This window comes from Leucopleurus acutus, assembly GCF_964270905.1.
Source record: "Leucopleurus acutus genome assembly, chromosome: 9".
NCBI classification, from domain to species: domain Eukaryota; kingdom Metazoa; phylum Chordata; class Mammalia; order Artiodactyla; family Delphinidae; genus Leucopleurus; species Leucopleurus acutus.
The window spans coordinates 13847572-13919660 of record NC_139144.1 but is presented as its reverse complement, the minus strand read 5'-3'; the positions used below and the strand labels follow the sequence as shown (position 1 = coordinate 13919660).

The window sequence follows — 72089 nt, the reverse complement described above, 5'->3', positions numbered from 1 at the left end:
GATGCATGGAGGAGGCTGGGAGAGTCCTATTAACTTCAGCATCAAATAGATAACTTTTGGATCCCTTTGCCTTAGCAGAACAACTGCTTCTTTACAGTTCATTTGGTTGAGCTTGGAGGCTCTGCATCTGGTTTGGTCCAACTTTAGCTCATTTGATTTTCAGTTCTTCAAAGATCACATCTATGCACTTGACATCCGCCCACCGAATGCTACTTCCAGCTCTGGGTCCTGCTGGAGACAGTGTTCCTCCTAATCAGAGCTGATGCTTTGATGGTGAGAAAAACGGGCATCGAATATTCAACAAATCTATTCTTTGGCACCTCTTTTAGCCTTTATTAAGCCTCATGTGAACAAGGGTAACGCGAAGTCTAATAAATACAGAGGACAGGGAAGGCTCTTGTTGGATTATGGCCAGCCTTGCTTCCCTCTGTAATAGGGCATTTAATTGCTTGTTTATTGATGACACTGTGTGTGCCACAGTGGCCTAGCTTGCCAAGAAGATAACATTATGTGAATCCAGTCTTTTAAAAGAGAGCAGGCAAGGCTCAAGGAGTAATATGCAAGGAAATTAAAGATATTTTCTTCAAAATCTTTTCCACTTTGAATACCACTTTTCTCAATTTTGGAAACAAAATTTTTTTTAACTATCCCATGTTTGCCGTGAATTAAACTTAGCCTTACAAATTGGGTGTCTGAGCACGTGGTTGTGGGTTTGACTATGTGTATGCAACTGTAGCATCTAATTCTTTTCCTTGTTTGCTTGCTGTTCTGGTCATGTTTCCATCCATTTCTTACCCCACAGACTTTTGTGGTATGTAAACAGTTCCTACTGATTTCAAGTGGAAATTGTCATTTTAGAGCTAAATTCCATGAGCATTGGTGATTAAGAGATATACAGGCCCTTGCTCAACAGACTTCAAGAAATCAGAGATATTCCAATTTCAGGACTATTAAAAACTAAGATTAATCTCTATAAAGAACTGTTCTCTTCCATAGTAAGTATTTGGAGCTTAATGATCCTGTGTTTAGTATTTAAGTAGCTTTTAACCAAACATTGGAATGGCTCCATTCAAAATGCTTGGGGCTATTTTAATACATCATTTATTTAATCCAATGACACAAGCATGTTCTTAACAGGTATATATTTTATTCCCACCTCAAGGCACAAAGGAAAGAGGGAGACTTGGCTGATCTCTGCCCTGGAGCCCAAAGGCATGGACCAATGACACATGGGCTTGTTTGGTATACATTTGGTTTTCATTTTCTTGAAATAGTTTTGTAGCCTAATAAAAAAAAAGAACCTACATCTTTTATATAAGGAAGTTAACTGGCTGTAGTTGAACAGAAAGAGGGTTTTTCATTTTTCACTCAGTTATTTTAAGGGCATTAGAGCAATAATGTCCAACACGCCATTAGAGTGATAACAAAAAGCATTGATTCGATTCAGTATCTCTTATTATTCATCATCTAAAATACCAAAGGCCGACACCTACACATAGTTTCATGACATATGTAAAGGAAGGAACCATTTTCTAGAAAGCAATAGGTCTTCCATAGTATAATGTGCCCAGGTGGCCTTAACCAACACCTCAAAAAGAAAAAGTAAATGGTCAAGGTTGCTTTCATGTATAAACTACCACGAACTCTAACCTGGATGCTTGCTTAAGGATCTGGAGTCCAGGATACCTCCCACACAGAATAAACTTAAGAACCAGTCTGAGTTCTTGAAAAAGGGCAGCCCACAGGTCTTGCCCACAGGTTCAGCTCAGGTAAGCAGTCACAAGTTCACACCTTCTAGGCTTATGTCTGTTCCTAGGAGTCCACAACCACAGGTGGGATAGGTCTAAATACTTGGACTAGATGTTAATCCTTAATGTACCAACTAATAAGTACCATTAGAAGCATTTCTTCCTTTTTTTTTTTTAGTTGAACGGATGAATAGCTAGTGACTTTAAAGCCATTGGCACCAAAATCTTTGTTTTTTTTTAAATTTATTTTATTGAAGTATAGTTAATTTACGATGTTGTGTTAATTTCTGCTGTACAGCAAAGTGATTCAGTTATAAGTGTATATATATATATTCTTTCTCATAGTCTTTTCCATTATGGTTTATAACAGGATATCGAATATAGTTCCCTGTGTTATACAGTAGGACCTTGTTGTTTATTGATTCTATATATAATAGTTTGCATCTGCTAATCCCAGATTTCCAATCCATCCCTCCCCCATCCCACCTCCCCCTTGGCAACAAGTCTGTTCTCTATATCTGTGAGTTTGTTGCATTAGAAGTATTTCTTAATTCATGAGTCCCAAACACAACCCAGAACTTGGCATTCAGAACCCCCATGACCCAGGTATTTAAAAGGCTTGCCACTTCTCTGCTCAATCAGACATCACCTTTACCGATGTTTCTTTATTTGAAATAGAAAAGTTGATGTTCAGAAGAAAGCAGATGTCTCAAGAAAAAACCACAGTGACCTAATAACAAGAAGGTAGTATTACGTAGACTGTGTGCATCTTATTTGGGGGAATCACAACAATGCCAGTGCCTCTCCGCCATCCCCTTTGGGAGTGTTGTAAATAAGAAAGGAGACAATAGATTCTAACACCCTTGGAGAAAGATGTTCTACCTCCATAAAATAATGGCTACCAGCAAGTACTTTGTGTGTGGTCAGGCACTCTTCCTATTGCCTCCCATCTTTACAGTGATAGCGTAAGGTAGCTAGTATTCCCACTTTAGAGGAAGACATTGAGGCTCAAAGAGGGGAAGTGACTTGCCAAGGCCACACAGACGAGAAAGCAGAGGATTAGAAGTCTACCTGAAGATGCTTCTAAATAACAATAACAGTCATTCTCTGTGAGCTTCATTCTCACCTTCGTGCCCAGAAAAAGGGGAAAGAGACCACCCCGCCTTTCACAGATGGTCCCCTCTACTCCCGCGAAGAATATTTTTTGTTTCCTACTAACTCCTGACCCCACCCATGTGGCGAAAGAATAGGCTAGATGGAGTTGAGTGAGAGCAGGAGTTGGGAAGCAGATGAGTGGGGACAATTTCCTCAGTCTTGGAATTCACGTGCCTGCTTTGGGGAGCTCCAGGTCTCTCTTCATATGACCTGATGCCTCAAAGTATTCGACAGTGGTACCCAGTAAGTTCATATGCCGTGGGCCCCCTAGTCCTTCGTGAGGTGTCCTTTGAGCACAATCTATTGGATGGCAGTATGGGAGTTTCTGGTGTTGTCATCCACACGTATTGTGCACAACACTCTGAAATGTCAGGATGTATCAGGAATAGCCTCATTAACTGTGGAGCCCATGGGCTTTGTGTTTCTGTTTTTATTTGGAGGTTACTGTGATCCTGCCTCTTCTTCTCTGCTGGAAAGTAAGCACCATGAGGGGCCAGTTACTGACTCTGTGTTCACGCTGCAACCTCCTAACTGCATCTGGCACACGGGAGGCACTCGCTACCTATTTCTGGATTCATGAATAGATAAGTGAATTTATCCCATTGCTTAGCCCAGAGAAAGCAGGAGCCAAACTGCTTGTTCTATAAGAGAGTAATGAGTTGGAATAGGCTCCTGGTTAAGAAACAGCCCAGTGGTCATTTTTTTCTCATTCCTAACACATGGTCCTGGTGTGTCAGCAGAAGACTGTGCTTGTTACAGTCACTTCGGACACCAGGCAGAGGAGCAGCCATCATTCCTTCTCCAGAATTGTTCTTGTTTGGAGAGTCTGGAACCCATGATGAATGCTCTGACCTAGAAGCAAAACCCATCACACTCACAGGTCACTGGCCAGAACTAGTCACGTGACCCCACTCAAGTCCAAAGGGCCAGGACGTGCAAACTGCAAGGCAGTTGGGAATATTTGGTGAATTACATGAATGGCACCATGGAAAGTAAATGAAACAGTAACTCAACTGGCATCAAAGTGCAGTATGGAGATTCAGACAGAAGGCCATACCCATGGATGTGGACGCAGGTGAAGATGTAAGAAGGTCAGATGGGCTGCATTCATCCCAGCTTTCTTTGTAAGCTGTGCAAAGGCAGTGATGTCTCATGGCAACAGCCCCACTATGGAGCCCAGTAACTGATACTCAGGAAGAACTCAAAAGTATTTGCTGAATGAATGAGCACATAAAACAAGTGAATTCTGCAGATGGAGTAGAAACAGAGAAAAGCTGAAATGGTGTTGTTTCGTGGGAGGACCCAGGGGTCATGCATCAGCCGCATCAGAGAGCTCATTTTCCCTGTCCCAGAGTCAAAAACTGTGGCTCCACGGGGTCACACACACAAGGCTGCAGAAACCCAATATCCCGGATAACAATAGGCTGCGATCCCAAGTCCTGGGCTGGCTGCCAAGGGAAAACCGCCCTTCCATCCTGGAAGCTGTTCTGCCTTCTCAGATGGGGGCTGGATCAGGTGCCCCCTCCCATCTCTTTCCAGCTTCAAGATGCTGTGATTCTCTGATCCTGGTTTTGGCTCGAGCACGGCATTGTATTCTTTTGCTGAGGTCATTGTTTGTCTTACCACATAGCTGTAGCAGCCTCGTTTTATAAATGAAGGAACAAAGAACAAGAAAGTTCACAGAGAGTCCAATCTCACACCATGGTTTTATGACAAGGGCAGGACAGTGAAACAGGATTCGGAAAGTTAACCTGAAGTCAACTCACAGGATGTCCTAGGCCTTCTCTCTCAGCCTCAAACCACCGCATGGAAGGTGCTGGTGAGAAGCTTTGAACACATGCCTCAGATCTGGAATTACACAGGCCATTCGATGCACCAAGCCAGGCTGGGATTTCAAGTTCAGCCAGGCTGCATGAAAACTCATTCTGAAGTTTTAAAAGGGGAGAGGCTGTGGATCCCCGCAGCAAATTCGGAGGCAGTTCAGTTTGGATAGAAAGCTCCCTCTGCCGGTTCAGAGTCCTTATTCTTTGCCTGAGAAGAGTCCAGTATATTCCACCTGGAGGTCTGCGTCCAAGTCCATGGGATCATTAGGATGGTGATGTAACAGGGAAGAACAAATCTGACTCCCTATTAGATCTGTTTCTTTTACTTTAACCTTTGCTTTCTGTTGCTTTTGATACAAGTTAGTCACTAAAAGGATGTTGCCTGTAGCTACAAGCATACATAATGGCCCATCTCAGGAAACCCTGCCCCCTCTGCCTGAATATTAAACTAAAATACAGTAAGTCCCCTACATACGAACAAGTTCCATTCTGAGAGCACGTTCGTAAGTCCAATTTGTTCATAAGTCCAACAAAGTTAGGCTAGGTACCCAACTAACACAATCGGCTACATAGTACTGTACTGTAATACTTTTCGCACAAATAATACATAAAAAACAAATACAAAAAATAAAGAAAACATTTTTAATCTGACAGTAGAGTACCTTGAAAAGTACAGTAGTACAGTACAACGGCTGGCATATAGGGGCTGACATCGAGTGAACAGGCAAGAAGCGTTACTGACTGGACGAGGGAGAGGAGGTGGGAGATGGTAGAGCTGAAGGATCGCCAGCAACAGGAGACGGAGGGCAAGCTGCAATTTCACTCACGCCTGATGTGGATGGAACGCACGTTCTCATCTCTGAAAGTTCGCAACTTGATGGTTCATACCTAGGGGACTTACTGTACCTTCGTTCAGCTCACAGGGGAACATCCTTATCCTGCCCACCTATGAACAGCTGCAGGAAAGAAGAAATTAACACATCCCCTCCCTGAGTCGGGCAAAACCAGGAGACATTTACAAAACTTATGGCCTTTTTACTTTACCTCCTCACCTCCCCCGTCTCTCTGTTCTATAAAAGAAACTAGCAACCAGACCCCAGTAAGATGGTTCTTCCGGACACTAGTCCGCCATCTTCCTGTACTCCCAGCTTTCTGAATAAAGTCACTATTCCATGTCCTAACCCCTCGTCTCCCGATTTATTGGCCTGTCAAGTGAAGAGCAGAATGAGCTTGGACTTGGTAACAGCAAGTATGTGCTGGATTAGCAAGTCCTGGGATGATGGGTGATGGATCAGAAAGAACAGCCGGAGGAAAAAGGAGCAAGTAGACATTGGCCAGGGAGGAAAAGGCTACTGATGCTGCCTGAGCTGCTTCTAAAGACATCTTTAAAAAAAACGACATGAACATATGTCGACCGAATGTGAAATAGAGAGCTAGTGGGAAGCAGCCGCATAGCACAGGGAGATCAGCTCGGTGCTGTGACCGCCTGGAGGGGCGGGATAGGGAGGGTGGGAGGGAGACACAAGAGGGAGGGGATACGGGGATACATGTATACGTATAGCGATTCACTTTGTTGTACAACAGAAACTAACACAGTATTGTGAAGCAATTATACTCCAATAAAGATACAATAAAACAAAAAGACGTGATATGGTATTTTTACAGATTTAACACTCAAATCGTCTCTTCCGTCCCACAGCTCACTCCAACTGAGGCATTTTGAGCACAGATTATGTTCTCAAATAATTTCCTTAGGAACTTATAGTAAAGAGGCGCCCAAGCTAAAGTTCGTTTTGGGAATCTGTCAGCCTTACAGTGTTTATCATGGTGGGGATAGAGACCCTGGCTCAGAGGTCTGGCAACGTCTGAGGGATCTGGAGGAAAACAATCTGTTTTGTGGTTGAACAGAAGGCTTCCATCACCTGCACTGCTGTTTCAGCAGAGGTCAAAACCTGCCACCCACACACACAAACACACACACACACACAGCACATACACACCCCACATACACACGTACCATATACACACAATCACACGTATGCCACACACTCATATTCACCCCTATCACTCACACACACACACTGGTACACACAGGCACACCACACACACACACACAAGCAAGCACCCTGATATTTTCCAAAGTTTTTAAGTTAGCGTTCTCCAATTAAAACTTGGGATTTAGTCTGGTCATTATTCCACACCCCTCCCTGCCCGAGGATCTTGAATTATGACTTCTGAAAGATTTGTCACTCCTGAATAACTCATTTCTAGAGAGGTCACTCTAACCTCCGAAATGGCTTGTCTGGGGAGGAGGGTGCTAGAAATCACTGGGTCTAGTGAGGCCGGTTTTGCAAGTAGACGGAGAAAGTGAGTAACAACTTGGGTAGAATTTCCAGAGTTCCCACGAGTGTCTCAGACTCTCCTGCCTTCTTCCTAACGCCTGAAATACAGAATTTAAGCTCCATGTTTTTGACCTAAAACCATGTATCCCTTTTAAGTATTTTTTTATGTTTAAAGTTGAGGAATCATTCGTACCTAGAGCATTGACTTAAAATTTAGAGCACTGAGAATCAGCTCAAGAGTTTGTTAGATATACACGCTGCTATATATATAAAATAGATAACCAACAAGGACCTAGTGTACAGCACAAGGAAGTATACTCAATATTTTGTAATAAGCTATAGAATACGAAAAAAATATATATATGTATAACTGAATCACTGTGCTGGACACCTGAAACGAACATGATATTGTACATCAATTGTACTTCTGTTAAAAATTTTAGAAATAAAAGAAAATAATAAAGAAAAATTTAAAATATAAAAAAGAGTCTGTTAAAACAAGAACCTGATCCAAGTCTTAACTGGGACTGAGGGACCTCAGTTTCCTAAGTGCCCTGGATGACGCAGTTACACGCAACCTGTGGACCGTTGTCCAAAACAGTGCTTACAGCAAGAGTCAAAGCCCTGAGATTCTCTCTTAAGAAAGGGGGGAGGGGGGAGGAAGGGGAAGCAAGGGGAGGAATGAACCTAAGACAGTGGGCATCTAGTCAAAAGAGAAGTTGGCAAGGGGGTGACAATCCCAAGTGGGAGAGAATTTCTGGAAAGGAGAGCCATGAAATTGCTAACCAGAGCCCTGGATCACCTTGCAGTCTTGCTGAGATAGGACGAGGTTTCGTGCTACTGATGATTAGCAGTGGCTCTTCCTTCTTGCCACAGTACACTGAGCACTGCGCTACGAGTCAGCCTTGTGCTAAGTTCCCGACCACTGGCTCCGCTGAGGAACGATGAATCCCAATCCCGCCATCTCACAGTTAGAACACCGAGGTTCAGCCTCGTCTCCGGGGCTAAGTATGTTTGCTCTGAGAAAAAGTCTGTGCCATTTAAATGTCCTAAATTGCGGCTGCTCAGGCAGCCGTAAATGGAGTCATTACAATTTTTCCCCTGCCTTTACCACCAACCGGGACTATTTCTGAACAGTAAACCAGGTTTTAAACCACAGAACAGTATCCTATGAATGCCAAGACATCCTTCCGAGGTTACCTTCAAAAATGAAGAATCCAAAGCCTAGATGGGGCAAAAGACGGAAGCATCTTACACACCACCCCGCCCCACCCTTTGTAAACGCTGGACCAAGAACCAGCCCTGGTTCTGGGAAAGAAGCCGAAAAGCACATGCATGGAAGACATGAATTTTCACAATTTCAATGAGGAAACAGGCACATATTTGTAAACATAATTCCATAATTACATTAATTTTTATAACAAGAATACTCATCGATATTTTCACTATATCGTTTAGTTTTTTTCCCAATGAATACATTTATTTTGCTCATAAAACCAGTTCTACAGTTAGAAGTTTCCAGAATCTATAAATTAGATACAAATCAATTATTTAAAAAAACACAATGACATTCTAAGCCAAATGGAAAAAGTCTTACTCTGAATTTTTCATGAACGATACATTGATTTAGCCCTGTCCTCAAGACTGAAGTTTTCAAAGATGAAGGCCTGCCTTTGCTTAAGTAAAGTAGGAAATATTCTGAGAAGCATTTATAGCCACCACAATAGACTCTTTAGAGTCTATTGTGAAATACATTAACTTCATAATTGCTATGAAGAGTTGCTTTGCTGTTTTGATCTTTGAATGGGGAGACTCATCCCAAAATTTCTGAAAGAAGAGAGCAGAGGAGGAAACACAAAAGTGCTGAAATACATTATTGATCAAAGTATTCCATTTGATTTTTTTTTCTTTCAATTGAAAAACTTAGGCTCCTAATTTGGAGAAAGGGTATGAAACTTCTCTGTACTTTCCTAAATGCGTCTGCCTTCCTGTTAATTACACGTGGGGAGGCTTTTGCTATTTCATGAATGACTTTGTATTTGAGGCTTTGCAGGTGGGTAGGGGTATCAGGCAAGAAGTTGACTAAATTCTAGCCAGTGACCCCAGTGAGCCACCTTTAACCACAGGTACAGATTATAAGGGAGACTTCATAGCGTAGTGAAGGGGTTGACATCACAGAGCGCCTATGTCTCTTAGATTCGTTTCATCTAACTGAATTCTTCTCAGTGAAAATCTGCTACCCCCATTCACTTAGATGAATTTTCCATTTCTTTCCTTCATACAATATTTAAATGTCTTCTCACAAGCCATAAAGACCTTGATTTGACATACTTCTGCATTTTTTTCACATTCTCCCTGTTAGGACCACATTACTTTTATGAATAATAAGATTAAATCGAACTGAATCCTAGTTATAGCATAGTTATTAAACAACAGCCTTTGTAACCAAATTTCCATGAGTTGGAATCCCAGCCCTACCATTTCCTGGTTGGGTGACCTTGGGCAACACACTTAAGGCCTCAGGGCCTCAGTTTTCTCATGTGTATAAGCCATTATTTGGGGATTACTGTGAAGCTTAAGTAAGTTAATATAGAAAAAAGTCCTTAAAAATAGCCCCTGGTACATAGGAAACATCTATAAGCAGTAGCCATGATTGTTAATCTTTCATGAGGTCCCAGGTTGAAAGGCCATTCTACTGATGGAACGTCTGCACATTTTTTAATCATAAACAATCAGCCACAGATGGGCCTGGTGAGAGATGTCTTGTATAGGCTTTGTATATTTCTCTAGTGATAACTAATCTTACTTATGGTGGTAGAAAAGAAGCAAATTATCGCGTTAAAACTATTCAGGAGAATTGCCCTGCTGTTACCAAAAGCTCTAGTGGGCCTTTGGGTTTAGCCAAAGTTCAATTTCTCCAGGTGCAGCTGCTACCAGGGAATTCTGAGGCTTAGGGGAGGGGTGGACCTATGGACTGGCCCACTCTATGTCCATTACACACTCTTCTAGAGAGCCTTTCCTTCACTGCAGAGGTGAAAAACTAACCACCACATTTCCTGAACACCCTTGAAAGTAGGGTTCAACAAATGCTTTGGGTTCCCCCAGTGAGACACACCCATACAAAGTTTGGAAGGTGGCAGCCAAGATCTTCAAGTACAGTGGCCCTTACTCTGCAGTGGCTGAAGCAGAGATCCCAGCACCTTGTCCCTGACTTTGTCGATGTCGAGATCCGACAATCGAAAATGTTGCTTTCTTCCTTGCTCCACTCAAAAGTTTTTTCTGTTTGCTCCCCAAGCCATGCACAGTCTGGAGCAGTGGTTCTCCACCAGGGTGATTCCCCAACCCCCAGGGGACATTTTTGATTGTCCAGAACAGTGTCCGGCTGGGGGAGAGAGGGGGAGCTGGAATATTACTGCCATCTAGTGAGTAGATGCTCTTAAACATCCTACAAGATGGCCCTCCAGAACAAAGAATAATCCAGTCCAAAATGTTGAGAAACCCCAGAAATTCACACACTGTGCTCAATATCTGCTCATTAAGTGGCTCTTCGGTTCTGTGAGTTGTTTGTATTTAACCTACGAGGTGAAGAGATAACAAGTATGACAGCGGGATTTGGTGAAGAGCATGAGAGTATTGTAAGGGGCAGAAAAACTTCTGGGGTGTCTGTGTTTGGTTAGTTTATTGATCAGTTAGTTGGTTAGTGGTGTCTGTTTCATTCGAGTGAGTGATTCTAATTTTTGAACGCTATTATCTGTAGGGGAAAAAAAGTGGTCCTCATTTGTTCCAAGAGAGGAACAATGGAGGAAATTTCTATTCTGTTGAAAGGTTCCCTAGACCCTCACCACTCAAAGTGTGGTCCAGAAACCAACACCATTGGTACCACCTGGGAGTTTGTCAGAAATGAAGATGCCCCATTCCCTCCCCAGAGTGCATTTTAACAAGATGCCCAGGGGGCTGGTATGCACATTGAAACGCACCGCATAGGCAACACCAGCAGGTGTGTATGGACTGGAGAAACAACTTTTCATTGGCAGGTCCCTAGATATAAAATTGCATCATTTCATTCTTTAGCTCCCTGGCCAGTAAAAGGCAAAATTTCAAAATCAGACACATAAATCAGTGTAACTTCAGACCCGATTTGTTTTCCTATCTGATTGCTGCTTAAACACCAGTGGCCCAGAGCACATCAATTATTTCTTTCTCCCTCTATTAAGTAGTTAATGATTTGCAAATAAGCTCCCAAGAAGATGCCACTTAAAGAGACCCTATGGTCCTTTTGTAATGTGAGTCACTACACCCATTATTGTTTCAACTTCGCAAGATAAATGTTTAGATACCAATGTTAGGTGTACTGTTCAGTGATGTAAAAGGCTGTCCTATAGAAGAAAGGTTACATCTCCTCCTCAGCAGAAATATTCCCAGCACCATCACCCCCACACGCACACCTCCTCAACACCACGCCTTGCCTACCAGCCCAGTGGGATTTTGTGGGTGGTCCTTGGCATCCCTCACAGCACTTTGTACCTTCTGGTCACACAGGCTGTGGTTGCACAGGTCACTAAGTTACTCCTGCAGGGGTTCAGCAGGGATGTCTACGAAGGGGGTAAGACCACGCTAGAGGAAGATGGGTGATTTGCAAACTCTTTCCCAGGGACCAGGGCTTTCATGGAGCAGTCTCATGAGTTGAAGGAAAGTTGAGTGGCAGGGCTCACAGGACTCTCCACTCCCACTCCAACCAGAGCACTTGGATTTGTAGCTGTTCTAGAGACTGGAGTGTGTAAATCTCATTTGAAAAGTGCATACTACTGTGATTAAAAAAATCTGAAGGACACTGGACCAGATGATTGCTAAGATCTAGTCAAGATCCATCATTCTATAACCTAAAGAAGAACAACTAGTTACAAAACATGAAAAACCGCTTATCCTCAACGATAACCAAATGCAATCCCGTTCTTCCCAAGAGCTTAAAGAAAAACACCCACATCTCACCAAAGTGTGGTGAAACAGATATTCATGCATAAGAGTGACGGGGTTATAACATGATATAAAGTTTTTATGAGTAACTGGACAATATGTGTCACCATCCATAAAAATATTCATATCCTTTAATAGAGAAATTCCATATCTTTAACTTTTTCATGGAGAAATAATTCAAAATTCATTTAAAAATTATATGCACTAACATATTTATTATGGTGCTATTTATCATTTCCAGAAAAACAGGAAATAATCTAAGTTTCCAAAATAGTGCAATTATTTAAATATGACCATAATAACTATGTAACAACATAATGTTTATGATACCATGTTAGGTTAAGAAAAACACAGTACTGAAAATGTGTAAACTTTCTAAAATTTCATTATGTATAGGAAGAAATCAAAATGCTCACAGTAGTTATATAGGTGATGAGAGGGTCGTTTATCTTTTCTCTTGTCATTATTTTCCAAATTTTGTACAATTCAAATATGTTATTTTAAAATGACAACAAGTCTTTTGGAAGGAATCTTAACAGAGCTCAGTGACCACCATTAAAGAAGTATCTTTAAGCTTTCATGTAACACCACTGCCACTTAACATTAAAAAAAAATAGTCCTTGCTCTCAGTCAACTAAACGAAGAATGCAGTGTGGTGAGGTAAGTGTGAACAGATATGTGTACATAGCACTGTAGGTAGGGGTCCCACAGTTGAGCCTCAGAATATATTACCTGCATTTTGATGATGTGATACACAAGAATACTTCTACCTGCATTCATTTCTTCCTTTGGGATCTTTGATTTTTTTTTTTTTCAAAAGGCGTAAGAGTGCTGGTCACAGGCTTGATTTCATGTACAAATATTTACATAGGCAATGGTCCCAGTCCTACTTCTGGGGATTTTTATGAGTGTGAGAAACAGGGTCAAAGAATTGAACTTTGGATAGTAAGGAATCACTGCACTGGGCCAAACTAGAAATGTGAAACAGGGGTGGAAGAAGGTACCTTCCCAGAGGGGAATAAACATGACAAAACAGGGACAAAGACGGCACCATGTTGGAAACTCTTGGAAATCTACTGGTCTCAGGTGCCCTTCCATCTGGACGTGGCCTTTTTAGGTTCATGCTTATGAAATGGACTCCTGCCTGATTTCATAAATTGAAGGTTTATTATATGCTTACCACAAATGTATTGGGAGATGAGAAGTGGGAAGATGTTTACCTTAACAAATTTATCTGAAAACAGAAATGTTTTAGGGCTTCCCTGGTGGCGCAGTGGTTGAGAGTCCGCCTGCCGATGCAGGGGACACGGGTTCGTGCCCTGGTCCGGGAAGATCCCACGTGCCGCGGAGCGGCTGGGCCCGTGAGCCATGGCCGCTGAGCCTGCGCGTCTGGAGCCTGTGCTCCACAACAGGAGAGGCCACAACAGTGAGAGGCCTGCGTACCACAAAACAAAAAAACAGAAATGTTTTAGATCTTAATCTAATGGATAAAATCAGACCAGGGAATAGCTCACATGTTCCCTTATTCCAACTTCTTCCTCATTATTTATTTGTTTTCACAGCAGCATGATGCTTGATTTAATTATAAGTAGGGTATCTAATTACTATCTAGGATTAAAATGGTCATCCCCAATTTACTATTTTAGGGTGTGAGGTAATGGTCTATATTAATGTGTATCTGGTTCTATGCTAGGCTCTTTACGGGTTATCTGTAAGCTAGAAAAGATCATCCATTTTAATCCCCATAAAAAAATGTATTAGATAGATGTTATTCATTCCATTTTACAGATTAAGAGACAGAGGCTCAAAGAGTTTAAATAACTAGGCCATGGCTCAGAGCTAATAAGTGGCTGGCCATGACCTGGATTTAGGTTGTCAGTGAGCTCGATGCCCTTGCTTCTTTCCACAATGTCAGGCCACCATCTGTAGTTGAGTTGGTCTCCCCTTAAGTTCCATGAGGAAACAAGTGCATCCAATGCCCAGACTGAGCAGAAGTCACCAGTCCCTTGCTGACTGCACTGTCGCAGCAGTACTGGTTGGCTATACGGAGAAAAAGATAGAAGGATAGAACACGGCACACTGCTGCTGGATCTTACCAGCACATCTATAAGTGGGTTGATAATGCCCGGTCCTCTTCTCCTCATGACTCAGGAGATGAAAAGCATAAAATGTCTGGCACACCCAGCTTATGGCCTTAAATATCATTTCTCACCAAAGGAACCAGGAGTCCAAGATGAGCCTGGGACATCTTGCCTTACCAAATAGCAACACAGCTCTTGGTGACCACTAAGATCACGACAGAAGTCAACCTGCATAAGCCCCCACCTGGCAAAGATAACACAGTAACTGCAATGGGTTGAAACAGATCAAATATGTTTAAAATCCATAATTCATAGCGATGCAACAACATAAACTTTATTGGTCACCTTTCGTGGACGCTATGGAATGAACACATTGTTGAGAAAAGTGGTAAATAGAGAGAAATCCTCCACCATTTACCCATCTTTTCTGTATGATCTGAACCTAAGTGAGCCATGTAGTTGATGAGGGGCATAGTCTCTTCGTGGAAGTATTCCAGCTAATAAACAGAAAAAGAATTGGAGTATCACTATTTAGCAACTGCTCAGTATTAATGAATCCAGGCTATGGTCAGAGAGATAACTTGCATCGAACCAAGCCTATAACTCTAAACTCCCAAGAGGAATTGTAGGGGATAGGAAAACGTGTGAAACGATACAAGAACAAAAGTCAAGAACAAAATCAAAACTGTGGGAAGTTCTCCAGGACGAAAGACCCAGTTTATTCAACAACAACAGAAAGGACATATAGATCCTAAGAGACATGAGAGAAATATCACAACATATGGACTATATCTTGATGGCGATTAAAACAAACTTAAAAAATGTACAAGACAATCAGGAAACTGTGAGCACTGACTAGATATTTGATATCCAGGAATATGAAGGAATTAATGTTTATTACTTGGGTGGAATAATAGTATTATGACTCTCTTACAGAGGTACATAATGAAACATTCAGATGAAATGAGACGGTTTGGTCTGGATTTGGGTTCAAAATAACATTGAAGAAAGTATAGTTGAAATAAGATTGTCCAGGTATTGATAATTACACTTGCATAGGATATACATGAATAGGATATACATGAATAAGTAATGATCCATCAGGTTCACTGTACTGTTTTCTCTGTTTATGTTTGAAATTTTCAATAATAAAAAAGTTTTCAAAGAGCTCAAGAACCCTTATAAAATAGCGCCTTTTCCCCCTTCCAAACTTGGCAACAAATTCTATTTACTGATCCTGTAAAAACAGAACATATGCAGTCTGGGACGTACTTGCAAATTTTCTTCCGCTTCAAAGATGACCTGTTCCACACAGGCCATTTCCACAAAGCAATCATTGCAATATCTGCATTGTCTTCCTACGTATCTTTAAATTGACACTGATTTCTAGTGACACAGCCCGCCTCAAATGACCATTTGGTGTACTTGTTAAAAGAGGGGTCATACATTTGGTTAAAATGTGGTTCTGGTCCTGGAGCCGCCCAATTAATATTAGAGGGGCGACTAGACTAAGCAGAAAAGGACTAAAGCGCCCCCGTGTGGCCAGTACAGGTTAAAGCAAGCCGTGCCTTGCTTAACGCATAAAGCGGCTGGATGCCTCCTTATCCCTTTCTGTCCTAAGACGGCAGATCTTGTAAGAGAGCACACTTTGCCAGGTCTGATACACTATTTTTTTTAAAGATTTATTTATTATGTATTTTATTTATTTTTGGATGCATCGTGTCTTAGTTGCGGCGCGCGAGCTTCTCTCTAGTTGAGGTGCAGGAGCTCAGTAGTTGTGGCGCGCGGGCTTAGTTGCCCCTGTCACCTGTTGGTTCTTAGTTCCCTGACCCGAAATCGAACCCGCCTCCCCTGCATTGTAAGACGAATTCTTTACCACTGGACCACCAGGGAAGTCCCAGGTCTGATACACTCTTAAATGTTAACCAAGATCTCCCATCCTAACTGTAATCAAAAATAAATTACTTCTCTTTGGAAGGGAACAACAATCTCCAATCATAATATTTCTAAAAGGTTTGGATTATTTTGTCTGTTTGTCGTCTTACGCGTTAGCTCCTGCAAATGTCTTAGGTGATTTCTACCTCTTCGGCATATAAAAAGGTGTAGACACTTTGTTCTGCTTTATAGTAAATTATTAATGGGTCCAAATAGACAAGAATCCTAAAAAATAATAGTGTAAAGGATCTGACTTTCTCCGAGAGGGCACTCCATCCACATAAATGAATGGGGCAGCCTCAAGGCAGCAGAAGGAGCACGGGTCTGGGGATCAGAAAGGGAAAGAGGAATTGACCGCTCTGGACTCAGTCCCCATAGCAGCTCCAGGGGGCCGATGTTTCTGTCTTTGTGGTACAGAGGGGATGTGACTCGCCCAGGAACACACGGCAGAGCAGACATACAAGCCCAGCTTGCCTCACCCAGCCACGTCCCTTCTGTATCTGCTGCCAGGGAAGCTCTCTCTGACTGTGAGGCCCTGGGCAGGTTATGACCACCCTCGGCCTCCATTCTTTTTTGCAAAATCAGGGCATCGGGCTAGATGATCATTCCATTCCAAGGCCAAACCTTTATCATTTCTCTAATGATTGAAACTGAAATGTGCTCAGAGCCTAAGTTTAGGAAAAGCTTGTTCGGTAGACATTTTCCTAGTTTTGCGACAAATGCCAGGGCAAAATTCAGACTGAACACACGCCAAATGGGGTGAATATTGGTGCCCTTCCATCCTTGTTCTTTGGGTTCCGCTTCCAGCAAAGATCCTGTTAGGTCGGTTTAGCCAGAATCTCCTTCATCCCCGATGTTTCCTCTTGGAAATTTTCCATCCACTGGCCCCCACTCTGCTCCTCGCTCTCACTGTGTATGCAATAAGCCCGCTTCTATCCTGAGGTCACTCTTCCCCTTTTGCAACAGTCCTGCATAAAATCTGCTTTTACACTTTACTGCCCAGCTCTGACACAAGCCTCTCCCATCAGACTGCTCTGTGCCAAGGGGAGCCTCCTGCCCAAAGTGATGCCCCTCTTTGGGAAAAGATCACACCAGGGACCCAAAGAGGGGCACAGAGACTGAGCCCTGGCGCCTCATGTTGGGCAATTCTGAAGGGCTGCCACTGCACCAGGCTCCCCAGCCTCAGCTGTGCATCGAATTTTAACTAGTCCCTCTGCAAAACCCTACTCCATTCACTCCGTGCAGTACTGACGCCAAGGGCGCCCCCCAAGAGACCTCCACGGGCCCACAAACCTCCATCTCAGAGGGAGCTCATCAAAGGCAGCACTGAGGGAATGAAAGCCAGGCTGCGGGGTTCCAGGAGCCTGGTGTCTTAGTGGTATGTGTGAGACCTGTATCTCCCTGGCAGGGGTCTGCATCTCTGAAGTGGGAGTAGTACCCAGGGGTAGGATTCTTGTAAGAATTATTGATAAATAGGACTCTGTCATAAGGGGTTTAGCTTGGTGCCTAGCACAGGGAAAGTGGCTCAGTAACTTTTTGTTCGTATACTATTAGCATTAGGTATTGATGATGACAGTGATGATGATGATGATGGTGATGAATGAAAGTGAATGGCTTAATGTTCCACCCCAGCAGATGCACTATCTCTAGTCTATCCAAGCTTGACCTAACCCAGTGGTTCTCAAGCTGTAGCAGAATCACTGGGGAGGGAATGGGTGTGGGGAGGAGGTGCTTGTGACCAATGCAGATATTGGAGCCTAAATGTCTCTTTCAGCGAGTCTAGACAGCCAGGGTGAGAAAACTGCCTCAAGAACACACCCTCCTTTGGGTGAGACCACCCGACCCCACCTACAGACTCAGCTGGCCCGAGGACCTAACCTTAATCTGGAGGGGTCAAACTGGTATTTCCACACTACCAGCCAACAGACAACCTTGGGCTCCATTCTAGAAACTGGGCTTCCACATGATTCTAGATACAGTGAAGAGAAAATGCATTTGTTGGCAGCGTAGGTAAGTGTAGGTAGGGAATGTAACGGAGTGCAGTCACTCTGGACTTTAATACGCTCATCCTTAGGGATCCAGAAATCCCCCTTCCGGGATGTACCCCAAGAAACTCTCATGAGTCGGTTCTTTGGCACATCAGGATTTCTATCCCAGAGTTATTTGTATTCATGGGGAGTTGGAAGCTACCTAGAGGTCCATCGCAGGAGAAGAGATAAGGAAATAGGACAGATGTGCTTAGAAGCAATAAGCTAAACATGACTAGAGCAACACGGATAGTTGTTTAATGGAGTACTGAATGAGAACAGCAGGAAGGGGAACAAGAGGAAGGAAGTTTCACCTAGTTTTAGGCGTATTTCCTAGAAATTTGTACACACGCCGGACAGCACAGAAGCAAACCTGAACTCCACTCAGCCTGCTCCCTTCCCTTCGAGAAGGTACCTTCTCCAAGGACCCTCTGTGATAGCGCTCCTTGCCGGCCATCCATGCCTAGGGTTGGCGATTAGGCCTGCCCAGCTCCCGCTCGGAGAGTTAACGAGGAAAAACAATACAGATCTGTTCAAACATGCCTCCTTTTTTTTTTTTTTTTTTTTTTTTTTTTTTGCGGTACGCGGGCCTCTCACTGTTGTGGCCTCTCCCGCTGCGGAGCACAGGCTCTGGACGCGCAGGCTCAGCGGCCATGGCTCACGGGCCCAGCCGCTCCGCGGCATGTGGGATCTTCCCGGACCGGGGCACGAACCCGTGTCCCCTGCATCGGCAGGCGGACTCTCAGCCACTGCGCCACCAGGGAAGCCCTAACATGCCTCTTAAAAAGCATGCCACTTCCCAAGCAGGATCGGGAGAAACCAGGCTAAGAAACGAAACAAATGACCAAACAGAAAAGAAAATACTCTAGCTAGTGTCCAGGTAACTCAGGTGCCCTTGCTCCTAGGTGACTTCCAGGGTCTTTGGGCTTCCTGGGTGTCATCACCCCCCTGATACCATATGATCAGCTGACAGAGCATTCTGGCCGGCGGAACAGTCACCGGCTTTGATAAAGACTAATACGAGTTATCTGTTTTAAACATAGTAGTGTGTATATGTCAATCCCCAAACTCCCAATTAATCCCTCCCCTCACCTTTCCCCTTTGGTTTGTTTGTTTTCTAAATCTGTGAGTCTTAAAACGAACAATTGTTTTCATTTTATTTTTAAATTGATTGTGTAGCACAGGGAACTCTGCTCAGCATTCTGTAATAACCTAAATGGGAAAAGAATTTGAAAAAGAATAGAGGGACTTCCCTGGCGGTCCGGTGGTTAAGACTTCACTTTCCAGTGCAGGGGGTGTGGGTTCAATCCCTGGTCAGGGAGCTAAAATCCCACATGCCTTGGGGCCAAACCACCAAAGCATAAAACAGGAGCCATACTGTAACAAATTCAATAAAGACTTTGAAATGGTCCACATCAAAACCACATCTTTAACAAAGAAAAGAATAGATACATATAACTGAATCACTTGGCTGTACACCTGAAACTAACACGACATTGCCACTCTACCCCAATATTAAATAAACATTTTTTTAAAAGACTAATACGAGAGGTTCCCCGTCATTGTTGTCTTGTGAGTTTTGCCTATGGCAATTCTGCCCATGCTCTGGCCCTTGCCACAGACAAGACAGTCTACAGATTAACAGTGTTGAGACCCAATGATGGGCCATGGCAACAGGATGCCTGGGGCCAGGATGTCTCCTATACTGCATCAGGAACCACCCACCTTTGCTGGATTCAGGGCCATCCCCCAGACATTTCCCAAGGTCCTACTGTTTTAGAACTTGACTTACTCATTTCACTTTTCTAGCCAAGATCAAAATCTGCTTGCCTCTGAACTGAGACTCAGTAAGAATGCCAGGCCATTTTTTCTTTCTAGCAACATTTAATCAACCAAATCATTTAGAAAGATTTACTTGGGATAATTTCTTCACATTTTCTAGCCTTTTTTTGGAACAACATTCGTCACATTGTGGGCACTTAATAAAGGGTTATTGGCTGTTTATGCCCGATTTTGATTATTTTCCCATTTTTTATGTCTGTCTTCATTCAACTTTGCCAATGAACCTCTTCCCCAAAAGCGCTGTGATTTCACTGCTCAGCCCTATCATCACACGTTCCCTGCCTTCCTTCCACCCTCGAGATAATCTGGAAATAATATACTGTTTTGTTTAACTTTGTTTCCCTTGCTATCCCGGTATGACTTTTCCTGATGCTTGGTGATACATGTAAGGGTTGACCATCTACGTCCTCTAACGATGTTGGACCTGGATAAATTTCATTACTTGGTGTCATTTGGCCCAACGTAACAATAAGCACCTATGAATAAGAAGGTTAAACCTGAAGAAGATAACAAGTACCAGAATCTCTTAGAAGAAAACGACGTGCCTCTTGGAGATGTAAAAACCATTGAGGAGGAACCAATGTTAAAATTTCCTAAGTTCATACGTACATATGTACGGTATGAGTCACCCTCTTCTAAATTTGCAAAAGTTCCAATGTGCACTCAACTTCTTAAATAAGAATTATCTCGATGCCCTGTAGCTTGTAGACTTAGCTTTTTCAGTTTCTTTCCTTCCACCTCCTAGAGCTGGATATACCTACTGATTTGTCTACTGACTGATGTGACCAGGATTTTAAATCAAGGTGATGCTGTTCAATTGTCCATAAGACACACATGCGCCTTGTAGATCAGTGGCTGTTTGCATGCGTACGGCTGTGAAATAACCCCCCTTCTCTCTTTAAAGCTGAAGAGGGTCTCCTGCCTGGCCCACACGCTGCTAACCTACCTACAGACTCAAGCCCACCCTCACCTGTCACCATCCTTACACTTCTTTGGTTCTGACCCCCAGATCCCGGGCCAGGAGCATCTAGTCTTCTGAAAGCATATCTGGTGGAAAGAGGGGATAGGAAGAAAGAGAGGAGATGATGCAAGGAGACAGGGAAGGGAAGCCCCTCACCATTCCCCTCCTCTGACCCCCACTTCAGTGCTGTCCTCAGTAGCAGCCAGAGGAAGAGAGGGGAGGCAGGAAGGCAAATAGGAAAGAGAGCTGCACCCACAGAGGAACTCCTTTGAGCCCCATTCTCTGCAGCCTCATCTGCCTGCCCCTCGCTTACACCTCTGGAGCCCAGCCAGGCCCAACCCCGGGACCCCCCAACCAGTGTTCGGGCATGAAAGTGCCCGCCGCCCCTCTGCCAGGGAAGATGTCCTCGGGCCCTCAATGCAAACCTCCCAGCACAATCTGCAAATGACCTTTTGGAACAAAGTGCTTTGTATTGTAAATAGGTGCTATTAATATTCCTCCTTAACTTCCGGTATGCATCTTTTTACACTTTCATTCATCTATTACCTATAGCTATTTGAGTCCATCAGTGTTCTTATTTACATTTGAAGACAGGCTCCATCATTTTAACCATATTCCTGCTTTTAAAAACCAACTGTCTTTTCTATCTACATTTTTATAATAACACTTGGATACTTTTCTTGTTAATGTTCTTACTATTACAAGTGTTCAAATTACCATATATACATGTATATATAAAACACAGTGATCGTCATATATATGAAATTTACATATAAGAGGTTATGTATATTACATATATTTTATATATATATAATATATATTACATTATACATGTACAAAAAATGACACAGAAAGACTGGAAGAAGGTACTAAAATGTTAACTACAGGAGTAGAATTATGGAGTACTTTGAAGTCCTTTCTACTTTCTGTGGTTTCCAAAGTTCTTGTTAATACACATGTCACTTTTATACTTGGAAAAATAAAAATAATAAATATTTTAATATATGAATGTCTGTTAACGATGAAATTCTGGTTGAAACAAACAAAACCAGGGCACTTTTAGAAACAAAATTTTCCAAATTTGGATTTTCAGAAACAGAGTTATCTATTACTATTACAATGCTTTTAAATATGACAGGAATTTAGAAACTGTCAGAGTAGTAGAAACCTATAATTAAAAGACAAAAGAAAAGTTATCTTTCCAGGGATTATCTGTAGTAGGAAAAAAATCTAGCTAATTCTTAGAAAAACAAACCCTTGTCTAGATAGATCTCTCAAGTAATAGGAAGTGTCGGTTGGTGAAGTCTTACATCTTGCTGAATTTCCTGATTTAAAGATACATGTACATTTTCATCATTTCTGAAGCGTATATATGTTTCTAACTCAAAATCACGAGGGTTCCCATCCTGCCTGGTTATACCTGTTTGCAGCAGAGCTGTGTTTGCAGCAGAGCTGTGTTTGCAGCAGATGGTGAGAATGGGAGTGAGCAGAAGAGAATTAGGAGAGCTGGTCCCTAGTCTAGCCACGGAACCAAGGACCCTGTCGCTGTGGGTTTGTCACTTACCCGCCCAGAGCCCCAGCTTCCTCACCTGAAAACTGAGTCCACCGTACTAAACATCTTGGTGTGTTGCTGTGAATCCCACACCTGTTCCAGGGAACCATCTGAACTGGTGACCGTGGTGTGTGGCCGTAACTTCTCTGTCCCTCTCCCTGAGGAGTACACTGTTCTACGGGAGAGTGCAGAGGCGCTGGGAGCAGACAGTACCCTAAACAAGCTTTGGGAAAACGCTTCAAAGCACAGAAGAGCCAGAGGGCAACCATATCATGTGATACGAGGGGCTTTGATAGATGCAAAAGGAGAGACTAGAGAGAGGGAAATGTCCTTGGAGGAGACATTTATTGGTCTCCTTTCCCAAAGGCATGGGCAGTTGAAGGAATAAAGTGACAGCGTTACACAAAGGAGTCCCCATTAAGACCAGCGATGCGTTAGGGCTGGTCATGGTGTTTGGTGAAGCTAAGACAGAGAGGTGGCTGGTGAAGCCCCCTGGTGAAGATCTTAAAGAGGCCTGCTCAGGTATAAACTATTATATAGAGAACGGATAAACAACAAGGTCCTACTGTATAGCACAGAGAACTATATTTAATATCCCGTGATAAACCATAATGGAAAAGAATATGAAAAAGAATGTATACTGTACAGCAGATATTAACACAACATTGTAAATCAACTATACTTCAATAAAATAAATTTTTAAAAAATAAATTAAATAAAATAAAATTTTTAAAAAAGAGGCCCACCCAGAACATCGGCCCAGCTCCTGTTTCCTCTCAGTGATGCAGAGGGACCGCGGGACACGATGAGAGTCTCTGGTTCATGGGCGGGTGAAGAGCCATAGCTGCTGTTGGGTCCTCAGACGCCCTACTAAAATATTGTGATAGGAAAGCTACTAGTAGAGAGATCCGGGATGTAGGTGGTATGTATTTTCCCAGGTGCAGGATGGGATTAGAGCAAAGAGAAACGTGAAACCTTTCAATAGCGCACACTGGGCTGGTCATGGCAGGGACATCTCCAACCAAAGGGTTAAAAGGTTGCTATTATGTCTACAGAGCAAGACAAATCCCCTAACAACTGAGATCCTGTAGAGGGATCAGATGTACATTAGGACCTGGGGATGTCAACAATCATCTTTCAAAGGAGAAATAAAGTGCTCATAAACCAACTTCCCTCACTCACATTTCCTGAATATCTAATCCAGAGGGCTAATTGGTGAGCCTTTCCACAGCGCCTGTCTCCATGCCCTTTTGACCTTCCTTTTGTTTGTTTAAAGATGTCTTGAATAATCTTCCTAAGGTTTTCTCTGACAGAATCAACAGGATCAAGTAACAATCTCACAGGCTAAGGGACAGAACGATTTGGTTGAACAGATAACAAAAGCTTCATCAAGGAAACCAAAAATTACTTCGGTGGAACAATGGTTCTAAATTCATTCTAAATGAATTCTTATGGATTTCTTTTCATGTATGTGACAAAGCAGACAGTCTGGGGTTTTTGCTTCCTGTCTAGTAAAGTGAAAAATAATTAATGATCACACAAAAGTTTATTTATTAATATTACAAATTTTATGGAAAATAGATTGCTACTTTGAGACTGGACCACAATTATTTCTTCAGTGGTATTCTAAAATTTCAAGGAAAGAGAACTCATAAAGCATTCAGAAATGGGCACCCACTGGTTCTAAGGGTGGTAGTGGGGTTTGTCTTTAGAAAGGCTCTTGTTTTATTCTTGGTTCTTGTAGAATAAAAGGCAGATACACAGTGTCTTCACTTGGCATGAAGGTAAAAATCTCTGGAAAGGAAAAGGTACATTCCTACAGAAATAAATAAATAAATAAATAAGGAAAAGGTACATTTCTATAGGAAACGAACCAACATTTTTCTCCTGTGAAGAAACTGGCCCTTTGGTCTAGGATGCCTGAAGACAGGTTTTCGGAGGTGATAAGATTAATGCTCAATTTATATGTATTTTAATGGGGGAGGGGGAGGGGGAAGCAAATTCCTAAGCAATGTCGGTAGTTTCACTCTTTTGCGATGATGATGTAGCGTCTGAGATGAAGATATCTACAGGGATGTATAACCAAATGGTTGACAGAGAATATCCTCGAGGGTGAGACTAAGAAGGTCTTATTTTATATCTTTCTGTAAAATCTTCAATTTCTGCCCACTGGACTGTGCGTCTTAAGGCCCAGTGTGCCTCTGAGCCTGGGCCATTGGGCCACTTGGGTGACAGAGGTGACCAGGTCCAACAAGGACCCAGGAAGGTGAGCCTGCTGTCCTGAGAGCCCGATCGCTGCAGTTGAGAAAATGCTCTGAGCGCTGGGAACAGTCCAGACCCCACTTGGCCTTGGGAATGTACTAAGGCAGGAGCAACTATGAACTAGATTTTGGAAGAAATATGCAGTTTAGGGAAGAAGTAAGAATGGAGCATAGCTCAGAAGACACAGCTCATCTATTTCCCACACACCTCTGCCTGCTGGACACATGCTCTCAGACAGGATAAATTTGGGGATGGTTCCCCCATGCCTCACTAAGGAAAGATGGGAGGGAAAGGTGGGTGATGAATGAATGCCTGGGCTGTGTCAACTGAAAAGAAAAAGCACAACGTGAGAGTTGTGAGTTAAGTTTTATTTGGGGCAAAATGAGGACCACAGCCCCGGAGACAGCATCTCAGAGAGCTCCGAGAAACTGCTCCAAAGGGGTAGGGGGGAAGGTCAGTGTTATATACGGTCTTAGTGAAGGGGGGCGCGCACACATGCTTTCACAAAGGCTTGCTGCTGGTCGCGAGGAACAGATTCACCGCGAATGATTTTAGTGCTTTTCTAGATAGGAGAAGATGTAAGAATTGGGCTCATAAAATCCTCTCCTGCTCTGTAATAACCTATATGGGAAAAGAATCTAAAAAAGAGTGGCTATATGTACAAGTATAACTGATTCACCGCGCTGTACAGCAGCAAGTAACACAACATTGTAAATCAACTCTACTCCAATAAAAACTTTTTTTAAAAAAGATTCACACCTCCCCCCCCCTAAAAAAAAAGTTCCTCTCCTGAAAATATCTAAGTATCTAAAGGCCTGTTCTGCCGGTTTTTCCCAGAGCACAGGGTGCCTCCTTCCTGATCTCCACCCTGAGCCCCTTTCAGGGGGTGTTGAAGGTCAGCAGCTGCAGCGCTGTGTGGCTTAGTCCTTTTAGAGGCAGGTGGCAACTGCCAGGTTGTAGCTGGCAGCTGGCTGAAGTCACAGGCATTATGAATGAAACACAATATTAATTATCAGCTGCTGGAGCAGGAGAGCTCAGGGCAGCAATCCCTCCAGCCTGCACTTGATGTCTATATTATTTCTAGCTAGCACCTGAACTGAGTTGCTTTCCAATTTGAATTTGAGTTTTCTCTTTCCCAGTCACCGCAAACCTTTTGGAGAAGCTGACGTTTTCAGAGCGAATGATTCATGTTCGAGTTCTTAAAAACATAGTTGCTTTTATACTCTAGGTGACTTTTGGCAGCCAGACATCTTAGCATGTATTTTGCTTGTATTTTGCTATGATGGTTCTGAGGTTGAAAAATGTTTTTCTATACTTTCCGACTTAGGAGTTCATCGATAAGAAAATCTGCTCAGTATGACTTTGTTTCTTTCTTAATGAAAAGGTTCTTCTTGAATGAAAAGTTTATTCTCTGTGTTGCTGGCTTGCGACTGTCCCATCCCTGGCTAAGCATAGAACACGTCAGTCATCTAAACCACTGTTTGGAGAGATGTGAGCGAGGAATAGCAAGCATGGTAAAAGAAATTTCTTGAAATTTAAATATGTTGGGTTGACTATCATGAATTTCTGTTGATTTCTAGTTATAGGAAAGATTATTTCCCCTCTCAGGACACATTCAAATACAAGTGCCGTATGTATGGAAAGACATTGCCTTGATTTAACATAACAAATACCTTACAACGTACAAATTTTGTAAATTCATTATTTTCCAGACCTGGTTATCTGATCACTTGTATCAACATTTAGAGGCCAAGAGCAATTCTTATAAAAGGAAATGGAGGAGGGCTTGCATTAACTGGACCATGTGATGCAAGCATGATTATTTTTTTATTATTGAACTATAGTTGATTTACAATATTGTGTTAGTTTCAGGTGTACAGCAAAGTGATTCAGTTATATATATATTCAGAGTCTTTTCCATTACAGGTTATTACAAGATATTGAATATAGTTCCCTGTGCTATACAGTAGGTCCTTGTTCGTTATCTATTTATATATAGTAGTGTGTGTCTGTTAATCCCATACTCCAGATTTATCCCTCCTCCCTTTCCCCTTTGGTAAACATAAGTTTGTTTTCTATGTCTGTGAGTCTGTTTCTGTTCTGTAAATAGATTCATTTGCATTTTTTTTTAGATTCCACATATAAGTGATAATCATATAATATTTGTCTGTCTCTGTCTGACTTACTTAGTATGATAAATCTCTAGGTCCACCCATGGCAATATTTCATTTTTTTTATGGCTGAGAAATATTCCATTATGTGTATACGTCTTCTTTATCCATTCGTCTGTTGATGAACACTTAGGTTGCTTCTGTCTCTTGGCTATTGTACATAGTGCTGCAGTGACCACTGAGGTGCATGTATCTTTTTGAATTAGAGTTTTCATCTTTTCCAGGTATATGCCCAGGAGCGGGATTGCAGGCTCACATGGCAACTTTATTGTTAGTTTTTAAAGGAACCTCCATACTGTCCTCCATAGTGGCTGTACCAATTACATTCCCACCAACAGTGCAGGAGGACTCCCCTTTTCTCCACACCCTCTCCAGCACTTATGATTTGTAGACTCTTTAATGATAGCCATTCTGACAGGTTTGAGCTGAAGCTGTAGTTCTGATTTGCATTTCTCTAATAATTAGCAATGTTGAGCATCTTTTGATGTCAGGCGTGATTTTTAGTGAAAGCAGACTTTTCCTAAAATAGCTTGTCATTGTCCCTTTTCTCTGACTTAATTTCCTTGATTTAGGAATGGGATAAATGCAACGGAATGAAGAAAATAATCTAAGAGAGAGTCATGTTTCACTCGTTGCTGTTGTCATTGTTATTTTTCAGCGTTATCTCAAACTTTGCCACCTGAGAACCTAAGTCCAATGCTTACAGAAGAAAGCACTATTCCATCTAGCCAAGGCTCAACAGATGATTACACTGTGGTTATGCAGCCAGCTGAAAATGAAGCAACCACGGATGGACCATCTGCCCTCTCCCCCAGGAGACCAGTCAGTCCAGGAACCAGACGTCAGCAATGTCACCGACCTGGATGACATGATGGCTGCTCAGAGACCAGCGGTGCCACTGAGGAAACACCAACAGACCCACCTGGGAGTTCCATTGCCTCTAAGCACACTCTGCTCCCTGACTTTAGGTAGGGACTCCTGGTTGACATTCCAGATTTGTTTTGATCACCCTATTTGTGTCGGTTTTTCCCTCTTCATTCATGTACCTTTTACAATCCACCAGTCTGCTTGGCTCCCACCCTACCATCCTTGATAAATATGGAAACAAAACTACCACTCTGCTGTGGTCCAGCCATCACCTCACTCGGTTCTCAGAAATTCAAAAATCAGTAGGACTTATTAGCCTCTCCCATTTGATTTTCTTCCTGCAGAATTTTCTTTAGAGCTGTAACCTTGCTCTACTGTCACATTTTTGTCTTTTGAAACAATGTTCTACGTTCTAGAAATCATGCAGGCAGAATATACGTTCCCTATCTCCAATACACATTGTGCAAAACTGAAAGAGAAAAGGGACACAGCAGAGAATGCATGGGCACCCTTTTAGGGGGCATAAGTAAATTGACTTTCTGGGCCTTACTCACACTATGCCCATTTGTTTTTCTTTTATAGACTAGGATCACGAGAATCTTCAACAGAAGAAATGCCAAGAGGGCTAGAATCTCACCAGATGGTGGCATTAATAATGGAACAAACTAGAACTGATGACAGAGTCATCAAGTCTGAAAATGACACAAAGAATATAAATACTGTGAGATGGCTCCCCCCTCCCAAATTCTGCCTCTTGCCAAATAGCTTCATTTCTTCCACATTATCCGTGGTAAAATACGGAACACAGAATCACGCGTCACGTCCAAAAATGCTCTGCTAGTGACATCGTAGGGTTCACTCCTTTTTGTCATACATGACTTTAAATAATAAATTGATGGTTATTAAAATCACAGGACATTTAATAGGAGCTTATTTTACTTGCATCACCACTTTGATTCAAAAAAGGATTTAAGGTGAGAAGGAAAAAGGGTAAACAAAGGCCAGAACTTTACCTACAATCAGAACTGAAGTAGATCTCTAGGAATGAATGCCGTGTAGTTCCCCTTGCCCCACCTGGGTGACTCTAATGCGTGTGGCATCTCTCCTCTCCCGCCGCCATCTAACCCACGCACTCCTCTGTGGTTGGGCAGAGGTAAAACTCAGAATGTAGTTAGCAGCTGGCAAGCTGCACACGTGTAGATGCACAGTCTTGAATCTGGAGACCGAGATCCAGTTGTACATCTTTGAATTGTTCGCCATCAGCATTGTAACTCCCCTGACCCACATACAGCTTTCCTGCCCACAAAAGTCCCAACTTCCCCCCGACTCCACGCTCCCCACCCCGAAGACCCACAGACATACAGGAAAGGTCTCCCAAGTCCGTGTACTCTTCAACACAGACACTGAAAATGACCCTCACTAAAACTGTTAGGATCCCCTAACAATACCTACCCTGTTCTGGAAGCTGTGTGGTCATGCAGTGCCATTCCCAAGGTCCTCTACTTGCCATGTCTGAATTATTGCCAGAAGGATGACCAGGAGTTCAGGAAAGGGGAGTAATTATTTTAGGATTCCAACAAAAATCAGAAGGAATTGGAATTCTCAAAATGAAACGTAGCTGAGGTGCAAAGTAATAAAGGGTCGAATGATGCAAAAGAAAGGGTTCCAAAAGTTTGGGTGCGTGCATGCACACACACGTGTGTGTGTAGCATATGTAGTATATATAATATAAATGTATAAATGATTCCAAAAAGAAATCATCAGCATGAAAATTCAAAGCAATCATATGTAAAATATACAAAAAGCATGACAACTAGCAAGAACTGTTGGTTACTAGGCCTTATTATGTGTCAGATTCTGCTTTAAATGCTGTCCATACAGTGTCTTATTTCATTTTAATCCTCATAACAACCCTGTAAAACAGATACTATTCTTATTTTGCAGATAAGGAAACTAAAGCTTGGTGAGGTTAAGTCACTTGCTCAGGGTTCACGCCAACAGTAGCAAAATGAGGAATGAAATCAGGGCCTGCCTGCCTCCCAGGTGAGGTCTGACCATTACCTTGTGCTGCCTCCCAGTGGCCAGAGCTGGTAATTACCAAACATGAATTCTAGCTGTTCCTCCTTCATTTCTCTAAAACTGTTTCTACCTATGAGATGAGATGGGTTGGGCAAAAATGATCTCCAAAGTCCATTTTTTATCCAGCATTCTTCATTGCACCAGATTTGCAAAAATATGTCCACGTATCAAATCGATTCTTAAGTATCCTGACTTCATGACCAAATTGATGCCAATTTATTCAGCCCGGAATTTATAAATTACACATTATGACTCATTTGTGTCACCTTTGCATTCTCGGCACTGGGAACGGTTGTCTTTCACACCAGAGGGTCTCAGAAACGACTAGCACATCCTCAGGGACCTATGTAAGACCATTAAGCCACCTCCACACTTGTCTTTTATGGAAAAAGGAAAGAAAAACTGGGGAAAAAATGGAGCTAATGGAGCTAGAATTGAAGTTAAAGATAATTTATTGAGTTCACTCTCTTTGCTTTATAAGTGATTAAATTAGGCCCAGAGACGACATTTTTGTTATATCGATATTGGTATTACCAGTATTATAATTACTACTGTCATCATTTTCATTTTCTAAGGGTCCTACTGGCTGAGAATTCTTCCTTCTTTATTCACTGTGAAATATCCCAGGAGAAGAAGTGTCAGAGGCTCTTGCCTTTTTTTTCTGAGCTGGAGATTTAGGAACCACAGCCCTCTGCCCTCTTTTAGGCCCCACTCCACACACACACACACACACACACACACACACACACACACACACCTCATTCAGGAATTCCACCCTTAATCTTTAGATTATGGACAATTATTTTCCTTAGTGTATACAGTTTTGAGAAAAAATTACTTACAAAAATTTGGGGTGGGGTGGGATAGGGAGGGTGGGAGGGAGGGAGACGCAACAGGGAAGACATATGGGAACATATGTTTATGTATGACTGATTCACTTTGTTATAAAGCAGAAACTAACACACCATTGTAAAGCAATTATACCCCAATAAAGATGTTAAAAAAAAAAAAATTGGGGGTGGGGGGACTTCCCCGGTGGCGCAGTGGTTAAGAATCCACCTGCCAATGCAGGGGTCACAGGTTCGAGCCCTGGTCCAGGACGATCACACATGCCGCGGAGCAACTAAGCCCCTGCACCACAACTACTGAGCCTGCGCTCTAGAGCCCGTGAACCACAACTACTGAGCCCGTGTGCCACAAAAAAAAAAAAAAAAAAAAAAAAAGAATAATACGTCTTGACCAAATGGGGGTTATTCCAGAAATAAAGGACTAGTTTAACATATGAAAGCCAATGTAATTAATGACATTAACAAAATAAATGAGAAAAAACAATAAATGAGAAAAATGAGCAAAATTCAAATAAACCTACAAACAGACTATTGATAATTAAGAAATTTATCAAGGGTCCTGGATCACTATACAAAAATCAGTTGTATTTCTATATGAGAGTGACAAACAAGCAGAAAATAAAATTTAGAATTACCGTTTACCATAGCATCAAAACATAACATATCTCTAAATAATCTAATGAAAGATGTATAAAATGTCTGCACTGAAAACTGCAAAGCATTAATGGGAATTTTTTTAATAGACTTAAGTAAATAGAAGGGTGTACCCTAATCATTGACTGGAAAATTCAATGTTGTTAAGATATCAGTTCTCCGAAAACTGATTTATAAATTCAGGGCAATTCCAATAAAATCCTAATCGTTTTTCTTTTTTGTTGGGGAGCTGGGTAGAAATGGATAAGCTGATTCTAAGATTTATATGGAAGTGCAAAGGACCTAAAATGCCCAAGGAAATACTGAAGAAGTAGAACAAAGCTAGTGCATTTAATCCACTAGATATAAAACATACTAAAAAACCACAGATATTAAGACAATGCAGTACTGTTACTAGAATACACAAAGAGACCAATATAATAGAAATAAGAGTTCAGAACAGATGCACAAGTCTCCTGCATCTCATTTGTGAGGGAAAAACTCCACTGCAATTCAGTGGGAAAAGGTACATGGGGCTGAGTCAGTTGGACAGTTATACAGAAAAAACAAACAAACCTGGACCCCCTACCTTATACCAACCTAAATATAAAAGTTGAGGCAACTTATAAAAGAAATATAGGAGAATAATACAGGAGAACATCGTCATAAGAGTAAGCAAATATTTCTTAAACATGCAACAAAAACTACTAATAAAAAATTAAATTGGACATCATTAACAGAACATGCATTCATGAAACACCACCACAAGACAGTGAAAAAGAAAACCACAGAATGAGGGTTGATATGTGCAACACATGCTTTAACAACAGACTCATATTCAGAATATATAAAGAATTCCTACAAATTAATAAGGAGACACAGACAAGCCAATTAAATGATAGGCAAAACACTTGAACTTTACCATAGAAGAATATTAAAGTGGCCAAAATTAAGCACAAAAGTTGCTCAATATCATCAGTAAGAAGAATTACAAGTTAAAAGTACAATGAGATAACACTTTCCATTCAGTAGAATGGCTAAGACAGAAAGACTGAAAATACTGGGTGTTTGATAGTAATGTGGTATAACTAAAACACTTACAGTGTTTCTAATAGTGTCAATGTGTATAACCACTTTGGAAAAATGCTTGGTGGTACTTTGCAAAACTAAACATGCATATACTCTGCAACCCAGCAATTCCTCTTCTAGGTATATACCTAATAGAAATGAGTGCATATGTCCTATAAAATACACATAAAACAACATTCATAGCAACTTTATGCATAATAACTAAAGGCTGGAAACAACAAATTTTCATCAATATTACAATGAAAGTAAGTCTTGTGTCCATACAATAGAGCCCTAGAGAAATGAAAGATAACTACTACTACATGCAACAATATTAATGGATCCTGAGGAAAAAATATTGAGTAACAGAGGCAGAAACAAAAGAATACATAATGTATTACTCCATTTATATAGAATGCAAAACAAATAAGACCTATCCAGGTCAGAATAATGGTTACTTCTAAGGGTAATGTTTCTGATTGGAAAGAATAATTAAATAAGCAATTGGAGATATTAAATAACATCTCAGAAAACAGATAAACAATAAGACGAAAATAAGAACTGACCAAATTCGGTTAAGAATTTGAGATAAAACACAAAACATCTCAGAAATAAAGATTAAATTACTAGGTGCCTAAGGGAGAATAGGATGACCAAAAAAATGTCATAAGGGACATCACAAATAGAAATCACAAGTAGGAATGAGAAAAGCCAAGAAAACGGAAGCAGAGAGACAAGAATGCAAATCAAATCTAACACAAATATAAGTAGAATACCTGAAGAAGAAAAATGAAATACAAGAACTAGAATACGTAAAACTATAATTTAAGAAAGCGTTCCTGAAAAATAGAAGTACCGAATCTACATATTAAAAAGGTATAGCACATATACGAAAACAGACTCCAAGTCATAACCAAAGAAATTATTATAATTTATAGAAAAAATCTTCTGAACCTCCAGGGAAAATGACCAAATCACTTACCAAAGGAAGAAAATCAAGTTGGCATCAGGTTTCTTGACAGTAACATTTACCGCAGGAATGTAATGGAGAAACATCTACGATAAAACAAGAAAAGAGAGTGTGAAATGAGGCTTTTATATCCAAGCAACCTTCCTTCACATATCAAAGCTACAGAAAAATAGTTTTGAACATGCAAAAACTCAGGGGATATGACCCATGAGATCCTTTTGAGGAAGCTCATACTTGGAAAAACTGGTAAAAGGAAATTAGTAGTGAGCATTAAATGTATTTAACTGAAGATCTAAGACTAAAACAAAGGTGAGAATAAGGGTGAAAGAACAGTATGTAAACATTAAACCACCTGACAAAGTAAAAACAGCACAACTTAAAAAGGAGAAAAAAAGAAAGGAAAAAGTATGATTAGTTCCTTGATTTACTTGTAAATAAGTGTTGGGAAACAGATTATATCATTTCAAGCTAAAAAAATAAAATAACAAGAGCCAAATAGCAGAAAGAGGGAGAGAGGGGAGAAAGGATGGAAAGGAGGGGAGGGGAAGGAGAGGAGAACTGAGGGGAGGGGACAGGGGAGACAAGGAAAAAGAGGAGGAAGGAATGAAGGAAGGAAAAAAACATGAAATGAATAAAAATGGGTTTCTATTGGGGTGGAGGGAAATTATGTGAGAGAGAGAGATAGAAACAATATTTTTCTGATGACGCATTTATATAGTTTTCACTTTTGAACCACATAAATTTACATATTTTAAAGAATAAAATTAATTTTTAAAACTCTAAAATCAATAGTAAACTGATACTAGTGAACCTAACTAGATATGTAATTAGTAACATAACACTGCAAGGAAAAAAAATAGTTACATGACTTTAAAACAGTACTTTAACCATATCTCTTTAATAGGCTATAAGGACAAGAACTACAAAGAAATATTCACATTTATTTAGTGACTTTATTATAATCAGTAATAATAGAATTTTGAAATTTTTAATGTATATTGTAGCATAAGTCAAATAAGCAATCTTGTTAGGAAGAAAAGATCTTCAGAGCAGGAGAAAAGAGTTTGAAATTAATATTAAGTAAAATCTTATAATGTTGATTTAATTTGATGACATCAATATAATTACTTTGAAATATGTAAACATTTTCATCTTTATGCTTTGAAAGTGCCCAGGAGAAATGATGCCCTGGCCATCAGAATATTGTTTTGAAATGCCATTGGTTATTAAAGGTTCCTTGAAGAAATAGCTGATTCCAGGTCTCTGGTAAAATAGTACAGGTAATTTTGAGACATCTCGTTCTGCCAGAAAGCAAGAAAATGAAGATAATGTAATTACATAAAAAGACAGGGAAGTCAAAAGGGTTCCTACTGGCCAAAGTTTGAACAACTTAAGCATCAAAAAGCATAATAAAAGGGCAACATGAGAAATCCTGTGGTGATGGATATGTTCTATATTTTACTATGCTATTGTACTATAGTTTTGCAAGATGTTACTACAGTATTGGGGGAACTGTGTAAAGGGTACTTGGATTCTGTCTGTATTATTTCTTACAACAGCACATGAATCTATAATGATCTCAAAATTTAAATTTTTATTTAAAAAAGAATAATAAAAATAAGAATAGAGCAGAAATCAATGACAGTGAAAACAGGAAATCAACAGAGAAAAATCAGTAAAACCAAAATCTGATTCTTTGAAAAGATCAACAAAATCAATCCCTCTAGGCAGGGTAACTAAGAAAAAATGGAGGAGTTCACAAATTAATATCAGAGATGAAAGAGGAGACATTACTACAGAACCCACGGACATAAAGGTAAGAAATGAACACAGTGAACAACTCTGTGCCACAAATGTGATAACCTAGATGAAACAGACTATTCCTTGAAAGATACAATCTGTCAAAATTCTCACAAGAAGAACGGACAACATGTATAGGAATATGTATATAAAATAAATTGCTTCAAGAATTAATAACCTTCCAAAACAGAAAACACCCAGCCCAGATGGGCTTACTGGTGAATTCTATCAAACACTGATGGAAGAAATTATGCTAATTCTCTACAATCTTTCAGAGGATAGAAGCAGATGGAACAATTCCTAACTCATTATATGAGGCCACCTTTATCCTAATACCAAACACAGACAAAGACATTATAAGGAAGGAAAACTGCAAACCAATATTTCTCATGAACACAAATGCAAATATCCTCCAAAAAATTAGCAAATTGAGTCCAACAACATCTAAAAAGAATTACACACAATGACCAAGTGGGATTTATCCCAGGTGTGCAAGGCTTGTTCACCATTCAAAAATCAATTAATATAATCTATCAATACACTAAAAAAGAAAAATCACATGGTTATATCAATAAGTGCAGAAAAAGCACTTAACAAAATCTAACACCCATTTATGATAAAAACTCTCAGTAAACTAGGAACAGAGGAAGCTTTCTCAACTTGATAAACAAGAGCCAAAAAATCCCACAGCAAACATCATAGTTAATAATGAGAAACTCAAAATGTTCCCACTAAGATCAGGAACAAGCCAAGGATATATCCTCTTCTTTTCAATGTCATACTGGAAGTCCTAGCTCATGCAGTAAAATAAGAAAAGGTAATAAAAGGTATACAGACTGGGAAGGAAGAAATAAAACTGTCCTGTTTCTCAGATGACATGATCATCTATGTAGAATATTTGAAAGGATTAGCAAAAAAAAAAAAAAATCTCCTAGAAATAATAAATGATTATAGCAAGACATCAGGATACACTTTAATATACAAAAGTCATTCACTTTCTTATATATCATCAATGAACAAGTAGAATTTGAAATTAAAAACAATACCATTTACATTAGCACCCACCAAAATTAAATACTCAGGTATAAATCTAACAAAATATGCATAAGATCTATATGAGGAAAACGACAAAACTGACGAATGAAATCAAAGATCTAAATAAATGGAGGGATGTTCCATATTTATAGAAAGGAAGACTCAATATTGTCAAGGTATCAGTTTATCTCAACATGATCTATAGATTTAATGCAATCTCATTCAAAATCCCAGCAAGTTATTTTGCATATATCAACAATCAATTCTAAAGTTTATATAGAGAGGCAAAAGATCTAGAATAGACAACAAAATATTAAAGAAGAATAAAGTTGGATGACTGAAACTACCTGACTTCAACACTTATTATAAAGCTACAGTAGGGCTTCCCTGGTGGCGCAGTGGTTGAGAGTTTGCCTGCCAGTGCAGGGGACACAGGTTCATGACCCGGGTCGGGAAGATCCCACATGCTGCGGAGTGGCTAGGCCCGTGAGCCATGGCTGCTGAGCCTGCGCGTCTGGAGCCTGTGCTCCGCAACGGGAGAGGCCACAACAGTGAGAGGCCCACGTACCGCAAAAAAAAAAAAAAAAAAAAAAAAGCTACAGTGATCAAAACAGTGTAGTATTCACAAAGCAAAAACCTAGACTAGATACACAAATGATAAAGAGAAAGGAATCTAAGCACACTACTACAGAAAATCAACCAATCACAAAGGAAGAGAGCAAAGAAAGAAGAAAGGAAAAAGGAATTACAGTCAGAAAAATTAACAAAATGGAAATAGTTAAGTCCATACCTAATGATAATTACTTTAAATATAAATGTACTAAATTCTCCAATTAAAATATATACAGTGGCTGAATGGATAAAAGCAAACAAACAAACAGAAAATCAAGACCAAACTATTTGCTGTCTACAGGAGACACAGTTCAGCTTTAAGTACACACAGAGATTGAAAGTAAAGACATGGAAAAATATATTCCATGCCAATGGAAATGAAAGAAAGCAAGGGTAGCTATACTCATAAAAGACAAAATAAACTTTAAGCCAAAGACTGTAAAAAGATACAAAGAAAATCATTATATAATCAAGAGGATATATATCAAGAGGATATGACATTTGCAAATATTTATGCACCCAACGTAGGGTCACCTAAACATACAAAGCAAATATTAATGGACCTGAAGGGAGAACCAATCACACTCTTTGGTATTTGCCAAAAAGAGTTGAAAATTTATGTCCATACAAAAACCCACACATGGATGTTTATAGCAGCTCAGTTCATAATTGCCAAAAGTGGTAAGCAATGAAGAGGGCCTTCTCTAGATGAATGGATAAACTGTGGTATATCCAGACAATGGAATATTATTCAGCACTGAAAAGAAACCCGCTATCAACTCATGAAAAGACAGGGAGGAACCTTATATGCCTAATACTATGTGAAAGGAGCCAGTCTGAAAAGCCTGGATGATTCCAATTATATAACATTCTGGAAAAGGCAAAGCTATGTAAGCAGTAAAAAGATCAATGGTTGCCAAGAGTTTGGGGGAGGTTGGAAGGAGGAATGAATAGGTGAGGCACAGAGGATTTTTAGGGCACTGAAAACACTCTTTGATACCATAATGATGAATACATGTCATGATACATTTGTCCAAACCCATAAAATGTGCAACACCAAGAGTGAACAGTAACATGAACTATGGACTTTGGGCGATTATGACATGTCACTGTAGGTTCATTAATTGTAGCAGATGTACCACACTGGTGGGGGATGATAATGGGGGAGCTGTGCGTATGGAGTTCAGAGAGTATGTTAATCCTTGAACAACACAGGTTTGAACTTCACGGGTCCACTTATATGCAGATTTTTTTCAATAAATAGCAACTGCAGTACTACACGATCTGCAATCGGTTGAATCCTTGGATGTGGAACTGCCTATACAGAGTGCTGACTATAAAGTTATACGTATATTTTTGATTGCTTGGGGCTCAGCACCCAAACCCCTGCATTGTTCAAGGGTCAGCCAGCTATGGGAAATCTCTGTACTTTATTATCTCTGTATCTTCACCCTCTCAATTTTGCTGTGAACCTAAAATTTCTCTAAAAAAACATAAAGTCTTAGTGAAACTGATCAGGACCCTGTGGGGCTCCTGGGCACAAAAGTCTTTCCATATCCCCTGCACAAGTCCTTCCATGTCCCCTGTTTCTTATTTGTATGAAGTAGGCTTCCTTCAGCCTCTGGGACCTCCCCTAATTTCCAAAGGGCAGGTTCAAATAGTTGTCAGTCAGAGTAGTGAGGGGTTGAGGAGACAAGGGAGGAGCAGTCAAGAAACAAGAGTGCAGCCTTGGGGCAGGGTCCTGGTTCCCCTCAAGGGATACTTAATACTACCTCAAGGATACCTTTGGAACAGGGTCCTGGTTCCTCCTCAAGGGATTACCTAACACTACCTCAAGGATACCTTTGGGACAGGGTCCTGGTTCCTCCTCAAGGGATACCTAACACTACCTCAAGGATACCTAACACTATCTTTGAGCTCTTCTGCAGAACTAAACCCCCCACCAAATGGAAGATGTTACCTACTTAATGAAGCATTCTTCATTCCAGAGAGAAGGTCACAGAAGCCCATCACAAAGCCACCTGAAGCCAGGCGACCTCTGGATTGAAGGAATGCAGGCCTTGCAAGCACCCTGATCCTTATCAGCAGCCCTGCTCCTTGACTATAATACTCCCCACAAACCCCCCTGGCTTGGGACACACTGTTTTGAGGGCATTAGCCCGCCTTTGCCTGGAAAAGCAATAAAGTTATTCCTTTCTACTTCAACCAAACTCTGTCTCCGAGATTCAATTTGCTACCGGCATACAGAGGCCAATTTTCGGTATCATTAGTAAAAAATAAAATAAAATGAAATAAATTATTGTAACAAAAAAGAAGTGTAATTGATTTGGGCACATTTAAATATATAATAATTCATGAGTCCAATATGGTACCCACAAAATAGAATCTCCCTCCAAAAATTTCATTGCTGTTACTGAAGGTGACTATTATACCAATCTCATACTCTGAAAACCATTAATTAGAGAAAAGCAATTAAGGATACCCTGACATTCAAGAAGAAACTATATTTCAGAGCAACAAAATGGCCCCAGCTCATAGGGAAAGCTTTTCGGGACCCTTACAGAAGAATGATACCTAATAAGTGTAAAGGAAATGGTAGAAGTGGGAAAATCACCATTTTGTCACTCTGAACGAAATAATTGATTCAAGGTTATAATGATTAATGCATGCTAAAATCAGCAGGTGAAAGGACAATGGGGAACTGAATATTCACATAGTGCAAAAGTATTATTTCATAGTTAATTTACTAGTCCCAAGGGGAAAAACATCACTTTACAATGGAAAGTTCTGGCTGTCACCACTTTATTCAAAGGGACAATACTTAACATTACTAACAGTGGAACAACCAGATATGATATGACCCCTGGTGTAATGCACATGAAGAATACAGTATCACCTATAAAATATTTAATCCAGCTTTTAGATCTCATTTCCAGTTTACAGGAAATAAAATTTACCACCAGAAACAATTAGACAAATCAAGAATATAGGATATCCTGTAAGACAACAGTCCTGGTATCTTCAAAAGCCAAAGTCATGAAAGACTGAGATTATGTGTTAAATCAAAATAGAATTATGAAATATTAAAGCCAAAAGTAACGCCTAGTGTTTGACTGGATCCTGGTTAGACAGAACCCCTGACATCAGAATATGAACTGGGCATTAGATGATGTTCAGAATTATTGCTAATTTTCTTAGGTGTGCTCATGGAATCACGGTTGTGCAAAAAAATGTTCTTTCTGGAACTGAATACTGAGGGAGGTATAGGTAAAAACATCATGGTGTCTGTAATTTATTTTAAAATATTTCAGCAAAAGAAAAACTTAAATAGGGCAAAATAATAACACCTGTTTAACTGAGGTGATGGGTATATGAATGCTCGTACTCTATTCTAATTGTTTTTCTGTACATTTGAAAACTGTACTTATTGCTTCTCTCCCATTTTGTCTATTCTTCCTTTTGGGGACAAAAAACCATAATGGCAGTTAGAAATATTTCCTAATACACGAAAGGAAAAGCCAACTCCAGTGGCTTAAATAAATCGGGGTTTTATATTTTCCCTCAGCAAGAAGTCCTGAGGGAAGCTGACGTCAGCACCAGAGTCTGTGACGTGCCCTCGGCCTTCCTCTCATCCTTATAAAATCATTTATTCTGTCACAAAATGGTGATTCCCCGACTCTACTGTTTCCTTGGCGCACTAGCTAGCATTCCTCCACGGGGCAAGCCTGGCCATTGCCCACGTCAAATCAGGAAAAAGATGGAAGGAAGAGGAGGCAGAACTAACAGACTTGCCCCGGGTCTCACTGGCAAGGATTTCAGGCTAAGAGAGCAAGGATGTGGGTGCTTCCAGCCCCTACAGGACAGGCAGGCAAAGGCAGGGAGAACTTGGACCAGGTGCAGTGTGCTGGCTCCTGCTGTCTGCTGTGACCTTTGTGGACCTCACTATTTGTCCTCCAGGTCTCAGCCTCTCGGATTTCCCATCCTTTTACTTCTTTGCTGCATTCTGGGAAATTTATTAAGAGCTATGTTTCAGTTCAGAATCTTTTCTTCAGTTTTGTCTGATTGACGTTTTTGAAGATTTTTCTGAACTTCTCATTTTAGTGAGGCTTTTTCTATTACTAGAACTCCCGATTGCCTGTATTCTCTCCTTATGGTTTCTATACTTTATTTTACCTTCTTAAAACATTTTTTATTTATATGGAGACAGATTTCTGATTCCACGATGCCAGGTCAGGGGAGGTCTTCCCCACAGTGCACTCCTGGCCCTTCTCCCCTTCTGGGGACACAGAGTCATTTATTGGACCACCTGGGATGCTCTGCTCAGCTCTGCCCTTTTCCTCTTGGGAACAAGCTTCCCACAAGTGAGGTGTCCTCTGCACCAGACATGCTCTCCCATCACACACCCAGCACTACTTGTGCCTGGGTGGGTAGCATCTGCCTAATTCTGGGGTTCAGCCCACTTTCTGCAGATATAAACCACATCCTCCATCTTAGCTACACGCAGTGTTTGTCACAGATGGTATTTTAGCCTCTATCTGCCTCTTTGACTCATTCCTCTTTTTTTTTTTAATAATACACGTGAGGAACACGTCAAACCCTCCATATTTACTTTATATTATTTATCAGATTATTTTACTATGATCTTAAGTTGTTGAGGAACTTTGTGTTGCTGACTCACTGGTGGTGGAAGATTTCCTCACATGATTTCACAATGTCTCACTGAAAGTCCATCCAAGCAAAGCTTCATTTCCATTGGACTCTGTGAAGCTTGGGAAACTGAAGTGTCCCACAAGTCACGAATGATGCCATGAGTGTTTCTGTGAGGCATCTGAACGATAGTACTTACCTGGGACCCATTTTTATACTAATTTCACACGCCAGGGCCTTCCCCATGACGCTCCTAGCAGAGCACAGTCTGGACTTGACATCCCTGAGGCTCCTTTTCTTCCACTCAGAGCCACTGGAGTCACATTTCCTTGCTGTCACCCTGGGCAGTGTTTGCAAGATCCTTTTTCTCAGGGACTCCAGCCTTTCCAAGATTCCGGTTTCATGCAGGGAGGAGTCTTGGGGTTACCTCTTTACCTCAAAGTAAGCCTCCTGCCTCCAATTTTATTGCAGCGTGGAGATTAATCCCCAAGTCCCTAATATTTAAGTTGGGGGGATCGTCTCTGTCTTTTATCCTCTGGCAAACAAGATTCTCACAGGGTGAGGTGTTCTTTGCCTGGGATTGAAATTTTCAGGCAGCTTTCTTTTTTAGGATATCTTGTTTTAGTATCAGAATCATGCCTATATTCCACAAAATGAATTTGAAAACATTCCCAATACAGTAATGATCTGAGACAACCAGCTTGCAATTACACAAATTAAGATACAGCTCCCAGGCTGCACACCTTCACAGGACCCTGTCCTCAAGCAGGAGCAGCCCAAGTTCTCATTTGGGGGTAGGGGAGGGCGAGTAAATGGAACATCACATCTTACCATGCTAAATATTTCCACCCCACTTAGGGGTACTGTTTTTTTTTAATTGAGGTGAAATCCACAAAACATAAAATTAACTGACTTAAAGCAAAAAATTCAATGGCTTTAGTACATTCGTAATGTTGTGTAACTACCATCTCTATCATATAGTTCCAAAACATTTTCATCACCCCAAGTTGTTTAGGGCAGAATTGGCATGATACTTATGTGTCAGATTCAGTTTGCCCACATTATTTTTTAGAGCAAGGAGATTATTTGATATTTAAATGTAAGCAAAAACTTACCTAAAGAAGTTAATTGGACCTGGACATTTTTTGGAGGTCGTTAATTAACTACTTGAACAATCTTCTCAAGGACTATGGGTTAAATAGGTTTTCTAGTTCTTCCTCAATTTTAACTCCTATTTCCTAAGAATATCATCTGTTTCACTGAGATGTCTAAACTTATCAAAATAGTATCTAGCTATTGTATATTTCCCTGTAATTAATTAGGGAAATTATAGCTTCTCCAAAGCTGTTTTATATCTTTCTTGGTCTTACAGCTCTCTTATGTTGTACTTTCTGGTTTTTATGCTTCCCTTGAGAATTCTTTTGACTTGTCTTCTCTTATACGGACCACATGTATTCTCCACCCTTGCCCCTCATTTGGAAGTGATTCAGCTTGGTTTCACTTTAAGTATCAGTAATATTTCCTGTTTGATACCTGCAACTATATTGCTCTATGGCAAACTGTGTTTGACATGACAGGAACTTGATACATGTTTATTAAATGAATGAGTATCACATCAATTCTGCCTTGAACACACCCAGCATATACTACATTCCACCATATTGTACTAGCTATCATTATAATCCTATCTTTCCTTCCATTAATTCTTCCTCCACACTACAGGTCTTTGTTTTACTAAGAGATTTGATCATGACCCATCCTTTCTTAAAAATGGCCAATGGCTCTCTAATGCCAAACTCTTCAGAGAACTTTGCCTGCTTTTCTACGTCACGTCCAGTTTTATAAACTGTCCACATGAGCCCTGTCTCTGAACAGGCCCTCATATTCACACTTCTGTACCTTTCCAATCCACTCCCTGTATGCTTCCTGTTGAGTCTCACACCCAACCCCTCAGAGGTCACTGCCTCTCTTGACTTCCTGTCCCCATAGCACGAATTACTCCCTTACTCTGTTCCCAGTCTTTTAAACGTAACTCTTTTAGAAAATTTAGTACATTAATTATACTTCAATTGTTTCCTTCCATTTCAGATGAAGAACCCCTTAGACCAAAGAGCAATTATTCATCTTTTATACCAATAACTGTTATAATGCTTGGTACATAATAGTACCAAGTAATTAGTACTTTAATAGGTGCTTGAAAAGGCTTAAGCCCAATTTCTAACACTAGACAATTTCTGCTCCAGTGAAAGTTAAATCTACCTCTCCACACTAACTTGGAGCCCCAATCACAGCCTTTTCCCCTAGGAAATGTGTTGAGTTAGTAATAGAATCTCTCCCAGGAGAAACCCCCCGCCCCATACACGTAATTTTGCATTTCATTTCATGGGCCCTGACAATCAAGTTCCACCTTCTCAACATTGTGGCTGGAAATTGAAGTTTCCCTACTCACAGAAGAGGGGCTGGCTCAGTGGAAAGGCCAGGCTGTGAGAACACAAAATCAAGTTCTAATAATGGCTCCTACACTTGGCACAAGTTAATACTTCAGCTTTAAGACTCAATTCCCAATTTTTAAAATGTGAATACGTACCTACTTTGCTAATTTGTCCTCACTGCACATTCATGAAACACCTAGCACAATACGGACATAAAAATTTCTTTTTATTTACAACTGTGTCATGAAACAGGCATGGAATCTCCCTGCCACTGTTTCACGAGAGAGACGTAATAATGCAGCTGTCCCTTCCCACTTGCAAAAGGAATGGGAAAAGTAGTATTCATAATCCAAATACTGCTGATGTGGGGGCCATTTATATTTAAAAGTAAAACCTTTATTTTATATAATTCTTTTTCAATATATTCAAATAAATATTTAACCTTTTAAACATCTTAGGTTTGTAGTAGTGTGACTGTTGTCTATCTTCTCACGATGGTGTATCAAGAGATTCATGGGACTCCCATGATCAGAATTCCCTTTATTTCCTTCTATATTAATGTCCCCTTTGTAAACGTAACCACCAGACTGCACCTGACAGATAGCAATCAAATAAGGATCTTTTCAGTAACAGCCGTAACTTTGGAATCTAAAATTCACTGAAAACTATTACCTCCCAGCCTCAACCCATATCGATTGCTAAATCAATACAATGAAAAACAAGCTTCAGAAGTTTCTCCAGATATTTAATGCAAGATGCCACGTAGCCACAGTCCAAGAGAGGCGGTTACCATTAGGGGAGTGATAGCCCTACTGAATGAAACAAATCAAAATACCGTGATACAGCTACAAGCCTTATACAGATGTATTTCTGTTCTAATTATAATGTAGCCAGTTTGATAAATAAGGTTGCCTCTTGTGCTTTTTTCGTACTTTAGGTTATATACCTTATAGATGAGACAGTCAACCTGACTGGTTTAAGAGCTCTAAAGAGTATTAAAGAGCATTATTTTTACTATAGACCATTTTTTTTCCAATTAAGAATGGGAAGACACAGCCTTTGGTATAAATAACTTATTCCCATGACAGTATTTAAAGGATATCATCAGTGTTGGTTGTCAGTTGTGCAGTCTTTTGGTAAGGGGGTAGCTAGGGCCTCTTTGCTCTCAGTGAGTGCTCTGGGCTGATGGATAAACACACTGAACTTAACACCCTGGTTATTGGCAGCTCTGACAAAACCACTATTGGCAGTCATTGTGATGGCTTTTAGGGTGTCTCCTGTCCCAAAAATCGTTAATGAGCGGCTATTGATTTTTGAACTGGACACTAGTTTCAAGGCACGCTCAGAAGGCTGGTCTGGGACCACGTTAATTCGCTTAATTAGCATAGCAGCCCGCTCTCTCTCCCCGGGACCTCCTAAGGTATCTAGGATAGACTGAAAGTCCTTGACGGCAGATTCGCAGGCAAACAACTCCTTGTCCTTCATAAATGCCTCCAGCTGTGGCAGAACCTGCTCTTTCCTCTCTTGCTCTGCTTGTTCGGTGAGCACTTTTTCTCTGAAGATAAAGCGGCAGCCTCCGTAGCTGAGGGCGGATACGTATGTGATTAAAGTAGTAATGTCCAGGTTGGCTCTTGTGCACACGTCAACCTTGATCTCCGTTGGAAACGCGACACTGGCTAGGATGTTTTCTCGGTCTACTCTGGTCACCCGCAAAACTTCGGGGCCATCATCGTCTGATTCGCTCTCGCTGGCCTGGAGCTCTTCACGGGGCTCTAACAGAGAGTTCACGGCTACTATGTCTCCCCTCACAGATACACCCATTTCTTTCAGCTTCTCGGCCATGGGGCTGGAGACACTGTTGTAAAATGCGAAGACGATGTGAGGGTTGCTGTACTGCACCGGCTGCTGGTGACTGGCCTGGAGGAAGTCTTCAGCCTGCTCAACGATGCTTTTGTCGCCATACTGGCCCCGGCCCAGCCAAATGTTATGCAGAGCTTCAGCCTTCCGGCCAATGGCTTTCACCCAGGTATGACCACCATTGGCAACGACATCCACCACAAGGGTCTGCTTTTCGCCCAAGGTGTCTGTGTAACCAAATACATGGAGAACGCTGACCACATCTTCCAGGTTTTCTGCCGATTCCACGATGGCTCTTAGGTGTGTCAGGTTAGTGCTCTGTAAATGGGACTCCTTAATGGCTACTTTCCCAGCTTCTACCTTCTGCAGGAATTTTAATTCTGCCTTCAGTTTGCTGCACAGCTTGGCACTACCTTCGATGCCACCTTTTCTTGACCTGGAGAGTGACTCTGCTCTCTTCATCAGTTCCTTGGCTATGGCGATCCGCTCACAAAGCATGGAGTGTGCAGACATGCTGACAGCATTATGCCTTTCCTATGAAAAGAAACAAATCAACCGCAAGCAATTCTTCACTCAGGATTCTAAGACTTCATTCGGACCACAAAGGTTATGGAGGCCGGGTCTATGAACCTGGGATTCTGTGAATCTGATTCTGGAGGGACTCCCTCCTCTGAGAGCTAAGGAAAGGATGATAGCTAGACTTCTGAACTGCTCCTTACGTCCGCTGGGTTCTAACACTCTTTGCGCCTTCATTTCTTCAGCTTGAAGGTCATGGGATCCACAGTATATCCCGGGTTAGGATAAAACGCAGGGGGCTGGCAACCTGCTACATAAGGAATTCCCTTATAAGCAGCCTTACTGTTCGGTTGTCGAGAAATTTTAGTGGAAGGGTCAAGATAAAAATGATTAAAATAAGTGTATCCACACAGACTAGCTGGTGAACAAACTGTCCAAACCAGGAGACTCTCTCCTCAATTGACCACGCTAACCTTCCATGAGTGGGTCTCCTTCAACCTGCTGCCTCGTGATTTCCCAGGGGCACACGGTACACACGCCCAGGAATCCAGACCGCCTCGTACCTGCACGTGACGTCAACCCAACCCATTTCTAAAGACCGAAGGCGCCCACCAACTCGGCCCCCGCACCCACTCCGAGGAAAACGCCCTAAGATAAACTCCACGGAGCAGCCCGCGGCGGCCCGGGCGGGCGGGCCTGAGGTCGGCGGGGCCTTCCGGGCGGGCACCCGGCCCTGTTCGGTCCACCTGCACCGCTGGCCCCGTCGGGCAGGCTCGGGCTCCAAGAGGCCCCACGGCCAGCGCCGGGACGGAGGCGCGGGCGGAGAGCGCTCGGCGGCTCGGCGCCCGCCACCCGACCCGCCGACCCGGCCCAACCCCCTCCCGGCCTCGGAAGGGGCGCCCGGCTCCCCCACCCCCTCGCCCGTTCCCCGGCTCCTCACCGTCAGCGCCCAAGACCGCGAGCGCGAGCAGGCGGGCACGTGCGCGCGAGGCCGGGACCCGTCGAGTAACCTCACTGGGCAGCCCCTTCCCCACTCGGGCCTCAGCTGCTGCTCCGCTGGCGCGAGCTCCGCCTACGCCAGCCCCGCCGCCTCGGGCTTTTCCCGCGTCACGTGGCCCCGCGCCGGGTGACGCCGAGCCCGCTATTCCCAGGCGGCAGCGCGGCCTCCAGAGCGGGGCTGACGCTAGCGCGGCGGCCATGTTTGTTGAGGGAAGAGGCTTCTTCCACTCCCGCTGCGAGGCGAGCGCGGAGCGCGCGACCGCCTGGCCCCAGGAAAGATGATCTCCCACTGGGGCACCAGCCGCTCGATCCCCAGCGTGCCAGGCAGGCTGAACCCGTATCCTAGCATCTAATCATGGTTAGACTTTGCCTGGGGCGGCAGTCGGTGCATTTTGGTGGAGAAAACCTCCCGATCGCGCCCACCTCCTCTCCGCGGGTCAAGTACACCGTTTTGCTATCAAGCTCAAACCCCTACGAGTGCCAGACAGTGGTTGTCGTCTTAGAAAAAGTTTGTCTCATTTTAACAGAAAACTGGCTGGAGAGGTTTGTCAAAGGTTTCACAGCTGTTAAGTGCTGTAGCTGGGATTTCTGACCCCACCCCAAAGCACTTGCCACTGCGCCACCACGGGCTCTCCATTAGAAAGTGTCATTAGAGACGCGCTGCCTTTCTGAAGAGGACAAACGATCGGTGGCTGGCTTCTGAAGGGCTGGGAAATTGGTATTAGCTTCAGTAGTGTCCAGAGTCACCCATAAAGTAAGGCTAACTTTAAAATTTTAAGAGGACTTTAAAATTAAGCCTATGTCTGCCTGCTCCTTTCCTAAACCTTACTTAAATGACAGGAAAGGAATAAACCCACAAGACTAAAAAGAACAAGAGATGATTGCACATGAGATATGTCGATACATTTTTCAAGACAAAGAGCAATAATGACACTTATTCAATGCTTATTATGTGGCAGGCATTGTTCCAAGTGCTTTTCAACATATTTATTCAATCCTCTGAGCCTAAAAGATATGGTTAAGAGTTAAGTCCGCCAGAGAGAGGTTATTTGAAGCCATGAAGCCTCTCTGCGGAAGTAGTTAGTAGACTACAGATGCCTGGAAGGAAAGGAGGCAGTGAGGAGGGGCTGAAAATGGGCATTGCTTACATGTTGTATAAGGAACAGACACCAAGTCCTCTCTCCCGTCCTGTGGAGCTGGGACAGTTACCCATCCTTCCCCAGGCGGAAGTCGAGTTTATGATGTTGAAGACAGGGAATGAGAGGGGTTCCAGACACATTATGAAAAGAGTTTAAGTTTTCGTCCTGAACAGTAAAATGCTGTCGGCCCCTTCTCTGCCCCTCACGGAACGCTGGCACTCCTGTCCCACTCCTCTCATCACCCTCTCCCTCAAACCCTTTTTCTCTGGAGAAACAGAGCAAATGAAAGACCACAGAGAAATGGCTTATAGGTGCTGATATTCGGCATCCCCCAGTAGGTAGGTTTGGGGTTCACAAACACAGCACTTCCAAACATTTTTCTGTTTGGAATCTAAAGGAAACAGAAAGCAGAACCAAAAAAAAAATTTTTTTTAAATATCTTTAACTAGCCTCCTCAGATAGAGGATATTTCAGCCATAAATCAAAGAATTCTGTTTTTAAAGGGGAGATAATGGAGTATAGGAAAGAGTTCTTCAAAATTAAAAATATCCCAAATCTTAAAAACATCAATAGAAAAGAAGAGTGTAAAAATCTACTAAAAAGTAGATTTAAAAAAATAGGTGAAAAATATAGCAAAAACAAAAGGCTCCAGTATCCAATTAATAGGAGTTTAAATGTGGAGACATTTCTTTCTAACCTAGAATTTTTAAACCCAGCCAATCAAGAGACAAGAGGAGAAGAAAGAGTTTCAAAGACGCAACCAGCTTGGATTAGAGCAGAAAGAGGGGGTTTCAAGAAACTTCTTGGAATGGTGCTGGGGGAGAGGGGCTGCAAAGGGTTGGGTGAGAACTGTCAGATTACCTTGTATCTGACAGTCAGGAAAACTGTGCAGAGGGTTTTGCAATCCCGTTAGGGGGGAACTGGCAAGAATTAGTGACAGCTACAGAGAAAACAAAGCAAAAAAGTGAGGAAAAGCAATCACAGTATACTTACATACCCCTAATAAAAATCTTTTATGCTAAACATTGTGATCTAATTAAAGCAGAAGGGAAGTGAGGGTGGTATAAGAGTTCTAAATTCTCATCTTGCAGAATAAAATGTTTATATGATGGCTGACCTTCAGGAATCCAGAAATAACCATAATAAGCCTACTGTTTTGAAATATGGGAGTACCTGATGGAATACTTAAAATGGGAAAAGTGATGAAACTCAGGGACAGGGCCTTTGATCAAGTGTTAGAAGTTATCTAACTTTTAAAATAGGCTCATGCTTAGGAAGCTATCACTTACTTGGCAGGCAGGTATTGCTGGTTCGATAATAAGGTCCTTGAGAGCAGGGTCAAGGGAGGAGTCTGAACTGAAGGAACCGTGTGAGGCAACGTGACATTAATACAGGACCACTGGACTGGGTTTCAGGAAATTAGGATTCTAAACCAAAGGAGTTACCAACTCTTACATGTTCTCAGGCACTTCATTGAGTATCAGCTTGTGTTTCTTTACAACAGGGGCTCAGAGCTTGCCTACATCAGCAAGGAGACGCATGATAAAGAGGTGAAGTTAAGGCTTAGAGTTGGCGGTTTCAGTCCATGAACATAGTCGAACAATAGATGAAAAATCCTTTGATCACCCTTCTCACCTAATCAGTACCCAATAAGCCAGCACTGGATAATTATAAAGATCAATATTACTTTTCTTCCTTATTTCCCTTTCCTTTTCAACTCCCTCTTCCCCCCATGTGTGAATTTTAAACATTTCCATGTTTCACTGCTAATAATTGTTTTGCAAACTTGGATTCATGGTTCAGTTGAGGAACTGGAAGAGAAAAACAAGTGGAGGCAAATTTTTTAAGAGAAGATACAAAAAAATTGGACCAAAAATGGAGAGGGGACTGTATATTAGGAGCATTATGATACTTAAATAAGATTAAAAGAAGCTAGAATCCACTGGCTAGAAATGACAGAAGAGTTGGAGAACATTCAGGGATGCATAATGGGTTGTCAGACCAAAAACTTGAGTTTCCCAAGAAATGGAACAAAAGGGGACAAGTGAAAATTAAGGTCAATGAAAAGAACAAACTGAGAACCAAGGGAGTTCTAGGCAGCTTCAGCTGAGCTAGGCTTTGTACTTAATGGGGCAAAGAGGCAAAGAATAGAACCTGGACACAGATCTGCTTCAGCTAATTCTTCCTCTCTTTATTCCATAGGACTTACTGTGTTAGCACTCAATAAGAACCTCCACGTTGCTTTCTTTTTGTCCTAAATAAAAATGCCTTTACTCTTCCCTTCTTTGATTTGTAGAATTTTGGCATTCCTCTGGTTTCTTAATATGAGACATTAGAGAGAGCCTAAGCAAATTCAAAGGAGCTAAAACTTATGGGGTACTTAACCATTAACCTTGCCAGGCCTTTCACTTGCATAATCAAGTTTAGTCCTGAGAAAACACTCTGAGATAATTACTTTGTGCAGTCACTTGGCCAGTTAAGTGGGAGAGTTGAGACCTAACTCCAAAAACCATTCCTTTTTAACACTAAGTTCACCTTCTAGCGTGCTGGATTCACAATGTACCAAGAGCCGACGAGGAGAGACTGTTATGTTAACTGAGGCGTTCAAGACAAATGTCTAGAAATAGGTCAAGTTGGTATCTCCCATCTCCCATCATAACACTTCAGCCACTTACAGGGGTGTTACAGTGACAGTGGGTAGAACTGGGAATCCTGACAGACATGCTCCAAGATAAGGCTCTTGCCTAAAGAGCCTAAACTTGGCTAGATCATAATCAAGATCTTTAGAGCCACATTTAAATCACAGAAATGCCCGCGATCTCTTTGTTGGTAAGAACAGTGACATTCATAAACTCTATGCTCTGTGAGCAAGACTAATGACATGATCTCTCTTATCCTACGATGCCTTAAAAACAAAAAAAGAAAACTAAGTGCTATGCCTTCACATATAATGAAAACAGGCTTCAGGTACCCCATTATCTGCTTGCTTCTATGAGCCTTAATTTGCAGTGAAGGTTCTGATTACACTGAGATTACATCAACGAGGGAGAGACTTAAGCCATAATTTTGACATTTAAGTATTAGTATTTTATTTCCAGCACTCACGTTCATCCTTGAGTTAAAAAGATTTAGTAGATTCTAGGGGGCTCTTTTTAAATACATGTACCTACTTGCGATGGGAAAACCAACAGGAACTAGCGCACCATTTTTTATGTATGTACACAATATACCTCCTATAGGAGACTGTTTGGCTTAGCACTCCTGGCAGCTCCAGCGCAATCTCACAGAGCATGCTAGGGTTTCACTGCCACACACTGAATGGTGCCTGAAAAACATCTATGCTGCCACCTTGTCTCAGAATCCACGAAAGTCTGCAGATTCTCCCAGCTCTAAAAGCAGTGATGTTTACCGAAATCAGCATTTTGCTTTACTGAAGCAGACATCTGACAGCAAAGAGAGTAACAAGATGTGACTTAACCCAAACTGCACGAGGACTAAAGACAGTTTCACCATTCTGCTTTGTAGTCTCCAGAAATCAACTGTGATGAAAAGCAGGATATAACTATGTTAAAATTTTACTAATTCCTAAAAAGCAGGAAGTTGAATTTAACGGTTTATTATGATTTATAAGTCTCATTTTAAAAACATCAGTCCATCAAACCATGTAGAAATAAGTATGCAAAAAGTCTGCAAAACAAAAACATACTTTAAACATGTTTAAGTAGAGAGGTTATCTGAAATTCCAGATTTTCAGTCACTTCATTGTTATGCAATGGCAGCCAAGTAATCCTTAACTTCAGTTGGAGTCAGCCTCCTAAATCCGGCTTCATTGCAGATTCCAACTTCTATGTTATCTTCTGTCATCTGCCCTTCAAAGCTTTCCTGATCAAGAGGGAGGGAAAAATTTCAATTTTCTAAGCAGTTAATTATACAATCACTACAAATCCAACTGTTAGATATTGAACTAACCTTTAGGGTTAATATGGCTGTATGAATGGCATCTTCAAGTTCCAGATCTTCATTATATCTGAAGAATTTTTTGAAAAAAACCCAATGATTTACGGCACTATTAACATTATTTATGACTATGTAAACACAATGATAGCAACAGCGTAAGATTTCTTAAACATCTAAAACACCCTTAAAAATATTAAGTTACAGATTAATTCTTTTTGTCACCTCACGGAGCTAGCTGCCCCCAGATAAGAAATTGACAATTATTTGGTGTGCATTCCCGACATCATGAAGAGTGTAACCCTAACGTGAGTTTATTTTAGGAAACTTCCTTAAGTATAAACATTTTAATACAATCAGAGTGTGGTGGCAATATTATAACAATTTATAAAAATAAAGCAGAGAAATCAGACTTCTGCTAAAATTTCTTATGTTTTTTATGTTTGGAAGACTCACTAATATGTAAAAGGAAAAAAAATTGCTTTAAAATCCGAAGCTTATTTAAATTTACCAATTAATCCCGAGTCTAAGATTTTTAAATAATCTTAACATGAATATTATGTGAAAATGTACTGAGAAGGTTCATTTGGTGGTTAAAATCAATTGCGAACTTTTCCCATTCAAAATGTAGGACATTTTTTGGTGGGCTACAATAATGCTGAGTCTAGAATACAGCTGGAAGTAAGGGAGAGCAGTCTGCTGTGCTGGCAGGACAGATTTTTACCAAGTACATACATCACAACTTTAATCCACCATCAACACCGTGTTTGGCTTCACAATTTTTTTTTTTGTAATCGTCAAAATGCAAGCTGTAATCACTTACATCATTTAAAAATTTTCCTCCCCAATTTTTTTACTCCAAATCCAATGGTCTTTTTTTTTTTTCTTGAGATAGTAGGAAAAATGAAGTAAAAAAAATAATAATATTTAGGAAAAAAAGCATGAGAATGCAGAAAGAGAAGTTCATAAGAAATGAATATTACCACTTAATATATTGAAGGCTGGGGAGCCAGAGTAGAGAAAAGTTTGTTTGTTCTATCAGGTAAATAGGCTTGAATACACAGTCATACAACAAATTTGTTTAGATTCATGGTATTATTTAAAGAGAGCTGAAAACTGTAAAGTAAGTTTGCTAATGAATCTAGTTTTATAAGCCCACCTTTTCTCAAGGAAAGTTTTCCCATTCACATAGTTCTTTCCCATTGCTGTGGCTTTCCAGGCAAAGTAAGCTCCCTAGTCAGGAAGGGAAGAGGAAAAGAACATTTTAAATCATTAACCTAATTACTTAGGATGCTGACATTTATGTCTCAGTTCAATAATTTCGTCTCTAACTTCTAAGGTCACAAAATATTTACTGGAATGCAACGGAATACACCATAAAATACGTTAGTGAGATAAATAACAAAAAGGCATGAAGAAACTTTTGGAGGTTATGGAGAAGTCCAGCATCTTCGCTGTAGTGATGGTTTTCTCAGGCATTTACATACATCAAAAACCCAACAAACTGTACACTTTAAATATGTGCAACTTATTGTACAAAATTTATGTAAAAAAAAAAGAAACTGAGGTTAACTCAGAGCAAATAATCACAAATAATATTGTAGCTTACTAGGACTGAAGGGCTCTAGAAATCTGTCATATATATCTGAAAAATGGTGACCAGTTCTTCAGCAGCAGCAGCAAATAAATTAAAAAGACACAGCTTTGCATTAAAATTTTTCAAAGGTGTTGATATTTTGTAATCTAATGTTGAATGAAAGCAGCAGCAGTATGTCCTATATAACATGACATCTATTGAAAAAATACATACACACACAGACACACAGACACTGAAAGAAACAGACAAAACCTATTTTAAAAGACCCGACTGCCTTTTAGACACAACAGGGGGAAAAGGGCAAAAGGTGAAAGCTGGATGCCAGTGATGCTGGCTCTGCTACCCCCAGGAAAGGGAGGTAAGAGGGCATGTCACTTAGCTTCAGAAGCTCGGATATGGGGTAGCAGACACTGTCAAAGTTCCCCAAATACTTAATTTTTCTGATTTAAGTAACAACCAAAAAAAATTTTTTTTTTTTTGCCTTTTCAGATTACAAAGCTAGTTTGAATTGAGTGAACTTGCCATTATCTAGTGATCTATAAACTATGAAAGATCAGTTTCTAATCACCAGTTTTTTCTTTCAGGTCTCCTCACAGCAAACATGAGTGACAGATGTGAGACACATGGAGGAGTGGTACCCTCTACAGACACCTACTAACCTGAACACCAATCTTCTGCTTTAGAGCAGACAACTCACCCATTTTGCAAAACATCGAATTCAAGATGGACATCAATATTTGTACAGGAAGAGTCACACTGAAGTCAGTCCCAAGATTAAACTGACTGCAAAGGGCACTGCCCCCACCCAGACCCTTACCTTTAATTATAATTTTTTAAAAGTAAAAGAATTCCACAGATATAAAGAGACTTGATAACAACTATTTCAACTAATCATTCAAAGTATGTGAAGTCAAGCAACATACCAGAAGAACACGGGGGGCAGAACTAAAGTGGCTTCCTTATCAGAAGACTGAATTACCAACATTTTAAATGTGCAAGTGAATATTTACTACTTCTAAAGCCCAAATGAAAAACAAAAAGAGAAAATACTCTAATTTTTAAGTTTTTTATGGCTTCTATTTTTACTAGATATTCAAAGAGCCCTTCGACAAATCCCTCAAATACATCTAATGATACTTACAGATGGATCTGACTGAAATAAATATGGTCGCCCCTCATTCCAACCACAAATAAGTAAAGAAACTCCAAATGGACGAACACCACTGAAGAGAGAGAAATGAAAATTACTTGCCATCTTCATGGTGTTAAAGTCAACCTAAGCTAAGAATTTATTAATACCCTCAAGTAAAGCAAGTGATCAGGTAAACCGAATTAGACTTCTAAGCTCCTTAAAAAGTATTTAACACCATTCTAAACAGATCAATTCAAAATGAATTTTCTTTATGGTACTGAGAAAAGACAGTCAAATCATTTTGGTAAATGGAGTGATACAAACATCAGGGTTAATAAGTGTGGAGTAACAGTGTCCTAACAAAATGACACATTTCAACAAACGCAGCTTTTCCACTGGCTTTACAAATCAGCAGCTACCTCATCCGTGTTCACACCCAAGCTGAAGAACACTGGAATTAAATAAATACGGATGTGTCAAAGAGTTATTGCTTTCATCATGTGCTTATAATCATTTTGGTTAGAAGATAAATTTGGAAGCAGCAATGACTGTCTGCCCATACAGAAATGTTTTAATTACTAGCAAAAGGACTTTATCTAGAAGTTGGTTTCTGCTACTGTACGAACAGCAAGAAAACATTTCCATTTTCTCTTTAAAAAAATATTTCGGGTCCAGTTAAGATCAGAAATGTTCATCATAGTGATTTTCTCCACTGATTAAGGAAATATAGGAATACTAAGCCCTTTTTAAAAAAATACGTCTACTCATAAAATGATTTTTTTTCTAATTCATGACACATTTAAAGTAATAAAATCAACCTACCCTGACTGGGTGTATTCTTGCATCACGGAAGCTACTCTCTGTACCAGCTGAGCTGTGGGAATGGGCTCTTGGTAAACAAGATAGTATTGTTGAGCTAGTTTTCGAGCTCTGTGCACAAGCACTCTGACAAACAGAAAAGAAATAAGATTTAATTAAAATTCAGATGCTTTACTATCTGAAGACTCATTCTCCTTCTGTAGGCATACACCTATAGCACAAGTTTGACATGTATCTCTAATAGTAGCTCTTCACTCTAAGCCAGTCCTGTTCTTAAATCTGATTATGGTTAATTTACAAGAAAATATCAGAGCATCACTGAGGAGACAAACCATAGATGAACAAGAACAAGGCAAAAGGAAGGAAACTATGGACTGGGGGGTACCCATTAGCTTAGCAGCCATGGCTCTAGCATATACAAGAACGTTATATCTCGCCACAGCGTCTTCAAGATTGTGCGCCCCTTATCCCAAGGGCAGGCACCTTGCCTTTTTATATTTCACTCCAGGCAACAGGCTAATACGCACACACACACGTGTTCAGGCATATGTTTCTCACTCTGCCTCAATCTTGTTCCACAGATTGGAATTCAAAGGGTACCTTCCAGAGATGAATGAACAGCGTGAAACTAATTATAACTTAAAAAAATGTAAAATTTGTCAAAAGTGTAACAATTAAATATCCTAGCAAGAGAAGCAGGATTCACCTTTACCTGCTCGTGTGCCAATCTGAGCTCTGCACATTAGCCCTCTGAACAATACTCCTGTGGTGTCAGTTTATTCTGTGAGTGCTAGTACACTGCAGTCTCCCTTCCGTGCAATGGTAGCAGGATCCACTGTAGGGAAGCCTGATCACATGCCAGTGACCCTGGTGCTTTTTCTAACTCATGAAATTTTGGCTCTACCTATCTTACTCCACAAACTCAAGAATGAAGAAATTCTGTTTCTTTCCTTTTGCTTCTTAAATGACAAACAGAAAGCTGCCAATCTCTTTAAACCTGCTGGCACCCTGATGTAACAGGATTACTCTCTTCCTGTGAAATATCAAAGGAGTGATTATATAAACATCTGGATCCACACTGGCTGTCATACTCCACAACTTTCAGTGGCCTTTTGAGAATTCTGTCCCTTTGCTAAAAACAGAAGTAAATAAAATGAGGTTAACTCTGGATGGTATGCTTTCTTTTGCTGTCTGATAACTTTAAAAATATATAGTTTATTATAACATGTATTGCTTTTGCTGTTTTTAAAATACATTTAGAGAACAGCAAAGCCCTTGCTGAGCCCTTGGATGGTAGAAGAGGTATTATGATCAGAAGGGAAAACCACTGAACAGAGATGAGAGGGGTAAGTCTCCATCTCCTCTTTTACGACTGAGTGGCACTGAGCTCTTCTCCTTCAAATAAGCCCCAGTCTGTCTCATACTGGCAAACTAAGTTCAGCTGCCAACGATGAGAAGTTGGGAGATTAAAGGAAAAACATCCTTTGATTTTTCTCCTCCAAGTATAGATTACAAGGAATTCATGAGATGGTGAGAAAAAGAATAAAGGGTACAAGGTACCTGTAATCTGGGCCCATGCCGCTATACACCAAACCTATATGCTTGGTGATTGGTTCCACTTTGTGGACACTTCGCTCGTCATACAAAATGGATTTCTGTTTCTTCTCAGTTGCCAAGACCACACCATTTGCAGCTTTAAAAAAAAGAAGACTTAAATGTTATTTAAAGACTCTGCTTCAACAGTTTTCTAGTTGCGGAAGCATTTCAGCCAAACTCCTTTATTTCTTCTTATTTATAAAAGCTTTTCTTCTGGATTTCTATATTAAAATTACCCAAGGAAAGGTAAATCAACTTTCCCTCAATGGTCATCTGGATTGCACTAAGAAGTCCCTCCGCTAAAGGTATTATACAACTTTTCTTAAGAAAGAGTCCATATGTTTTAAACTAATGGAATTCTGCCTACTTGGCCTACTGTTCTTATAATCTGAAATTTTACAACCAATGATATGTTTTTTATAAGTTATCTTATGATTAACCTTTTCTAAGTTATGGAAAGAAAAAAACTGCCAGAGAACAGTGATACATAATCAGTGGAAAAAAACAAAAGAATACTCAGTTTTCTGAATAGGAAAAACTATTTGTGGGTTATCACAATAGATAAAGGTGCGATTATTTATTTTAAAAAAAAAATATTCATCTTCTTTGGCTTATCACTTTCTTTAAACATCAAAATACTGTAGATTAATAAAAAGAACTGTTGGGACTTCCCTGGTGGCGCAGTGGTTAAGAATCCACTTACCAACTCAGGACACAGGTTCAAGCCCTGGTCTGGGAAGATCCCACATGCCACGGAGCAACTAAGCCCGTGCGCCACAACTACTGACCCTGCGCTCTAGAGCCCGCGAGCCACAAGTACTGAGCCCATGAGCCTAGAGCCCGAGCCCGTGCTCTGCAACAAAGAGAAGCCACCGCAGTGAGAAGCCTGCACACCGTAACAAAGAGTAGCCCCCGCTCGTTGCAACTAGAGAAAGCCCGCGCACAGCAACAAAGACCCAATGCAGCCAAAAATAAATAAATAAATAAATTTATAAAACAAAAAAACCCAAAAAGAACTGTTAAAAAATTATGCTGCCACAGCTATTTACTTTTACATTAATTACCTATTAATTCCAAAAGAACACATTATGACAACTAATAACAGGAATCTGAAATGAATGAAGCATTTAATTACCTTTAATTCCCACTGAAGGGGCTCCTCCAGCTACAGCAGCCAAAGCATATTCAATCTGGACAAGTTTACCAGATGGGCTTAAAGAGAAACAAAGGTATTGCTAAATTCACATTCTCAAATACTTATTAGAGGAACACCTCTGAGAAAGGGCAGGTAAGTAGGCCAAATCCATTAATCAAGCATCAAGGAATAGCTGGGCTTCGAAAATTTATCATGAAGTTGTACGGAAACTAAGTTTATTCATAGTGTAACACTAATCTCTTTCCTTAGGTTGTTTTTTCTTGTCTGCCCCTTAAAGCAGCATCATTACTGTTGCCTTTCACCACTTACCAACCTTGTGACTTTGGGCAAATTACTTAACCTCTCTGTGTCTCAGTTTTCTCATCTGTAAAGGGGATAATAGGAGTATAGTAGTTACCTATGAATATTTCAAAGGTTGTTGTGAAGATTAAATAAAGTGATGCCTTTTGTTCCTGGCACAAAATTAGCAGCAAGCAAATACCAAAAAGTAATATTATTAAGAACATGTATGTGTCTGTTAAATACCAAATAACAGCAAATAATCCATGTGGGTGGAGTTAAACATTTTATAAAGCAGACATGGCCTAAGACATAAAACCTAGATATCAATCACAACAAAGTATCTGCTATATAATACAAAACTATTTCGAGATGCCATGAGCTGGTTATACTTAACATTTCTGGTTCCATGAGTTTGGCAGCCAAATGCTACTAGCTAGGCCCAAACTGGCTTTTTAGGTCACATTTTATTTCAACCTAGCTGTTGAGTTAGAACAATTACTATAAATGTCACCAACCTTTCTATTTTATTGACAAAGTCCTTGAATGAAAAGTAATTTGTCCAAAGTGACACACAGCTAAGGTCCACATCTCCAGTCTACTACTGAAAATATAATCTTCAGTTTCAGAAGGTCATCTGTTTTATCTTCACAAAATTATAGATATTCTCTTTGTCTCTCAAGTGTCAACTCACACCATCCCATCTTGCTCCAGACACACAACTACTCAACATTCAAAAACCCCTCTGACAAGCTAATCCCTCTGTCTGCAATGCACTTCACCACTGTCTGGTGAACTCCTTCCAAGTCACCCTCTAATCCTTAGTAGAAATGTCACGTCCTCAGGGAAGCTGCCCTGACCACCCAGACTAGGTTGAATCCCACACACTCATACCTATACTGTCCTATGCTTCCTCTTTGGCTAAGAGTCACCATACTTGAATTATTTTTTCAACATTTACAAAGTGTAAGCTCTGTTCAGTCAGCACTCCAACACACAGCCTATGACCAGGTTCATTTGACTGACAAGACACACATCTAGACCTATTTAAGGAATAAGCCTAGGGGCAGCAGTTTAAAGACTGTTAAATGACAAAATTAGCTGACTAGAGCAGAATAACAGCAATAAGCATTTACACTTTTTAAATTAGGCTGTACTTGTTTTCGTTTAATGGTCCCTATTTCGATAATCATATCATGACTTTCTGGGTCCATCCAGCTTTCAATTATTCTTCAATACCTAGTTCAAATACCTCTGGGGACATTTTAAAGGATTAGGTAAACTTAAAAGTTAGCTTTTCTTCCGCTGCCATAATCACACATGTACACTTCTGTCATCGCATCTTTCTGTAGGAAAGCTCACGAACCTGGGAGCTCACCGAGCTATCAACCGTCTTTGTAGTCAATCATGCCGCTACCCAATTCCAAAGCACCAGCATCTCTACCAGGGATAACTGAAATAGCCGTCTAACTAGTTTTCACCTTTTCCATTCTTATTTCCCTTCCCCCACCCGGAGTTACTTTTGTACCATGCCATTCCCCATTTAAATCCTATAATAACTTCTTGGTTCACTTACAATAAAAGCTCCTTACTCTGGCCTACAGGGCCCTGCAGAATTGGCCTGACCCATGCTAACTCCCTGCTCGTTATACTCTAACACACTGGCCTTCTTATCAGTTCGGTCCTTCTCAACTTTGGCACTTTCACACATGCTCTTCCCTCTGTCTGCAACTCTCCCTACCCCTAAATCTTCAAACAGTTGGCTCCCTTTCATCTTTCAGTCCCCCAGAACACTGGTCTTTCCTGACTACCCAATCTAAAGTTTTGTTCCTTCTTTCTCCCTCTCTTGATAAAAATTCCTGAGTAAAGGAAAAACATTCCTCAGAATGCATTAGTAGGCACCCATTTGTTTATCCACTTATTGTCAATATCCCCAACTAAATGTAATCCACAAGAACACCTCCTATAGTATAGTCTCTTGTCATTCCACCTTTAGTAGTTTAACTCTGAGTACAACAAGCTGGAAACAAATTTTTTACTCTAAAACAGAAATGCACTATCATGTTAAAAAACAAAAGAGTGTGTTTTAATAACGAAAATTATTATAGAAAGATTCATTCCCTGCTAACATATAGTTGTTTTATGTTTCAGCTCCACTAGGATTACACCCTCTTAAAGATAAAGGTCCAGGTTTGCTTTGTTCACGAATATGAACAGTGACTACTTGGCAAACATTGCTCCCTATTGTTGTATATGAGGAGACCTTTTATTAAAAGAAAGGTATTTTAGCATTTTAAGACGACGTCGCACAGTAATGGAAAGTGTATTAAATTTGTCGTCAGAAAGAACCCAGTCTGAATGTTAACTCAGCTACTCACCTATGACCAGGGACGAGTTATTTAATTTGCCTGAGCTGTGGTTAGCTCATCTGTAAGGTGTTGAGATAACATTTATCACAGATGGTAGCCCAAAGAGATGGACTAAGCTCCACCCACACAGAAAGTCCTCAACAAGTCAGATGCGGCCCGCCTTCAGCAGTCAGATAAGAATACATTTTAATTAAACGGGGCATCACTGGTCTGTAGGAAAATGGGCAAATTGAATCCTTCCCCAGTCGATTTGTTAAATCCTTTGGTGACGGTTTTCTTACATTGGGAATGATGATAGCTTAACTCAAGTTTACTTTGAAAAATATACTTATCTACCTGTTCTAAAATTTAAAAAGCCTACAATCTTTTTTTTAAATAAATACATCCCCTTCCCAAAATAACAGCCAAAACGCAAATGTAGCCTAGTAGTTTGGCGCCTACAAAGACTAGAGAATAGAAAGATAAATAACGCTTTCACTTTCAGTCCTTAAGCTCCCAGTGGGGGCACCAAAGAAAAAGAAAGCGGGAAGAGGTTTCGAGAGACATTAGTGCCAAATGGAGACTAAGACTCGGACCAAACTGTAAAGTTAGGGCTTTCCGAGAAAAAGGGCCCCCATAGGTCTGACCAAGATTCCGAGCTCCAGAAACTCCCGAATCAGGCCTACTTCGGTCAGGAAGGGAATCCTGAATTCTGAACGGGACACCCGGAGACAGCTAATGCAAAGCTACTTTCTTCCCTAATCTCCAAAGCTAAAGAAAATCCCTGGGTGAGGGCCTCAACCTCCAGCAGCGTCAAGGTCGCCCCGGACCCCCCGACTCGCGTTCCCACGAACCCCAGGCACTACTGCTCCCCAGGCCGCGGGAGGGCCCTGCAAATGACTTTGCAAAGTGGCATTTCCACCCCCATTCCCTACTGGGCCCTCCGGAAGCACCAAGCCAGAGACCATGACGGTAAAAACCGGGTCAGCAGAGTTCCTGCAACCTCGGTTACGAGGAGGACCTCCGGGGCCCCTTCCATACCTGAATGTAGTCAGCGAAAAGCTGTAACCACGCTCCGCCATCTTTACCCGAAGACCCAGCACACTTCCGCACACATGCGCACTGCGGCCCGTTTCTTTTCATTTCCCCTCCCCGCGCCTTCCTTTCCCTCTCTCTGATTGGAGGAAAGTCAGAGACGCTTTCAGGGGCATGCTGGGAGTTGTAGTTCTAGGTGCGCGTTTGCCCGCCTCTGCGTGTGTGCGCGCATGCTCGAGGTAGGGGCGGGACCCAGCGGTTCGGTGGGCGTGGTTTACGGGAGCAAGATGGCGCCCGCCATGCTGATGCGGAAGGTTCTGCTGTGGCCCGCAGCCCAGGGACTCCTCCGGAACTTTTGGGAGCAACTGCAGCGGAAACTTCGGCAGAGCCGGCCAGGCTTTCCCAGTCCTCAGTGGGGTACGTGGAGAGGGGTGGTGGGGAGGGGACCCCAGGCAGAGTGGTGGGCACCGCTCGTGCTCTGCCCTGCTTCCGCGTCCTGATCTTCGGCCACGCGTAGGGGACGTTGGCCTGGACTTTCACTTACTTAGAAACAGGAAAAAAAAGTCCTCTGAGCGTCCCATTCGTACACAGAATGTAGCCGAAGCTCATTAACTTAGCATCAAGGGACGCCACTTTCTAGATTCTCTTATCTTTCCTTTCCAGTCATCCCACCCCCTAAAGCAATTTGCTCTCTGTGGCGTTTGAGCTTTGTGAAGTTGAATCCGGATCCCATGTTTTCCCCGGAAAGTGATTTTAAAGGGAAGTGTCTTGGTTGTTAAAATTGTCATTGCTTTGACATTTACATTCCATTCGATTTCCAAGGTATCCCGAACATAATAATAATACCCAGGCAGTCTGAACCGTGAGCCCCCTATATGTCAAAGCCTACATGTGCTTCCTGAGATAATCTCCACAACAATCCCATTAGGTGTCTCCACTTTTCAACTGAAGAAGTAGGCTCAGAAAGGTCTCAAGGTCACACAGACCTTCCAGAGCCTGCGCTATTACATCAGGCTATGCATAGCAATACTTTTAGATATATTGACAAGGAATACAAGTTGTTAAGTGTTAGACAGCTTTGTATATTTTTAAGAGTTCCTAAAGTCAAAAGAACTGTTGCAAGTCTGAGGAATATTGCAAAGAGAGGGTAAAGGAATCTCTCTGATTTTATAAACAATTTTAAAAACAAAAGTGAAATGTTGATGATCACATAAATCAATTAATATTCTACAAAGAGTGATGAGCTAGTTCTTTTCCTTAGAGAACTGACGGGGATTGAGATTAAATATTACGAAGAACGAAGTGACTTAAAGGGCCTACCAGGATATGACTGAGGAGCTAACCCAATTTGAATGTAATATAAAAGGGCAATCAACAGTTATCTCAGTGCCAGTAGGAAGTGGATTTTGGAAATCTCAAGCTTAGATTTATTCATGTTTACTACTAAACCCCTGAGTTCTGTGTTATGAGAAACTCTTGGTAGAATTTAACCGATTCATTTAAGCAGGTGCCACTAAGAAAAATTCTGTGTTCTTTAAAATTATGTGTGAGCTCTACTATATTTCAGTAGCTACTAAGGTTTCCTGTTAAATGCCTGTTGAGTGTAATATTTTATATGTGCCTTTTGATATATCATTGTTGATTGTTAAGGAGAATGATACCTGTAAATGGTCATTTAGAAGTTAGAAACTGATTCTGTATCTCCATGTTTGTTTTGTAGGACCAGCATTAGCGGTCCAAGGTCCAGCTATGTTTACAGAACCAGCAAATGATACCAATGGAAGTAAGGAGATTTCCAGCTTTTTGGAGAACATCTTTTGGATGGCAGCTCCCAAAAACAGACGCAGCATTGAAGTTAACAGGTGTAGGAGAAGAAACCCTCATAAGCTTATTAAAGTTAAGGTAAGATGCTGATTTTTGTGGGTGTGCTTTTTCTCGTGTCCACCACCGCATATTCTGTTGGTTTATTCACATAACCCATGAGTGAATTATTTTCAGATCTTACATGCCTACATTCCTCTGGCCTAAATTAAATGCAATATTCTCGTTATGTATGTGTGTGTATCTACTGTCTTGTAGCCTAAGTCTTAGGAACATAGTCAAGGAGGGAGTTTAGAGTCTGGACAGAGGACTGGGTTGTTAAGAGTCTACGTGACTTTTGTATTGTGAGCTGTGCCAGTCCTGAGCTGTGTGATTTTGAACCATATATGAATAAACATTTTAACTATGGCAGACCCTAAAATTAAAGTCAGAAGCGTAGATCTATTCGATTATGGGGTTTTACTAGCCCTTACAGATTTATTCTGTTCTTCACTGTATCCAATAAGGTACTGTGAAGGAAAATCCTTAGATAAGTAATAAAAATAGCTAATATCTATTAAGTGCTAATGATGTATCTAAGCGCTTTGCATGAATTTTCTCATCATATCCTCACAACAATCCTCCAGAGTAAATATTGTTTTGCTAAGTTTTAGGATGAAGAAACTGAGGCAAAAAGAATTTGCCCGTGGTCTCAGACTTAAAAGGTGAAGCAGGATTTGAACCCTAGCAGTCTCCTATTGAAGTCACATTCTTCTCTTGAAACTTTGTGTGTGTTCCTATCCTCAGACAGTTCTAGATCTCAGTGCTCTTCTTCCTCACCCTCCCCACCATGTCCCATGGGTACACTTTCTTCATTGATCTAGTAACAAAAATTTTAGCATTTCTTACCTTTTTTTAAAAAAAAATTTTATTTATTTTTGGCTGTGTTGGGTCTTCGTTGCTGCGCGTGGACTTTTCTCTAGTTGCTGTTGTCTTTGTTGTGGTGCTCGGGTTTCTCATTGTGGGGGCTTCTCTTGTAGTGGAGCACAGGCTCTAGGCACGTGGGCTTCAGTAGTTGTGGCACACGGGCTTAGTTGCTCCACGGCGTGTGGGATCTTCCCGGACCAGGGCTCGAGCCCATGTCACCTGCATTGGCAGGCGGATTCTTAACCACTGCGCCACCAGGGAAGCCAAGCCCAGCGTTTCTTACCTTTGATTCGTTAATTTATGGCTTTAATAGCCGTGATTTGAGTTCCTGTTTACTCCACGGCATTCCCCAGCAATGGGGCAGTACAGATGGAACTCAAGGACAGAAAATGGACTTTCATGAGCCTCCACGTTCAGTATTAAACCAAACCCTTAGAACTTAAGCTCTAAAGTATTATTGAGTCACAGTTGGGACCAGATTTAAAATGTGCAACTGAAAAATACTTCATTAATTGAGGCACCAATAATTCATACAGTTTGGTTGAGAGAATTTAAGAGTTTAGGAATGCGATCTGTTACATGACTTCCCTGACTTTGTTTTTTCTGAGGGAAAAGAATATCTCTTGTCTTGTGCATTAATTTCCTTTGGTGAATTGTTTTCTGCTACATATAGTGTGTTATGCTGAGGGATTTGTTAGGAAAAGGGCACCAAGTGACGGTGGGTATTTTTTCTATACCTCGAAGATGGATGTGCGATCCAGTTTTCCAGGTATTGGAGTAAGATGAGAAGTCGGTGAGGCAAATGATTTGCAAGGTTTTTTGTTTCGTTCAGAAAATGGAGTTCTTTTTGTCGTCTGCCTCACAGATGTTTGTAGATTAATCTTCGGAAGTGCTCAGAGTTTCTTTGATGTTCCCGTTTACTATTTTTCTTTATATTTCAAACCTACCTTTAGAACATAATGAAAGGACTTCTTTAGAGGTTAGAATTGTCTTATTAAAGTTGGGTAGACATATAAAACTCATGAAACCCTCAAATTGTAATATATAGGGAGTTTTACATTAAGGAATAATCAGTGTTAATTTATAGGAAGAAAACTCACACCACATACCATACAGGAATTTGAATTACACTCTGATGACCAGGGGAAGCCAACTTGTAATGTGTTTATCACCTTGTTCTTCCCAGGATAGACTGAAAGAAAAAGTGAATTCCCTTTACCTTGGTGTCTTATTTAAGATGCTGGCTGTGTGGTTCACCCCAATGTGTTGATGGGCTCCTTATCAGATGTTTAGTTTTTGAGGATGGGGGAATGGAGTACCGTTTCACATAATAAGACTGTTGTATTTAAGTAAAAATGTACCAGATTCAAAGTCGGTAGACCTGAATTCTAGTCCCAATTTTTCTACTAATTCAAATCAATGTGTGTCCTCAGTTTCCCTATTAAAATGAGGTTGAACTGGGTGGTCCTGTGACCTTGTGCGGCATGGACATTCCAAGAAAGTTTACATATAAGCCTCATTCCTGTCAGTGATGTGTGCGTTATATTGCGTCTTGTTAAAATGTTTTTGTTTGGTTGGGTTTTTTTTAAGAACAATATAGACGTTTGTCCTGAATGCGGTCACCTGAAACAGAAACACGTCCTCTGTGGCTATTGCTATGAGAAGGTGCGTAAAGAGACAGCGGAAATCAGACGACAGATAGGGAAGCAAGAGGGAGGCCCTTTCAAGGCTCCTACCGTGGAGACCATGGTGCTGTACTTGGGGGAGACACCCTCCAAGCAAGACCAGGGCAAGAGGATCATCGAGCGAGAACGGAAGCGGCCATCCTGGTTCACCCAGAATTGACAGCAAACATGTTTCTAGAGGATAACTTCACACAAGTCGTTTCTCCTGAAAAAGAGGAAGATTCTTTGTTTTTATGTTGGTTGTGTGCTTGTTTTTAAATCATCAGCATAGCCTAAAGCATTCTTTATAAGCACTTAGTTTTTTGCGGTAATTTGAAGAATGCATCGGGAGTAAAGTCTGAAAATGTTCGTTTATGCAGAGGCTCAATGGATTTGTGTGTCTGTTTCTATTATACTATGAAGTTTTAGTGAACAGAATTTTCAGGACAGAAAAATGAAACCTAATTTAAAATTCGCAGCCAGAATTATGCGTCTGGGCTCTGGTTTTGTTTGTTTGCCACTGGTTTTTCTTACAAGAATACTTACACAAATGCTTTTGTTTAAGTAACACCTGAAAATAGGTTATTTAAATTCTGGGTATCGCTTTTTTAAGATGGTACATGTAGCAGGAAGAAAAAGTTCGTTCTGTTTGGTTTTTTCGTTTGTTTGTTTCAGCAAATTAAAATGGCCTCTGTATGGCCCTTATAGGAGACATGTTCGTTTACTTAGAAGTAGTTCTTGACATTTCGCATTAAATCAGGATGACATTCAGAATTCATTAGATGGCTCATGAGATCTGTAATTTGTAGTCCGGGGAGAGAGATCTTTTAAAGGAGATGTGAGTGAATTCAGTAGCACACAGAAAATGTGCTGAGGGGGTTGCCCTTGCATTTTCCTTCTAGGATGACCTTTTAGTTTATTTCACATTTCATCATATTTCTCTTTATAGCAATGGCCTTTTTAACTTAACGCAATTCATTTCATATTTCCGTCTCCTTCCGCCATTCCTGTGTCTACCCTGAGTCCAAGGTTTGCTGTTTCCTGCCTCGCTGAAAAAAATAATAAAAGTGAGGTAGCGTATTAAAACACAAAGTAAGAGAATTACAGTTGAATGGAAAATTAATGGATAAAATAAGATAAAGCCCAGGGATATATTCAAAACAAAATGCATGCTACAGTAGCCTGAGTACTTACAAGAATTAGGCAGTGAATTCAACCTGCTTTGCCTTGAAAAGGACGTCCATTGATAAGTCTCCACAAGACATAATCCAGAAGTATGCCTCTATCCTGGTATTGAGGCCTAGGGTAAGTTTTGCCCCTGGGACTTCATGAGGACTCTGCTGGGGTCATCCATGTTAACATTGCTAGAAGTAAAATGACCAATGTCATGTGGTACAGTACAGATCGATGATATATCGGAGTGCAATTCAGTGAGAGCAAATCCTTAAATCTTCCAAAGTACCGGAGTCCCAGTAAATAGCTCTTTAAGACTTAGCTCCACCCACACATAAAAAAAAACAAATTCTGGAGGAATTGTTGTCTGCGTATTCTTATTGAGGCAATCCTCTGTAGATACTGATTTTTCACTCTGACAAGCCTTAGAAATGCCTAGTGTCAAACTTCAGGTAGGTATACTTGGAAGCTAAGGCTAGAAAGTACACACCTGAATCTTCCACCGCCTACTCAGCATCTCAGTTGACTCTCTTAACAGATTGCCAAGTGTATGTCTAGGTAACATATTGTCCACTGATTTAGCAGAAAGCCACACAGATGAACCTAATGAGAATGTGTGGGCAGGTCCACTTTTCTGTTTGCTACTCATGGGCAGATAAACATCAAATGCATCCCCAAATTAGCAAAACCAGATATCTGGTTCATGTCAGAAAGCCATGTCATTAGGGAAAGTGCCTATCACTGTTTTTGAAGAGGTTGTCCCCACAAAGTTATCTTTATAACGTTATATCACTTAATATCTCCATTTTTTTTTTTACTCTCAGGAAAAAGAAAACACATGAGTTTGAATAAAATCATTTACGTAACCGATTCGTTCATGTTCTGAACAGTAGAGATGAACTTCATCCCTACCTGTCTGCGTCATCAAGATGTTGAGACAGATTACTTTTGGAAGGAGGGGTCCAAGTTTTGTTTGGGAGAGGTGGGTCAGGAGGTGATGTCCCCTCTGAGCTTGGTGACAGTCCCCTCCATCTTCCTGTCTCCTTTAGCCAGTTCCTAGCAGATTGCCAGATGCTGAAGGTCTAAGCGTCTGACTTCACTGCATCTCCTAGCCAGGGTCCTCCTTCAAACCCTAATCATCTCTTTTCCGAGCTGTTACAATGCACTTTCCAATTACTGGTTTCCAGCCTTCTCATATTTCTCATTCATTTTAATAGTTTTTCACTTACAAAATTAATACATCACTATAGTTAATGAAGCAATGCACAGTATATAAGCGAAAAGTGAAGAACTGTTACTCTACCACTATGGAGTATATGCTTCTCAATGCCACACTCTGGTTTCTGAAACACTTCTGATCATATCACTCCCTGATCAAAACCAGACTCCTAATGAAACCCTCTCTGGTGTCCTCACGATCTGTCCCAGTCTTTGTGCCCACCTCTCAACACAGCGAGGTACACACCCCACCCCTCAATTTGTTGAAATCATAACCACGTGTAGCAGAGCTTGTGACGCCCTCCTCAGCACGCATCACCCCCCCATCCCCATTTGGGCCCACTCTGTACCCCCTCGCTGAGCCTCCCTCTCAGACCCCCTTACTGATACCTTCTCTTCCCCCTAACCTCTTGAGAGTGCCCAAGGCTCCATTCTTGGGGGTCTCATACACTGTTATGGCTTTAAACGGCAACTCTATCTTGATGCCTTCCAATTTGGTATGGGCCAAATTTCTGGCATGGGACTCTCCCCTGAACTCCAGATTCATATTCAACTGTGTACAGTAAGCCCCCTACATACGAACCTTCAAGTTTCGAACTTTCAAAGATGCATCAGCACGTTCCATCAGCGTCAGGCGTGAGTGAAATCGCAGCTTGCCCTCTGTCTCGTATTACTGAGGATCCTTCAGCTCTACCATCTCCCACCTCCTCTCCCTCCTCCAGTCAGTAACTCTCCTCGCCTGTTTACTCGATGCCAGTCCCTGGATGCCAGCTGTTGTACTGCACTGCTGTACTTTTCAAGGTACTGCACTGTAAGATTAAAAATGTTTTCTTTATTTTTAGTTTGTTTTTTTATGTATTATTTGTGTGAAAAGTATTATAAACCTATTACAGTATACTACTATATAGCCAGTTGTGTTAGCTGAGTACCTAGGCTACATTTGTTGGACTTAGGAACAAATTGGACTTACGAACGTGCTCTCAGAACAGAACTCATTCGTATGTAGGAGACTTACTATGCTTGGCCTTCCAGTCGAATGTCTAACAGATGTCTTCACTCAGTGTCTACACTCAGAATCTTTTCTCTCCAGGTCCTACTATTCCCTGCCCTCCCACCCCGACCACAATCTCCTCCGTCTCGGTTTATGGCAAGTCCATTCTCTTAGTTGCTCAGTCATCCTTGACTTTGATGTCTCTCTGTCTCTCTCTCTCACCCAATCTGTAAGCACATCCACAAATCCCACTAGTTCTACATTTAAAATATACTTAGATTCTGACCATTCATCACCACCTGCACCACTACCACCCTGATCACAGCCCCCATCATCTTGCCTAGAAAACCAAAGTACCCCACTAACTGGTCTCCCTGCCACCACCTTGATCTCCTATAGTCTATTCCCAACACAGCAGCCAGAATCCTTGCAAAACAGGTCAAATCATGTCTCCTCTCTCTTCAAATTCCTTTATTCAAAACCTTAACTCAGATGAAACATGCAGATACATACATGAGGATTTTTGCTTTATGTGATCAACACAAACACACAAACATATGTATATATACAAATTCCTTGTAAGTTTTGGTAAATCAAAAATATTTTAGGTATTTAGAATGACCTCTATTTAAAGAAGTGGTAAATCTTTTTAATATATGAATGATTTTTTTCATAATTCGTGTGGTATGACTTAAACTCAAGATTTCCTCTCAAAAGAAGTACAAAGAGTAGGGGCCTTGCATACATCCCCGGTATGGAGATCATTTTAACACTTTCCTCAGAGAACTAATTCTTATCCCTACTGCTACCCTCCCATATGCAGTTGTTATGTTTCGGGGACAGGATTAGTCCCTCAATATCACTAAATCTGTGCTTTGGGACTCTACGGTCTATGATTAGCGTTTCTTTTCCTGGCACACACACTGAAATAGATGATCTGCCTTCACTGCAGCTGGTAAGAAGCAATGTCATCCCATGGCCTATATCGGTGCCTAGCATCTTAATTTGTGCCTCCGGAACAGAACGGTGTCTCTTGCAGGAGCTGTCCTCACTCGTCTCGACAGCAGAGGGCGACCGAGAGAGCATGTTCCTGGTGCCCTAGCGGCTGCCCCAGCCCACTTTTCGCCGGGCTACTTTTCGCCTGGGAAGCACTTGTAGTGATCGAACCTTTCCGTCACCACCAACCCCCCCGCCCCCGCTGTCCCATTGACGTCCTGTGCCGTCCCCTTCGCCACGTTTGGGAAGTCGCTAGTGACTGTTAAGGATGCTATTTGGAGCAAGGACGGGAGGAAAGCTAGAAGGCCAACCTGTTCCGGTCTCCTGGATCCTGGTTTTTTGTGTGTTTTTTGTTGTTTTTTTTAAACTTTTTATTTTATATTGGCGCATAGTTGATTAGCAATGCCGTGTCAGCTTCAGGTGCACAGCAAAATGATTCAGTCATACATATAGGTGTATCTATTCTCTTTCAAATTCTCCTCCCATCTAGGCGTCACATAATACTGAGCAGAGTTCCCCAAGCTACACAGCAGGTCCCCGCCGGTCATCTATTTTAAATACAGCAGTGGTACATGTCAATCCCAACCTCCCTAACTCTCCCTCCCCCCACTCCCACCCCGACCCCCACGACCACAAGCTCCTTCTCTCTGTCTGTTTCCACCTCGCAAATAAGTTCACCCCCGTCACCTTTCTTTTAGATTCCGCACATAAGCGACACCACCTCGATCTCTGTCCGACCCACCCACCCAGCACGACAATCCCCAGGTCCATCCAGGTTGCTGCAAACAGCACCACCCCTGTTATTCACGCTCAGAGCCAGCTTGGCATTCAGCCTGGACACGCAGTTCGGGAGGTACCACGACTTACCAGGCATCCCGAGCCGCCTCGCTAGGGGGCAGCAGGTGAACGGTACTGAGTCATCTCCAATGAGATCGACACCCATCGGGTTCGGCAATGCTGGGACATGCCTATTTCCACCAAAGCCATCCGCGTGTGGAGAGCAGCCAGGATTGCTTCACGGGGAGACAG

General features: G+C 41.2%; 3 protein-coding genes across 3 annotated transcripts; 1 reads left to right on the top strand and 2 right to left on the bottom strand.

Annotated features, from left to right (window-relative positions):
* Positions 1-44616: 44616 nt before the first annotated feature.
* Positions 44617-47251, bottom strand: LOC309966326 (UPF0415 protein C7orf25 homolog). Its single transcript, XM_082846285.1, has 2 exons — positions 47178-47251; positions 44617-46255 (listed from the first exon to the last, which is right to left on the bottom strand). The coding sequence occupies exon 2, from the start codon at positions 46232-46234 to the stop codon at positions 44969-44971; it is 1266 nt and encodes a 421-aa protein (XP_082702411.1). The 5' UTR covers positions 46235-46255; positions 47178-47251; the 3' UTR covers positions 44617-44968.
* Positions 47252-51975: 4724 nt separating this feature from the next.
* PSMA2 (proteasome 20S subunit alpha 2) lies at positions 51976-62362 on the bottom strand. The gene is made up of 8 exons (XM_082846947.1): positions 62298-62362; positions 58609-58685; positions 57438-57570; positions 55881-56003; positions 55068-55149; positions 53489-53562; positions 52345-52402; positions 51976-52257 (listed from the first exon to the last, which is right to left on the bottom strand). Exons 1-8 carry the CDS (start codon positions 62336-62338, stop codon positions 52141-52143), a joined length of 705 nt encoding a protein of 234 aa, XP_082703073.1. The 5' UTR covers positions 62339-62362; the 3' UTR covers positions 51976-52140.
* A 216-nt stretch (positions 62363-62578) lies between these two features.
* Positions 62579-69097, top strand: MRPL32 (mitochondrial ribosomal protein L32; the record flags this gene model as incomplete). The annotated part of the gene is made up of 3 exons (XM_082846647.1): positions 62579-62708; positions 64012-64193; positions 66609-69097. 3 exons carry the CDS (start codon positions 62579-62581, stop codon positions 66861-66863), a joined length of 567 nt encoding a protein of 188 aa, XP_082702773.1. The 3' UTR covers positions 66864-69097.
* Positions 69098-72089: the final 2992 nt, after the last annotated feature.

Coding starts and splice junctions, on each gene's coding strand:
- LOC309966326 (XM_082846285.1), bottom strand. CDS start 46,234: ATGTCTGCACACTCCATGCTTTGTGAGCGGATCGCCATAGCCAAGGAA.
- PSMA2 (XM_082846947.1), bottom strand. CDS start 62,338: ATGGCGGAGCGTGGTTACAGCTTTTCGCTGACTACATTCAG. Junction 58,686..62,297: donor TTTTCGCTGACTACATTCAG/GTATGGAAGGGG, acceptor TTTCTCTTTAAG/CCCATCTGGTAAACTTGTCC. Junction 56,004..57,437: donor GGCATGGGCCCAGATTACAG/GTACCTTGTACC, acceptor TCTGTTTGTCAG/AGTGCTTGTGCACAGAGCTC.